The 60,948-nt window shown below is 35.8% G+C and overlaps 2 protein-coding genes and 3 long non-coding RNA genes across 6 annotated transcripts; all 5 read left to right on the top strand.

The window, feature by feature from the left end:
- The first annotated feature begins 2,299 nt into the window (after positions 1 to 2,299).
- LOC110008485 (uncharacterized) lies at positions 2,300 to 3,593 on the top strand. The gene is made up of 2 exons (XR_002283413.2): positions 2,300 to 2,753; positions 2,854 to 3,593. It is a non-coding gene; the product is annotated as an uncharacterized LOC110008485 (long non-coding RNA).
- A 16,160-nt stretch (positions 3,594 to 19,753) lies between these two features.
- LOC110008474 (uncharacterized) lies at positions 19,754 to 34,840 on the top strand. Of its 2 annotated transcripts, XR_016044866.1 has the most exons (3): positions 19,754 to 28,812; positions 34,478 to 34,557; positions 34,629 to 34,840. XR_016044866.1 is itself a non-coding variant. In XM_020676029.2 (2 exons), the coding sequence occupies exon 1, from the start codon at positions 26,708 to 26,710 to the stop codon at positions 28,802 to 28,804; it is 2,097 nt and encodes a 698-aa protein (XP_020531688.1). In that variant the 5' UTR covers positions 19,754 to 26,707; the 3' UTR covers positions 28,805 to 28,812; positions 34,478 to 34,840. The 2 variants fall into 2 exon arrangements, 1 of the variants encoding a protein (XP_020531688.1); XM_020676029.2 differs by having other exon boundaries at positions 34,478 to 34,840.
- A 2,865-nt stretch (positions 34,841 to 37,705) lies between these two features.
- LOC148779923 (uncharacterized) lies at positions 37,706 to 41,683 on the top strand. Its single transcript, XR_016045019.1, has 2 exons — positions 37,706 to 37,809; positions 41,017 to 41,683. It is a non-coding gene; the product is annotated as an uncharacterized LOC148779923 (long non-coding RNA).
- Positions 41,684 to 45,857: 4,174 nt separating this feature from the next.
- LOC18448285 (putative F-box protein At3g10240) lies at positions 45,858 to 48,725 on the top strand. The gene is made up of 2 exons (XM_006858342.4): positions 45,858 to 47,193; positions 48,426 to 48,725. Exon 1 carries the CDS (start codon positions 45,977 to 45,979, stop codon positions 47,183 to 47,185), a length of 1,209 nt encoding a protein of 402 aa, XP_006858404.2. The 5' UTR covers positions 45,858 to 45,976; the 3' UTR covers positions 47,186 to 47,193; positions 48,426 to 48,725.
- A 5,992-nt stretch (positions 48,726 to 54,717) lies between these two features.
- On the top strand, positions 54,718 to 60,757 carry LOC148779922 (uncharacterized). The gene is made up of 2 exons (XR_016044865.1): positions 54,718 to 54,798; positions 60,461 to 60,757. It is a non-coding gene; the product is annotated as an uncharacterized LOC148779922 (long non-coding RNA).
- Positions 60,758 to 60,948: the final 191 nt, after the last annotated feature.

Raw genomic sequence — 60,948 nt, 5'->3', positions numbered from 1 at the left:
GAGACTCGTCGAGTGACAAAGAAATCGAATGCCGCCCATTTGGTATCCCCGAATTTAAACTCTAACCTTAATAAATGGGGATCTAGGACGGTTATTCTGATATTATAGAAAGTGTATACCGAGACCGTTTACGTTTCGTACAAGGTTAGTCACAATTAATATTTGATCATTAGATGTGACATTGGGTGGCTGCATTTACATCATTAACCAAATTCAAAATTTAAAATAAATTTTATCGATCTTTGAGACACGCCCAAAGCTATTAGATTTCACATTAGATGATTGTAAGTAAATGTGACTTCTTTGTGCTAAAAGTAAATGATCTCATTGTATATAATCCCTATTAAATAATACGATTAAATCATCTAATAAGGTCCACAAACTTCTATTATTATAATTATATTAAAATCTATAATATTATGAAATATCAAGATATTAGAGTGTAATCAAATATACCCTATACTACATTATTAAGGATCCTCTCAAATGTGGTCCACAAACTTCTATTATTAGAATTATATTAGATTATATAATATTATGAAATATCAATATATTCGAGTGTAATCAAACATACCCTGTACTACATTATTAAGCTATAGTTTAGCGGTGAACAGTAGTTATATGAATATAGATTGACCAAATCCAAGGGACCCTGCGTCTAGAGAGGATGTAGGGCACATGACTTTCAAGTACTTGAAATAAGTTTATGGAATGGTACATTTCTATTTTTCAAAAACAACAAATCCTATAATTTTTTGGATGGAAATATTTCAAGATATGATAAAGTTCATATATTTCAAGATATTTTTTAGGAAATAAGTAATATCATGTATGGAATACATACTACACCCTAAAAGGATAGAGTTTATATCAAAACACTCCTCGAAATTTCACTAAAAGAGGTTGTTTTAAACTTTGAAGGCCAAAAAATTTCCTCAAAATGATCATCTCGATTTCAAGATGTATAGACATGAGAAAAATGGATTTCAATATTAGAAATAGTGCATATTGTAATGTATTTTATAGACCATCAGTTTGCAAGATTATCGGGTGTTTATAGATCTGTTTGATCTACGCTATTTTTGAAGCTTTAAATTTTATAATTGAATATAAAAATAAAATTTCGGACCATCATAAAGATTTATAATAATGAAATAACATCTTTCAACACTATTTGAAAGTACGTCTTACTTTGCTTGTTTCGAGCCTAAGCCTTATACAAATCACACCTATTATAAAAAAGATGGGTTTTTATGAGTTAGCACTTAAACTGTCTTAGAAATGAATTTTTAATCTAAAATTTCAGGGAATGTTCATGAACATTAAAAAAAAATTTGATATTTAAAATGTGATTTTTTTGAAAAAAATTCTACACCGTATAAACCGTGTGAGTTTTTTAGGACGTCCATCTCAAAGATGGACATTCGTACGTCAGTGGGCTCTTACGAATGTATAGAAAGACTTTTCTTAAGGACTTTTATTTATAAAAAAATGTATGTATGGGAAAATTAAATATACTTTAATATGTATCGTATATCAGTTTCTATTAATATGCAATTCTTAATAAGAGCACGTTTGGTTTGTGTTCACGTGAAAATATTCCTTCACGTGGTTAGGTGTAGAAATATTTTTACGTTAATTAATTGTTAATTAAAATATGCCCGCACTTATCCACATGAGGAAATTATTTAATGTGAAACTATTTATTGAGAAATATTTTAATGTGAAACAAACATGTCATATTATTACTACTCCTGTTCTAATAATAATAGTAATAATAATAATAGTAATAGTAAAATCCACAAAAACACCTCGTATGATAAATATTTTCACGCGAAGCACCCTAACTGTGAGCAAACTCAAAATTCAAACTTTTTTTTAGAATAATGTTAAATCGATGAAAGATATTCTACTCCCTCAGCACGCTAAAACCCCGCATTAGTTTTGAGGATGAGGAACCCAAATTCTCGAGAGCTAACATTAATTTCAATAAAAAAAATTGCCTAAAAAAAAATTACCTAAGTGCACCCATTGTCTCAAAATTGAATAGAAACTATATATTTTTTAAAAGATAAATAATGTCTCAAAATTGAATAGAAACTACATATTTTTTAGAAGATGAGACGTAAGTATTATAAACTCAAATTTTGATTTTTTCCTTCCTAAGAATAATCATATAGTGATTGTAGAGTGGTTACTAAAATTTCATATTTAAAAAAAAGTGAGTTACACAGAGGGAGAACTAAACTATGCTCCCGAGGGAGCACAGTATATGTCTCGAAGAATATTGAATATCGACGGACTGCTTTCCTGATATTCCTCGCAAAGCAGATTGATTTACTGATATTTCCATTGAAATAAGTTTCTCTCTTGTTTTACTTTTTCCGAGGGAGAAAGACAGATGGGGTGTTATGCTTCGGCCTGGTTTTCTCAAAACCTTTGGAGAACGAGAGTCTATGGATTTCTGAATTGTCTTATTCTGACAGAGAAAGATGAATCTCTTACTCCTGTTCTTTCTATGTTTCATGGCATGCAAATGTTATTCTCTAATGTTCATGAAATTGCCAGTGTGAGACAATGTATCTTAAACGGTCTTATGCTGAAAACGAGGTTTCAGCATCAAGACCTCAAATGGGTGGCCTGCAATATTGGAATGTCATGTTCTCTGATAGAATTGTGAGTGGCTTCTCTGTTTGCAATTGGAAATCCCAAACCCAAAAGGAATTAATTTTCTATCGAAGGTAGAATTCCAGGTGCGGGATTTTGGATTTGTACTTTGACCCCATTACCTAAAAATTCAACATATTGGTGAGAATCGCTGCATAATATTGATCCCAATGCCAATAATTGCAGTGTGTGTCCGATCTTTGATTCGTCGATCGAGAAATGGAAGTTGCACTAGTTGAATTGGATGCACTGTTGATGAAGGGCTGGTCCTACTTGCTATGGACTTGACCTTTTGATCGCTTCTGACATGGAGAGAGAAGAATGGGCACTACTGTAAGCTCTGTCTAATGCAACTAAGTAGATATTTGCGAGCACAGGTCTGGGTTTTATTGCAGGTGCAATTGATGAATGCAGATTTGAAGCAATTGTGAGTACAAGATTTGGAGGAATTGGGTTTAGAGAATGATTTTTTCTTGTTTCCCCATATATGAATTTGTAAGATATTATTTTGCGTTTCAATGTTGGCAATGGAGTGTATTTGAAGATTTGGCCTTTGCAAAACAAGAACATTCATCCGAGAATGTTAAAAAGACTAGCCAATTATGTGAAATTGGTGCTCTTGCTAAAATTAGCTGCACTTCAGTGTTTCAGCCAATCCCATTGACGACGAGAAAATATGTTTCGTTAGGCAGCTTGATTTGTAAATGTATCCATAGAAGGGAATGTTGTATATCTGATCAGTTCATGTTGATTAGATGCTGCAGCCTGAATGTTTTTTTGGAAAGATATCTCTGTTTAAGCTGATTACCTTAATCTTGTAAGTGACAAGCGTCTTCCATTTGAACTGTAGGCTTAAACTTGTCTGAGTACTGTTTAAGTGCAAAATAAAGTTTATATTAGTTAATAGTTTAGAATTTTCATGAGGTTATTGCATTGTTTGTAGCTCTTGATTGTTTTGGCAATAGGTTGACCATTGCAATATTTTTTGGAGATGCAACTCATCTATACATTTTATTCATTAGTTCATTCTTATTGAAATGCCAGAGTCTTTTTTAGAACTTTAACATTTTTCGCTCATTTGTTTTGCTATTTGCATGATCTGGAGCCTTTTCATAGCAGAATTGACCATTCGAAATTTTGGAAACAATTATATGCTTAATTTGTGGGTTATAACTGTTACACAATAGTCAACTTTGGTTGAAAAAGGTTGGTATACCAAGGCATTTATCCCTTTCAATTGCTCAGGCCAACATGTTCATATGGATTGAAGTATTTTTTTGTAGTTAACCCACGCAACATTACCTATCTGGCTCCATTTCATTTGGAAAGAGCTGAAAGTAGTCTGGTAGGGTTTTTTTTCATATTAAGAATCGATTTGCCATATTTGATTTGATTTATGAGAAAAAGAGAATGTTTCACATGTAAATAAAAATGATAAAATCAGGTATGCATCATTACTTCATTCAATCTCAAAGTTTGCTTGAACTGCTTTATCAATAGAAAATAAACACTCTTGCAATCCTGGCCATAGTTAGAAACTCATCCATTGGCAATAAATCTTTTTGTAACAAAGCCGGTATTAATTCAGTTTTGGCCCCAGAAAATGGAGTTAAAAGGTGGGCCAAAAACTATGGAGGCTAAAAGACATGTGAAGGTATGGCCAGCATAACATCTGCGATTAGAAATCATCATATGGTAATCGGGAAATTGCAACATAAAAAGAAAGGGGGTTTGTGATGTTTTTGAAATCTTTTCTACTAGGTAACCTATTATCCTTATCTATGTAGATAAATTCAGTCGTTGTGGTCGGACTCTATTATGGATTTCGTACCACATTCTCTATAGGGCCCTCTTATCTCTTCCTTCTCCAAGCTCGGGTTATGGAAGAAGGAACCGAGAAGGAGGTATCAGCAGCAACTGGTTTTATTAGTTTTCTCCTCGTATGGCTCGAGAAAAAATGAATTAAATTTATGTATTGTATTATGGCATGTTCCATGTCCTGGAACTGATAACATTCGGGATTATGCAGGATCGTACACAAAAGGTCCTTTTTTGGCTCTCTCTTCAGCCCTGTCTCCTATCCCTAGGAGGTATTCATCCATTAACAAGTTTTTTTAGGAAAACTCCATCTATTCTAATGTGGATGGTAGGCGGGCCTATATTTCTTGGTTTCGATAGGACTCTTTACGAGCGTTGTAAGTGATTATATAAGCATCATGTTGTAAGTGATCATGTAATCATCATTTACACTCTCATTTTCAACAAATTAAACTTATTTCTCACACTAAAGATACAAGTAAAGCAGAATAATTTGGCGGTCATTTGCAGGAAGTTTTTTCAGTTCTTTTGAATAATGTTATAATACGACTATATTTCATGTCCTTCTAATAGCGAGCTTTTTTGATAATCTTGCTTTTTAAAACCTTCTTAAAAAAAAAAAGCCTTTATGCAAAAGCGAGTTCTAGATGGAGTTTTGCTAACTGTGATCTTGACCATGATCTTCAAACACATAAACCCATTCAATCTTAAAATTGTTCAGAAGAAAAAACTGCCTTGTACAACCTAGTTTGTTTGGTCTTTTATCCTTAGTTCTCTCTATTCTTAAAATTTTACTTTTGTTTCTTACTTTTTCTTTTCAGCATGGTTGGTTGGCTAAAAACCAGTAGATAATCATGGTTCTTACCACGAGTCTTGGTTCCATGATCCGTCAACAAGACTTGGAATAAGGAAGTGGCAGTACTACTTTTCTAACTTGAAGCATCTTGTTAGTAATGATAATTTGCACAAGCAAGCTTTCTTGGAAGCATCAATAACGTTCGTGGAATGTAATTATGCTCAGTCTCATCCATGCTGCATTAAAGCGCTGAAGCACGCCATTCCCTTTTGGGGTGACCCCAAACCTCTCATCTAAGCTAAAAAACAAAAAAGTGGATATTTTCATTTCAAGTCATTTGAAAAATTTGGCATTTCGAAGGGTTAGAAAAAGAAAGAAGGGTTCATAGTGGATGACCACCTTTATCGCCATGAAATGCCATAGGGCTCATTTAAGCTTGCATGATATCATTTTCTTTTGATGATGTTTAAAAAATCAGACTGGTGGGTCGAACCGTTAACCCACCGGTTCAAGTCAAACCAGCGAAGTCGCTGTAACAGACATGCCAACGTGGCCAATTTTTTTAAGAACAACAAAACAAGAGAAAATAGATCAGAATGTCAAAAAGAAGGAGAAAAATATGTAATCGAAGATTGAAAACCAAATATGTGATTTCATAAAATATGAGGTGTAAATCAACATCAAGTCAAAAAAATTAAAATAAAAAACATTTTTATAAGAAGATGGGCAAAACAACAAATTGATTTTAGAGATTTTGGTTTTGATTAAGAATTTTGTTGCGGATTTTTTGTATCAATGTATTAGGTTCATTTTGATGAAATATGAGAGAGAAGTCGAAGATATTCAATCTCGGTAAAAAAACCTCTGAAATTTGAACTCTCGTTTACTTCTTAATCCAAATACTTGTTATGGGTGTTTGTTAGAGGGCTCCAATACCAACATTTTGAATCAAATTGTACATGATTTGGTTGAGAAATGAGAGAGAGATTGCAAGAAAGGTGGATTAGGCTTTATGGCTAAAAAATAATGAGATTTTTATGAAAAAATCTTACCCAGATGCAAATTTCGGTCAAAAAAATGAATTGTTTGAGCTAAGATGGAATTTGTCTCCAAATCAATCAAACTGGCAGTTAGACATGGATTATTTGGTTGGAATAGAACACTAAACCTGAAAAATAAATTGGTTTTTTGACCTTTTTTTCCCATAAAAGGAGGTTGGATGGCGCACCTGAGTCTGGGTGACTAGGAACAGCTCAGACCTCAGAGCTTTTAAAAAATTGCTTCTGATAGTTATTGTATGACTTAAAGGATGTTTGAAGTTCATATACCACCATCACCACACTGCTTCTACTACTACTAACTCCACTACCACTACTACTACCACCACTGGTACCACTGCTGCTGTTGCTACTGTTGTAGGTACTGCTGACAGCGACTGCTACTAGCATTATACTTTATCACTACCACTACTACTATTACACCACCACTGGTACCTCTACCACTAACTTACCACTGCCACGCCACAACTACTGCTACTATTACTATTACTAGTAGTTAAGGGTGGTGATGCTATAATGCTATTCTTTTTATAGCAATATATGGATCTGGTCAGGATGGCTTTTTGGACATTTAGAATGCTTATGCAAAAGATATCTCTTACTCTACCTCTCCACTGGATTCCCAACCATATATCACTCAACTTCCCTAGCAGAATTTAACGAACTCTTCTACGATGGCACCAACTTTGTTCTTCCCTAGCCCTCTGTTCCCTCTCTCACTGACCTCGCCTCCTTTCCCTGCACCTTTCTTGGTACCGAGAACCCAAGTCCCTATGATCATTGGCTACCTTCCTCTGCTCCTTTCATTATTCTTCTTATATATGTATATACTGTAGAGAACCCATAATTGCCGGTATCTTCAAGCCAAGGGTTCGATTTAGCTCTAGAGTCTAATTCCTCTGCTCCAAGGAAGGGAATCTCACTCCTCAGTGATTTTTAAACTTTTGGTTTCTCAATTCTTCCTATAGGTATCGAGATCCATATTCCCTAGCATTATAGTATGGTATAGTGTTATATTTGGTATAGCAGTATGGCATTGTATAGTAGCATGCTATAGCAGTATAGTCTGTGGCATAGTATAGTAGTATGTGCTTTATAGTATTATATATATATATATATATATATATTATACTTGTATATAAAAATTTAACTATAGTAGCATGTAGTATGATATAGTATATACTATTATATTGTAGTATAGTATAGTTATATATTATTGCATAATAGTGTTGTAGAATATACAATGCTATTGTATACAATAAGTTCATATGGGGGATTTTTAACTGCATGAAACTCAGTCTTGTATACTTTATCATTCAGTCCGAAATAAGTTTGAATTGATTTCCCCCTCATATTGGGATCGATATCCCTAGAATTTAAGTTGTATAGCGTGCTTCCTGCTTGTTCACAACCCCATGATCCTGGTCCCAATCCCAGGTCTGATTCTGTCCTGATTCAGGTAATGATGGATTGATCTAAGGGCTCAGAGTCCCCTTTTTCCCTATCCACCTCAACAATAATCATATAGTCCGAAATAAGTTTGAACTATATGAAACTCAGTAGTTTCAGAGTGCATATGGGGGCCTTGATTTTTAGCTATGTGAAACTCAGTCTTGTATACTTTATCATTCAGTCTGAAATGAGTTTGAATTGATTTTGCCCTCATATTGGGATTGATATCCCTAGATTTCAGGTTGTATAGGGTCTGCTTGTTCACGACCGTATGATCCTGGTCCCAATCCCAGGTCTGATTCTATCCTAATCCGGGTAGCCATGGATTGATCTAAGAGCTCAGAGTCCCCTTTTTTCCCTATCCACCTCAGCAATAATCCACAAACCAAGCTCTCGCTGACCCCCTTGATTCCTTGTGCCGTATCTTGTTGGAACTCCATTCGTCTGTCCCTTAAACTTCTATTCGTCTGGGCTTGGCTCCTGCTAAGCATTCCAGAGCCTCTTAACACTTCTACTTTTCTCCCACGCCTCATGCTATCACCCCTGGCCTTTCAACCACTGCCAGACTGATCCTAGCCCACCACCAGTCCTTATTCCCCATCCACTAGCCTGGAATGGCAGCCCCTTGCCACCTCCTGTCCAAGCCCCTCCCAATGCTGAGTCCGCCACATCTAACGTCCTTGAAGTAGATCAGGAATCTGCTGCCCCGTTGTCCTTCCTTCAGTGGAACCCGACGCTTTCAATTCTTCTTCTTAGTGGACTCCAAAGAGATGGAGATAATCAACCTATTCGAACCCAGCATTGATGACATCCTTCAGGTGATGGGCTTTATCAATGGTGGCCCACCTTCCAACGTTGGTGAGATTTGGAGGACCATTGCTGACCCTAAGGGCAAAGGAAGAAAATGGTAACGCAAAAAGGAATAGTGGAGCTTCAAAAACTATTCAATGGTGTTAACTATGACCAAAACCTCCCTCCTCCTCTGGTTTACTACTACCCACCGCCTACTCATGGACCACCCACTTTTGCTAAACTTTAAGAGGTGCTTACAATCTTCCTCTGATGTGCATAAATGATGATCCTTGTATGGAACATAAATGGTCTGGGAGACTACCTTAGAGAAAAAGCCGTGCTGTCTTACTTAGGTATGCACCTGATATCTTAGCCTTATTGAAACTAAACTGCTATCCTTGTCCCATTTCCAAGTCCACCATGTTTGGGATAGATGTCATTGTCAATGGAAAGCATCTCAGGGGCCTTTGTGGGCATCCTGGTGATTCAGCCCCCACCCGACCTGTATGCAGGTGTTCATCTACTTGGTGACTCTGTTCTTGACTGGCATGTCTAATGGAAATACTGGAAGTTCTTGATCATCTATGGACCAAATGGCCCAAACTTTGGAGATGACCTATAGGAAGAACTTGATGGTATAGCTAGCATGACGCCTACACCTTGGGTGTTGGGGGTTGGTTTAATGCATCTATATGGTCCTTTGAGAGAAATAGGAACGCCTGGATTACAGGTAGTATGTCTGCCTTCTCGAACTTTATTTTCAGGAATAAGCTTGTCTTTCATTTGAATGCTACTGATTTCACTTGGGCTAACCATTCCCAATACTCCACTATGTCCTAGACTCGATACATTTTTAATTTCCCTTTAGTGGAGGGAAGAATATTTCCTGGGAACCCAATCTTGTGCACTTTCCAACCCTGTCTCAGACCATAAACCCATTTTCCTCGGTAACCTCCTTGTGACCATCTCCCGCAAGCCTTTTAGTTTTGAAACTTTGATCTGCTATGGCTGGAGAAAACACAATTATTCAATGTTATCCCCATTTGGTGGGGCTTCTTTAATCTTTATGGGTGGGTGGGCTTGTCTCATGAAAAAGTTGTGACTCCTCAAAGGTTCTCTTAAGCAGTGGTGAAAGAACCTTCCAGGAAACTTCTTGATCACAAAGGAGATCATTCTGAAAGAGATTACAAACTTGACTCTCCTAAAGAATCTAGAAACTTTACGCACTAGGAGAAAGTGACCAAAGGAACTGGGCCATGATGAAGTACTAGGAGATCCTGAAGCCGGAAGAAATTTTTTGGTACCAGCAATGTTGGAAATAAAAGCAATAAGCTTTATTTTTTTGATTGGCAGAACTGTCATTTATCTTTTGTTTAGTCGTTATTTATCTTATTTCTCTAAATAAAGGCAGTATTGTCCATAAGTTGTAATTAGTTAATTAATTAATATCAATAACAGTGGTAGAGGTCACTTGAGACCTCCACACCACTTTCCCTCACTATCTCTTTATCTCTCACCCGCCTCTCACTCTCTCTACCTTCTTGTTACATCAAATCCATTTTCTTTTCTCTCTTTCTCTCTCTAGATCCTACATAATTGTGTTTTTCTACTTTAATTTCAACCTGGTATCAAAGCCAGAAGAGGGAAAAAAAGTGGGTCGATCTTCAAAAAGGTGCGCATGAACAATGTTTAGGGCTGATGTCATCCTTGGGGTTAGACGATGTCATCACGACCTAAAACTTTAACCTTTTTTCTTCAGCAGTAACTATGTCAATAGAGGCACGTTTATTATTATTATTATTATTATTATTATTGAGTTAGGATTTGTATACCCCAATCAAAGAAATACTGTCAGTGCTATTTTTTGATGTTTTCTGAAAAAAAAAGGGAGTGTGATTAGATCTGAGGGTGTAACTATATTTATAGAACCTTTTATTTGAAGAGATCAAAGGGTGTAATGATCCCAATTATTGATTAAGATCTGAGGGTGTAACCAGATCTTAACTAAAGTAGGGAATGTCTCTATTAGCATCAAATATGAAGTCTTCTGGACCCCAAATCACCATTGTCAGGTTTGATGGCGCTAACTATTTAGAATGGGCCAGGTTAGGTGGAAAGAAAAAACTGGGATGCATTGACGACCTTGTGGAAAAACCAGACGTAAAGGATGCTAAATATGCAGATTAGGAGGCTGAAGATATAGCTATTATGAATAAGATATCATTGTCTATGCAACCTAATATGAATCGATCCTTTATGAACTATACTATTTTTAGGGAATTATGAGAGGCAGTCTCTGAGTCCTATTCCCAAAAGAAAAATATTGCAACGGTTTATGCATTGGAGCAGAAAATCAGTGATTTTAAATAGGGTGACTTGTCATTGGGAGACTATTATGCTCATCTACATGGTGTTTGGGATGAATTAAGCCAACATCCGCCCATACAGTGTTCTTCGTGTGCAAAGGAACAAAGAGAGACTGAAACGAAAGGAAGATTTTTTATCTTTACAGAGTATGAAAAATTAGGGCGAATTTTCTTGGTGGCGATACTTTGCCATTACTTGATATAGTTTTCTCCCATTTTAGCTTGAAGAAACTTGCCACAAGATAATGGCAGTGTTTATGGGTGAAACTAAGAGATCCTCCCTATTCATAGTTTTTAATAGTAATTAAGGTGGAGGATATTTTGGGAGCTGCAGTAGAGGCCGAGGTGGTGGATGTGGCCGCATAAGCCCCACATCTGATGAGGACAAATTAAAGTCCGCCCACTATGGGAAGACTCGACAAACAAGAGAAACATGTTGGGATTTGGTTGGATGCCCAAGATGAAACTTTCCAAGGGAAAATTCAGCGACAATCAGTGAAGGTACTGCCCCAGTTACTCAAGGGTAGCAAGATACTATCTCCTTTGAACCTCAAGAAGAGTTGGTGATTATTCCTAAAAGAGAGCTCCTGAATCTCATGCAGCAAGCTTCCATTCGATAGCCTTCTTCCTTCTCTAAGTCTCACATGGCACAATTAAAAATTTCGTATAAAAACCTAATTCCTCTTATTATTTCATGGTAGACCCTCATTTCATTTTTCTTTCAAGCGGCATAAGAAAACCCCTAAAGATTTCACCATACCCCCTCATCTCTTATCTCCCTCTTTTATTGACTTGTGATGATAAAATTAGCCCCATCAAATATTTTTATACCAGTTCAACCCAAAAACTTTTTTAATGGGTGAAAAGGGAAAAAGAGGGTTAATTTTTTTTTTGGGATGAAATGGTATAAAACGATTTGTTGGGGCTAATTTTTATGGTCAAAAGTCAATAAAAGAGGGAGATAAGAGATGAGGGGGTACGGTGAAATCGTTAGGGATTTCCTTATGCCGCTTGAAAGAAAAAAGGAAAAGGGGTCTACCATGAAATAATACAAGGAATTAAGGGGTTCTGTACGAAATTTTCCCTTATTTATATCTACATCAGGCCATCATATCTATATAAATAGCTCTGAAACCCCTTGGATTATTGACTCTGGAGCAACTGAACATATGATTGGTGTGACTGGTTTTTGTCCTCTTATATCCCTTGTTCTAGTCATGAATTCATTAAAATAACAGAATCAATTAAAATAGCAGATAGTTCTCTTATTCCAATTAATGGAAAGGGAATTATACGTGTGACTCCTTCTGTTAACTTGTCATCCACCTTGCATGTTCCCAGTCTTTCTACTAACCTTCTATGAGTTAGTAATCTCACAAAGACCCAAAACTGCAATATAACATTTTTCCCTTCTCCCTATGTATTCCAGGACTTGATGATGGGGAAGACATTTGGGAATAGTCTTGAAAATGGAGGGTTGTACCTTTTAAAGACTCCTGTTTTGTGCCTTGACTGCAGTAACCACATCTTCAATTGCTAATAAAGAAAGGGTTGTTTGGGCACACCCGACTTGCTCATGCATCGTCTTTTATTTTGCGTTCTTTATTTCCTAAAATATTTGAGTCTCTGGTTTAAGTTTAATTGCAATGTGACATTTGTGAGTTGTCAAAACATTATAGAACCTATTAGTATCAATAAAAAGAGTGATGTTCCTTTCTCTCTCATATACTCTGATATGTGGGGGTCCTTCACTAATTGCATCTATGTTTGGATTTCGTTTCTTTATTACATTTGTGGATGATTGTTCTAGATTTACAATTATCTATTTAATGAAATACAAAGATAAAGTTGCTAATCTATTCCAAGTTTATCACAAAATGATTAAAACTCAATATAATGCACAAATTAAAGTCTTGCAGTTTGACAATGGGTGTGAGTATGTGTCAAACAAACTCAGAGATTATCTTCTTGATCAAGGGATTGAGTTCCAAACAACGTGTCCATACACACCTCAACATAATGGTATAGCTGAGAGAAAAAACATACACTTATTGGAAGTCACCCGAGCTCTTTTATTGGGAATGAAAGTTCTCCAAATATTTTGGTTTGAAGTACTTCTCACTTCTGCCTTTTTAATAAATTGCACGCTCTCTCGTGTTCTTGATGAAAAATTGTCCGCTGAAATTTTTCATCCCAACTCACCCGTGTTCCTTGTACCTCTCAAGGTATTTGGTTGCATATGTTTTGTCCACATCCTTGGTCCAAAGAGGGACAAGCTTGATGCTAAAGCTGCCAAATGTATTTTTCTGGGATATCCATCTCATAAAAAAGGGCACATGTGTTGTGATCCTATTATCAAGGTCCGCTATATGTCCACGGATGTCACTTTCTTTGAATCTGTTCCATACTTCTCTATAGCTCATGAGTGCTCTCTTCAAGGGGAGAATAAGATACAATTTGGTGAAGAGAGCATATCACCTGTTCCCCGTCTTATTCCCACACCACTTTCAGTGGTTTATCTGATGTTTTATGTGAAAGGAATGGTGTGCATTTAGAGGAGTTGAAGACATATACCAGGAGGAAGAAAATGGTACAACTCGAAGTTCTAAGTGACCATCCTTTGAATTCTAATCAGGAATCAGAAACTGTTCCTGACCCAAGTAACTCTTTCACCCTCTCAAAGAATGCGAATTTGTACTTACCTATTGCAATTTGCAAAGGTGAATGTTCTTGCACTCAGCATCCAATAGAAAACTTCATATCTTATACTCCTATGTCCACCTCTCATTGTGCCTTCATATCTACTTTGTCTTCTGTTAGAATTCCTTCTAGTGTTGCAGAAGCACTTTCACAACCTCAATGGAAAGCTGCCATTGGTGACGAGATGCGAGCACTTGAGCAGAATAATACATGGGAAATCACCAACCTTTTTCAAGGGAAGAAAGTCGTAGGATGTCGATAGATAGTCACTGTAAAATACAAAGCTAATGGTACCATTGAAATGTATAAAGTAGGATTGGTTGCAAAAGGTTTTACCCAGACTCTTGGTATATACTACCAAGATGTTTTTGCGCATGTGGCCAAGTTGAACATTGTGAGGATCATTCTGTCAATAGTTGCGAACAAATCATGGTCACTCCATCAACTAGATGTTAGGGATGCATTCTTACATGGAGACATCCAATAAGAAATCTATATGGCCATGCCTCTTGGTTTTCAAATTAAGGGAGAGACAACAAAGGTTTGCAAGTGAAAGAAGGCAATATATGGACGTAAATAGTCTCCTAGAGCATGGTTTAAAAAATTCAGTGAGGCATTGCTGAAATTTGGGTTCATAAGGAGTCAAGCTGATCATACACTCTTTGTGAAGAAGATTATTGTTGGAATTACTGCCTTAATAGTTTATGTTGATGATATTGTTGTGATAGGGGATAATGTGAAGGGCATTGAGGATATTAAATCTTATTTAAGCGAGGTGTTTGATATAAAAAATTTAACACTCCTTGAGTATTTATTGGGAATTGCAATGGCAGGATCAAAGAAACGGATAGCCATCACCTAGAGAAAATATGTGTTGGACTTGTTTCAACAAACGGGGATGTTGGAATCTAGACATGTAGATACTCCAATAGAAGTCAATCATAAACATCATACAGAAAGGGGAGAGTTACTCATAGATCCTAATCAGTACCAATGAATAGTGGGCAAGCTTATATACCTCACAATCACTCGAACAGACATCTCTTATACGGTTAGCATGGTCAACCAATTTATGCGTGCACCACGTAAGCTACACTTTGATGTAGTGCACAGAATATTAAGATGTCTCAAGACTACACTAGGGAAAGGGATATTTTTCTCCAATCTAGGACATCCTGATGTTGCAGTTTAAGTAAATGCTGATTGGGTTGGTTGCCAAACTGATAAAAGATCCACAATTGGCTATTGTACCTTCGTTTTAAGAAACCTGGTTACTTGGGAAAGCAAGAAGCAAAATGTGGTGGCAAGATCAAGTGCTGAAGCATAATACAATGCAAAGCTCATGGTACAGGTGAAGTAATGTGGATCAAAAGTGTTTTTTTTTTAATTTGGGGTTTAAAGTTAAGCATCCCGTGACTCCATGTTGTGACAATGAAGTAGCCATTCATATCGCAAAAAATTATGTTTTTCATGAAAGGACTAAGCACATTGAAAGAGATTGTCACTTCATCACAGAGAAGGCTGCTGCCGAGATCATGCAAACTCCTCATTTGAAGTCTAAAGATCAACTTGCAGATATCTTCGCCAAAGCCGTGGGAAGGGACAAATTACATGATATCACAAGCAAGCTGGGCATGATTGATATCTATGCACTAGCTTGAGGGGGAGTGTTAGAAATAAAATGAATAAGATTTATTATATTTGATGGGCAGAACTGTCATTTATCTTTTGTTTAGTCCTTATTTGTCTCTTGAGATCTCCATGCACTCTCTTTACCTCTCTCTATCTCTCACACGCTTCTCTCTTTCTCTCCCTTCTTCTTCTTCTTCTTCTTCATCTTTATTTTCTTTCCTCTCTTTCTCTCTCTAGATCCTACCTAATTATTTTCATCTCTACTTTAATTTCAACTTAGAGGTCCAGAGTTAGATAGCTCAAAGTGGGAGATTGCAACACTACTTTCTTCCATAAATATCTAGTTTTGGGCACAGAGTCAATTCTATAACCCAGGTAAAAATGGGCAATGAAACCTCTGGGGAGCGAACGCAAATCAATTGGATTGTTATCCTGTACTTCAATAAGCTTGTCACCGCTCAGACTGTCTGGCTGACCTTTTCTTCCTTGCCCCCCCCTGCCCCTTTCCTGATGTGGTGGAAATATTTGGTCAGTCCATTTCTAAACTTTATAGCCAAGGTCCGCTTATCGGCTTTCGCACATCAAGGAATGGGCAGATCACATACCTGCATTACGCTGACAATATCCTGGTCTTCTTTGAGGACTCCACAAAACAAGTGGACGTTCTTTTGATATTCCTAAGGGGCTATTAAGTGGCATTGACCCTCAAGATTAACATGGCCAAATTTGAACTCATTGGAGTTGGACTCGACTGGCCTACCACACTTACCCTGGGACAGCGAATAGGGCATGCAACCAAAGGTCTTCCTTCCAAATACCTTGGCTTACAAGAGAGCTTTGGGACTCAATCATGTAGATATTTGGGCGCAGATTAGCTGGATGGAACTTGCCCCTTGGGGCAGAAGCATCCTAATCAAAGCGACTCTAGATCTACTGAATATTGCTCTTTCGTAAGATCCACTTGGTGTCATAGGTTGGTGTCTATGAGCCCAAAAGCATGGGAGGCTGAGTTATTCACTGGATCAAGCAGTGTAATACCGTGTTAATTGCAAAATGTTGGTGGTGTTCTGCCACTCTATGACATCAACTTTGGCAAGTGGTTGTCAAACAGAAATATGGCGGCTGGTTCCCCTAATGCGGCCCCAATGCCCATGTATCAGGAGCATGGCAGAGCATTTATACCAGCCACTTGGAGTTCATAAAACATATTCACTTCATGCCAAAGAAAGGTGACCAAGTCTGAGTCTTGAAGGGCACTTGGATTGGCTCCTCCAATTTACAAGTCTTGTTTCAATGTCTGTTCCGAATTGCCTCCTTACTTGATGCTAAATTTGCCCAAGTATATGAATTGCTAGGGGATACAACTGTTTGGAGCCTATCTTTCGAAGGCCCCTCACCGACACTGATTCACAAGATTTTGCTACTAATCTTGGTGGCATTGGCATTAAGTTTGTACCTATGGCAAGAGCGAAATTGCTGAGTATTTGAAGGGACCAAGGAATCAGCTCAAGTTCTCTTTGACTGAATCAGGACAACTACCATTATCTGAGTAAAGACTATAAAGGAAGTCAAGGGCTATCATTTATCCGGCTTCTTAAGAAACTGGGACTCCATTATACCATCCACACCATTGGGACTTGCAAGATCCTCACATTGGCAAACGCCTCAACTATTGCGGATCAAGCTCAACAAAGATGGCTTCTCCCTTGGAAACCTTGGCTGCACAAGTCTTGGGGGGTATCTCTGGGAACAGTCAAGGAAATGCATTAGCCTCTTATTTTAATTACCTTGGCATCACCCACTCCACAATGGCTGAGGCTATGACCTTGCTTGAAGAATTCAAAAAATACAATCCCTCTCGGGGTTATTCTCTTATGGTTGAAGGGTATTCTATAAATGTTATCCTTTGGGTCTCCAACTTCTCCCCTGCTCTGGGAGACTAGAACCTATCGTAGACACATATGTTCTATATGCAGGCACCTTTGAGTCACCTTTCCGCATGTGTTGAGGTAGGCAAGTTCTGCAGCTGACGTGCTGTCAAAGAGGGCGACGCTAGAGGGCCAACACCACAGCCAGATCAGCTATGAGGCTTTATGGAAGACTACTCAATGACTACTCTACACTTACGCCATCCTATCCTACACCTGCTCTCCCTTCTCCCTCATGTGCATCTTGCCTCTCTTTCCCTATGTAATCCCTTTCTATAGCTCTCTTCTTCACACTTTCTATCCTCTTTATTTTTGTAAGCCTCACTGCTCTCAATAGATAAACATATGTCTCTGATTTGGTGCCCCCCTTTTTAGTAGATGATTGTGCACCAGACGTGTAGGCTGCCTTTTTGAATGTTTTTGTACTTTATAGTAACACGAGTTTACTATTCTCAAAAAAGATATATTTCTCTTATCCCTAAGATTGAGTGCATGTTGGCTATTAAGGATTTCTTGCAGATTAGCTTGGTGGAGAACGAAGTCAAATCCTTGCCAATGACCTAGCCATTAGATTTATGTGTTGTGTCAGACTGTACTGTATTGGTCTGCCATGGAGGCTTCATTCGGAACTCATAACCAATGATTGCATATGCTTGATGAACAAGGAGAATTGCTGAGTGTACTGATAGAAATTGTTCTTGAAGAGGCATATGAAAAAGTGGATTGGAAGTTCTTGCTTACTTATCTTCAAAAAATAAAAAGTTATATTGATTACTGGATGGGCCACCTGAATGGTAATTAATTGAGTAGATGATTATAGAGTGCATCTCCAGTGCCCTTTTTCAATCATGCTCAACGGATTACCTATTGTTATTTTAGGAGATCAAGAAGCCTTCGACAAGGTGATCCACTGTCTCTTTTCTTATTTACCATTATTTGGGGAATCCTTGAGCCATATGATCGTTACGGCTGTCGCACTTGGGCTTGTGATAGCTTTCCCTTCCCTTTGTGGTCAATGGTTTCCCACTTACAATTTGTTGATGACACTATTTTGTTTTGTGTTGCAACTTCAGCTCGGGTTGCTAATATGCAGATGAACATCATATTGTTTGAGTTGATCTCTGATCAGAGAATCAACTTCAATGAGGGTTCTTATTAGGTGAACTTGTAGTCTCCTTGGCTGCATGATAGAAACCTCTACCTTGTACGTACTTTGGCCTCTCTGTTTGCCAGTAATGTCCTTCTAGACCTTGTGATCAGAAGATGCAAGCACAGGCTTGTTCCTTTGAAGGCTCAATTTCTGTCCTTTTCTATAAGGATCCCTTTGATCAAGAACACCCTACCTAGCATTCTGGTCTATTTTATGCCTCGTTTCGAAGCTAGGAAGGTTGCAATGAATAGTGTGGAGATGAGATTTTCATTGACTGCTTTGAGAGGAGGGGTGGGAGGTAGGAATGTGATGTACTGTTGTTCATCCTTTAGAAGAAATGAGATGAGGCGGTTGATAGTATTGATACATTATGTAAATTAGGCTATTGGATGCGTCAGAGCTAGTATTTATGCCACAATCTAATAGGGCATGAGATACCCATTTGGCATTTTCATTTATTCTACAAGGAGAGTTGGAGAAATGCCTTGCAGTCTTGATGTAGCTTACCGGCACCACAGAAAGCTATTCATTGTAAATAGCTAGCTGCTCAAGATGAGGTCCTAACAAGTTATGGCTTGCACCATCATGGTCTCCAATTTCTTGAGAGGCTGAGACTCATTGTTTATGTTGGAGTGAGTAGGAAATGGTGAGTCATCTTTTTTGCATTGTCTTGTGCTCATTAGGTTTGTATTCATTCCTAGACTTATTTAAAATTAGTTACGGCATGCCCAAGGTTTAGAAAAATGGATCGGTGACTCGGATCGCCCATACGGAAATCTTGTCGAAAATGACAGATTGGCGGTCCGGCCGAGTGAATCGGTCAATTAAAAAAAAAAGGTAACCAAAAAATTTGATATAAAAATAAAGGCCTGTTTTGGCCGGTTTAATGATAGAACTAGCCGATTCTGATAGAGAACCGGCCGGTTCATAGTTGGAATTGACCGGTTCTCGATATTTGCTGAGAACATCCACTGTTTGGCGATCCTGTTCGGGCAATTCCGATCTGCCGTTTTTTAAAAACCTTGGTCATGCCTAAGTCAGGATGGTATTTTGCAGTGCTTGAAAGGATGACTTCTTAGGAAAATATCTTTGTTGGTGATCCCTAAGGACTTGTTGAAGGACCTTAACATAAGGAATTCTCAGGGCAGAGAATTCAGTGCTCAGGTCTTTGTGACGGGATTACGGATTTGGTCATCTTTTGGGTGTTGGCTAGACCTAGATTTGAAGGGGTAGGGCTAGGACTGCATCTCTAATTGGTGCGCGACAACTTTTAGGATGGAGCATCATGGTGAACCTAACCCAAATTGGTTTCCAACTTTGCCTAGTTCCATTAAGCTTAACTTTGAAGGTAGCTCTTTTAGAAGGGATTGGAGTATTTAGGAATTGTACGTACATGTCCTGAGGTCTTTTTCTGGTTCCCTGAGGATCCATGACTCTTCAAAAGGAAAGGCACTTGTCCTATTAATTGGGCTGAGGATATACCCATCTTATTCTTGCCTCATTGAGGGTGATTGCCTTAGTGCCATTTGCTAGGAATCAATTGAATCACCCTTTCCTTGGCGCATGATAGACACTATGGAGGAAATCCTATCTTTGAGTGACACCATTGGCTTTACACTCTACCAATACCTATAGACTGGTGAATACTCTGGCAAATAGGTTGGTGAGGGGTGGGCTGGCCTAAGCACTATAGATTTAGGAGATATAGGGATCCTATTTGGAGAGGGTTCCCCAAGCAGGTCCCAAGCCCGGGTAAAGGAGGAGGCTTGTGTTAGGTAGGGCAGTCAATGTAAAACTTTGTCAACTCTTGTCATGAATCCTGAACGTATGTTATATGCTCTTGCTAGGGCGTTCCTTGTGTCTTACTGAGGGTATGGCCCTTGATAGAGCAAAATGGCGGAATAAGATTCATGTAGCTGACCTCAAATAGTTGGGATAAGGCTTGGATGATGATGATGATGGTGATGATAATCTAGGGAGGGTTTCCTCTTGGCACTTGTTACCATACTCCTCTATTGTTTTCTAGCTACTTATCCTTCCTTCCCCTTGGGGTATACGTCTCTGATTGCATGTATTGTCTCCTTAGTCAACTTGATGTATATCTCATTCTCTTAATTCAATGTTAACTATTAACAGGAAACAAAAGCAGATACCACCAACCTTGTAAAAAACTGTCCAATATTAGCCATTGGATGAAACTTTAGTGTCCTAGGATCCTGAAGACAACCTTTTGCTTCCCTGTTGCTACATTAATCTCATCAAAATTTTTATTCTGATTCCTATTCATATTATTAACGGTGAGAAGATATAGTAACAGTATTTGAATGGAAGTGGACTGGTGAGATTCTTGTTACCCCCTGACTTCATATAGTAAATGCTGATGGTAGACATTAGTGCTACTTCATCTCTCATCTCTTAAATCCCTCATGATTAGTGCTGCATGCTTCATTTCTCATCTCCTGAAGAACTCTGCTTCGCTTGGTAGGTTTCATCTCTCATCTCTTTAATGATATCATTACAGTTGGAGAAGGAAACAGAAGCAAGGAGAGGTGGCTTCTGTGATCAGTTGCAATATGGAGGAGCATGATGCTTGATCCAGTCAAGTTTTGGCATGCTCGAGTATGAGGTGCTCTTGTTGGGGCAAGATATACTGGATCCTTGTTTGAGGTTAATATTTCGATTGTGTGCACCTACAGCTCATCTACATACGAGTTATTGGCCTTGCTGTTAAATTTGATTGTGCAAGAAACTTGTGAGGGTGGATTGGCTTCATGGAAGGGTGGAGACATTCAAACGGAGATTTTGTTTTTTGGGTAGTTAAGTGGAGTTTGACATCATGGAAGGGTTCATCTCCTCTCGTTAGTTGTGTGGATTACCCTTACTAATGCAACATGTCCAATATTCTGCGTTTTCCCATGCCCCTTTTTAAGATGCCAATCTCAGTTGGGCATAGACCTGAGATCATCCTGATTGATTTCCTTTAGTTGGGGATGGAGGGAGCCAAAAAATCCACCTTCTCAAGTAGGAAACAATATGCAAATCAAAGAGAAAAGGTGGGCTAGGGATTAGAAGGCTCAAGGATATGAGTGTTGCATTGTTGGGCAAATAGTGGTGGAGGTTTGTTACTCAAGATGATCACCTATGGAAAAGAGTTATCGAACAAAAGTATGTCATAGGAGACTTGGGATGGCTGTTTGAGGGTGCAGCTAGTGCAAGGGCCTCAAGGGCTTGAAATGCATCACCTCAGTGGTTTTCTGCAAAGATAGAAGATTGTATTCTGTTCTGTAAAGATCGATGAATTGGTGATAGGTATTGAATCTATGCTGCCTATCCTGTTTTTGGTTGCTAGTGACCAGGATTGCAGTATACTGGAATCCTATGGTGTCTGCAGGGGACGCAGTCTGGGCTCCAAGGTTTCATATGGACTTAATTGATCAAGAAATACAAGAGTTGAATATTCTGGTGACCCTCCTCAATTCTCATTTGATCCCTAGTCATATAGCGATAAAATGGTGTGGAACCTGCCAAATCAGGGAATTTTTCAGTTTCCTTGTTCTATAGACATCTATTTATAGGTCAATCCACCTCGGCGGTGGCCAACAAAGCATGGGTCACTTCATTCTCCCCCAAAGACCAGCCTTTTACTGGTTACTGTTCCACCACAGGATTCTCACCCTGAATTACTTACAGCAAAGAAGAATACAGTAAAATAAAGTTAGCAAACTGGTGTATCAAGTGTAAAGGAGCATGGAAACAGCCAACCACATATTCCTTCATTGTGATTTGGCTGGCTGGATCTGGGCCTCCGTATACTACTCTTCCACACAGTGCCCCCCACCCGAAGGGATACCTTCAAGAGTTGACTCACTGTCCCTCTCCTGACTTCTGGGCTACTCCTTTGGAAACTTCTATGATGGACCTGGTCTGGACCATTTGGATGGAGCGTAATAGAAGAGTGTTTGAAGGAAAAGTATTATGGTTCAAGCCCCAGTGGGCAGATTTATGTCCACCGTTATTGGATGGGTTATACTACAGAAGGAATTTACATCTTTCTCCTCCTCTGATTTCCTATGAAACTGGTTTTCCATTGCGCCATTTGCTCCCATGAGTATTCCAAGGTCCATAGACTGGTTCTTGCCTGAACCAGGTGCCATAAAATTGCGACTTGTGTTCTTGTGGTGATCCATGTAGGGCAGGCACAGGGGGTGTATACAGGAATAGCTCTTCTTCCATTCTCCTCTCATTCTCAGGGCCTTAGGCCAACATAACTGCAACTGTGGCTTAAAAAACAACCCTTCTAACAGGGCTTAAGCTGTTGCAACAATTGTGGTGCTCCTCCTGGTGGAAGGTGATTCTATTAAGTGCTATCTAGGAGTACCTCCTTGAAAAGGATTTTTTTTCCCCAAGGAATGCTTAAGCTTCTAATGAGATTTGTCCTAGTCAATATGTGATTACAAATATTTTTCTTATTTCAAGAAACAAGAAAGAAAAACCAGTAAAGATCTCACTAGAAGATTGAGCATGCCTTAAGAAGGAAAATCCCTTTTCTTCTAGGTCCTCCTAGATAACATTTATGGCGTGTTTGTTTCGTGGAAGAGGGGGACTTTTAAAGAACTCTCTTCCACACACTTTGGAAGCCATTGCTTTCATAGTTTAGCATGGAAGCAGCAGCTTCCACAAAGCATGTCAAATTGATGTTGTTTTGGAAGCCGTTGCTTGCTTCCAAAACAACATTGTTGTTCTCGCAAACAAATGCGGAAGTACTACAATTGTGGAAGCTGTTGCTTCCACGAGCTAAATCAATGGCTACCCTCATGCTAAATCAATGGACCTTTGACCCACAAGCATTCTAATGCAAGAGGCTTATGATTGACCCATCAAAGCTAGCCAAGAAGTAGATAGGGTGATATGCTTATTTAGGATTGCAGTTGTGCCTTTCAACGACAAGTCATATCCAGCCAATTAATTCTGGCAATGACTTTTGCCTACCTATCATAGGTACCAACACAAGTAGTGAAGGTTCCCGCTCCAGCACATCCACATGCCATGCCAAAATAAGATTCCAAACAAGACAAGTCAATGTGTATATGCTATGAAGAATGAATTTGTCAAGATTAAGGCCCTTGCCTTTAAAAGCTTGGCCTATACATCCACTGGCTAATAAACTTCACTGGACACAACCGGCCTCGACAGGCTATTCGTAGACCCACTCTGGCAGATGCGTCTTGGGACCAAAACTCAAACCAGTCATGTGGTACGGATCCCACTTTACAAGCCTCAGCCCAAGGCCACAAAACCAAGGCTAGAATCTTAAGAGTGCACTAACGCATACTGTCAACCTGCGCTACTTACTGAGCCCACGCTGAAGACCTCGTTCATCATGACATGTCATAAGATGCTCTAAATCACATAGAGCCCAAAACTCCCATTGAAATTGAAAAATTTGAAGAAACATGAGTGCCTATATAAATAACCCAAATAGAGCCCAATATAAATAGTCATGTGGGGTACAAGAAATAAATGAATAATCAGAGCGAAAGACCTATAAATAACCACGAGTCCCAACACATACAACTGGGCACGAAAGATGGCCCTTGCCCATGAACTTGGCAGCCACCAGAGTATCTGATTCGTCAAACATGGAGGCAAGCGAATGCCCTTGCAGACTCCCTCACAGAGAAGGGTGCTGATCGCACAACCCTGGCATCTCTCTGTCAATCCTTAAGGAGTAAAATAGGAATCTTAAGGCACCCTAAATCCTGTCCTGTATGGCACTATTATGGGGCCTGAACCATGAATTTCTTTGTTCTCATTGGGACCAAGATTAATTAGAAGACATGTCATCCTTTGTGATAAGCTAAATTATTTATTTCTTAACCATGGATTGTCAGTTCTCTTTCCTTTTTTTCTTGATTATTAGATGTTTGGTCCAACAATTTGCTAGACATCAAAAATAGTTCTTATAAGACTAAAACACTCTCACACTAAAAAAACCATATCTTTTTGCTATTTGTCATTTCATCATTTTGGATTGTCACTAGTTTCAATATGAACAAATTTTGATAAGAAAAAGTCTTCAAATTTTTGTTTGCATAAACTTTGGGTTCAAATAAATGTGAACCTGATGAATATCTATCTAAACCGCATTTACTCAGATTTCTGATATGTCCTAAACACTTGATGTTCAATCTGGAAATGAATTAATTTCTAATTGAGAGGGTTTTCTGCAGATACTGATTATCTATATGTTTCAAAAGGGAAAAAATACACTATACAGGTAATATATTATAGCTGTATACTTCCCTTTCTGAGACCTTTGTTGCACATGGATGCTGGAGATAATCTGTACCTCAGCTTGAAAAGCTGACATCATCCATCAACGATGGTAGAGTCCATTTTTCACTTGCCACATGTGTAATAGACTCTCCTATTCAAGATCTTAGTTCTTTTGTTTGTAATCCTGAACAAATATTGGAGGTTCACAGTGTTTCAGTTGTATGCTCAAATTTGAGGGATGGAGGTTGGGAGACAAACTTTTTTGTGTTCCTAAGAAGCATGGTTTAAAATTGTGGTATCCCGATCTATTTATCGGTGAAACTATTTATGGGCAGGTGACTGAATTAACTGAATTAGTAATGTGTTTGCATGGAATCCTTGACATGTGGAAGGCCAAGCAAATTGGGAAAGGGTTTCTTCTACAACATCGATCATGGTAATTAGCCTAATTTGATCCTCCTATATTTGTACATCCCATGCTGGTTGCATGTGTGGTAAAATCGTACACTATATCTATAGTTAGGCAATTATAGAATGAAATCCCATTGCTGGGTAACACTCCTAAAAAGGTAATTGCTGTACATATATATACAAAGGTTACTTCACATTTCAATTGGTTTTTTACTAAAGAAAAGGAATATATTAAAGATTATGATATCTTTAATGTGTTCATGCATAGGCATTATTAGTGGTGACATAAATAATTAGTATTAGCTTTGGTAAATAATAGTTGGGTCCCGACTTGTCAATGCACAAGAAGTGGCAGCTGCTGTTACACATATAGACTGATTTCTGCTAAAAACTAGAGATAATTTCGTGAGCTTCATCTCTCAGAACGGGTTGTGAAGGACTGGAGGGTGAAATCTGATTCTGAATAATCCTTGTATTTTGCTTATGGTTTTTCCCTATTATCTAAGGTTTGATCTATTAGATTTGTTTTAGTACTTTAAGTTCGTTCTGAGGTTCGAGGACCAATTCGACCGAGTAATTATGATCTTGTGGTATGATGCAAATATATTTTACATACTGGTGTTGTACAGTAGTGGATCAATAGTGAAATCAGATAGTCCTAAGATAGTTGTAAATACAAGATTATATAAATATAGAAATATAATATGAAGAAGATGAAGTATTACCGATTGTGACGTTGTGAATATATGCATCAATATGCTGGACGCATATGTTATATGTCCCATACGAGCTACAATAATATTTATGGTTGTGGTAAATGGGATACTTGTGTCTGTATCCCTATTGGGGCATCTTAGACCTTGTGTACCAGTTATTTTCGTTGCTTTTGTTGTGGTTGCAAGCACATTTTTCTGCGAACTATTTCAAAGACTTCTGGCTTCATTTGTGGAGCCCCCATTTTTAAATGACACTGAAATATTGAATAGAATTTCTGATAATTTCTTCCTGGGCCAATTAACGATAATGGATCCTGTAGATCTGCACCATCGGAATATCCCCCCCCTTATTCCCTAATGGTGGATGGTGGAGAACTCGAGATTAACTGTAATTCTTGATGAGCAACAATCTAGTTGTCATGGTTAATCTCTTTGCATTTGTCGTCGTTTATCGTATGGGCGATACGACGATGGTGTATCATAAATCATACTTCTGTTCTCTATGGTATTTTCACTATAAGGTAATTATTTGTTTATTAGAGTCTGATCTTCAGCATGTGGTTTGCCATTTTAATAGTTACTCTTTACTTGCATAGGATCATCACTGTCCAATCCGTGGATTATACAGATGAAGAGTGACCTCGGGCCAGTCTGACTCGGTCTCCATGACTGTCGATTCACATTGATTGGACGGTGATGACCTTTCACATTGATTGGATGGTGATGGCCTTTTTTTGGTAAATTGGACCTGTCATTAAAAGCCTCTGAAAAAATATTTAATGTGGTCTATAAAATTAGAATATATATCTATTGTAGAGTGAGAGAGAGAGAGAGTAAACCTAACTTTTTACAGGCCATGACCCACTTACTTGCAGCTTTCTCTCACTTTTGAGAGAGAGAGAGAGAGAGAGAGAGAGAGAGAGAGAGAGAGAGAGAGAGAGAGAGATGGATTCTCCATTTTGCAACCTTCCAGATGATATGATCAAAAGAACCCTTGCTGCATTGCCTGTGAAGTCCATCTTTAAATTCAAGACCGTATGCAAATCATGGAAAAGGTTACTCTCCTCTCATCACTTTTCCATGATCCATTCAATCTCTAATTTCAAATATTTTGCTCTCTTTGTCCATCATATCGACGATGAGCCCCAATTGGTCTATGTCGATGCTGGCGACATCACCAGTCCTTCATGCTATAACAAAACAGAGTTTCAGGATCAGGACCTCAGATTGGTGGCCTGCAATAGTGGCATGGTGTGCTGCATGTTAGATTCGGATAGCGGCTATTACTTTGCTGTTGGGAATCCCATAATCGAAAAGGAGTTCATCCCTCTAACAACACTCGAACTTCAAGTGCTTGATTTTGGATTTTTCTTTGACCCCATTACGCAAAACTTCAAGATATTAGTAAAATTCAATGCTGACATAGATCCCGATACCCATTGTTCTATTGCCTTTATTATGTTTGATTCATCGATTGGGAGATGGAGGTCACCGAGAAATCTAAAACAGATTCAACTCTATGACCTGTCGTTGTCAGTTTGCATTGGTACCGATTGCTATGGAGTTTCTTTAGACAGACAAAGTACACGTATCCTAACGAGTTTTGACATGGTGAGAGAGGAATGCAAAACAGTCCATACTCCAGTAAGGCTTGAGGATGATTGCTTTTACACAATCCATGAGAGGGATGGCAGTCTCTGTCTAATTCAAGTCACAAGACATGTGCAAGCACGAGCACGGATTTGGATTTTATATGAAGATATGGAGTGGATGCCTGTCGTGACAGCTGATTTGAAGCAGTTGGGCTTGAATAAGTTGGCGCAACTGGGGTTAGGGCTCAATGATTTTTTCTTGAGTCCGGAAATTTGGATCGGTGACACATTATTTTTGGGCGTTCATGTGACAGATGAGGTACTTTTGAGGAGTTCACGTAGCTGGAACTTGCACGTTGATTATGATATAAAGAGTGGTCAGTTAGGGAAAATGGTCACTGATGTTGATATCCGCTCTGTTGTAATGTATCAGCCCTCCATATTCACTTGCAAGATGGAAAAGAATGGGATCTGTAATTTTCAATATTTCTCCCTCTTTATCCATTATATAAACGATGATCCCCAACTGGTTTATGCTGATGCTGATGGCATTACCTGTCCTTCATCCTATAACAAAATGAAGTTTCAGCATCAAGATCTAAGATGGTTGGCCTGCAACAATGGCATCGTGTGCTGCATGTTAGATTCTGATAGGGGTTATTACTTTGCTGTAGGGAATCCCATAACCGAAAAGGTGTTCATCCCTCTAAAAAAATTTAAACCTCAAGTGCTTGATTTTGGATTTTTCTTTGATCCCATTACACAAAATTTCAAGATATTAGTAAAATTAAATGCTGATATGGATCCCAATACCCATTGTTCTAGGGTCTATATTATATTTGATTCATCAATTTGGAGATGGAAGGCACCAAGAAAAAAAAAACAAATTCAACGGTATGACCTATCGATGTCAGTTTGCATTGGCACCAATTGCTATGGAGTTTCTTTAGACAGAAACCAAAGACGTGTCCTAACGAGTTTTGACATGGTTAGTGAGGAATGCAGGACAATCCATACTCCAGTAACGCTTGTGGATGACTGCTCTTATAAAATTCAAGAGAGGGATGGTGGGCTGTGTCTAATACAGGTAGCAAGAGATGAGCAAGCACTGACACAGATTTGGGTTTCATTTGAAGAGACGGAATGGGTGCCTATGATGAAAGCTAACTTGATGCACTTGGGTTTAAACAATTTGGAGAAACTGGGATTGGGTTTTAATGAGTTTTCATTGTATCCAGAACTTTGGATCGGTGACACACTATTTTTGGGTGTGTGTGTTACAGAGGAAGTACTTTTGAGGAGTTCACGTAGCTGGAACTTACACGTGGATTATGATATAAAGAGTGGCCAGTTAGGTAAAATGGTCACTGATGCTGACATTGGCTGCATTGTGATGTATCAGCCAACCCTATTCACCTGCAAGATGGAAAAGAGACAGAAACTTCGGTAGTCAAAATGGTAGGCTTACTTCCATTACTCTTTTAATTTTTTTTGTTCTAATGATTAAATGCATAGAAAAATTTGGTGCATAGCTTTCTTAAGTCTTGTTGTCTTGGATGAATAGCTTAAACTTTTTCTGCTTTCTGTTTTCTTGCATAAGTATGCTGCCTATAAACCTCAACCTTTGTTTTAATGACAGGTGCCTTTAAAATTAGATATTAGTTCTTGAATTTCCATGTTACTAGAGTGTAGGTGACAATTGATGGATTGGCTGTTGCTATTACTTTTTTGAAGCTTATATTGTTGGCACTTTGTGTTCATTGGTTCGATTTCTTTTGTCGGAAATGTTTGATTCTTTGGAGCTTTTTGTCTATTTGACATGTTAGTTTGTTAGCCATGTTAAGTTCTTCCATGCATAAGTGGTAATTGACCATTGTAAACTTTTTAAAAATGTTATTTGCAAATTTTATCGATTATGTTGGTAATGTATTGCAATGCATTTGATTGGCAGCGAAGGGTTGATTCAGGATATCCCAAAGTTTCTCATATTAATGACTATCTCACATTTGATTACAGCTAATTTAATTTGCAGATAAAGAAAAATGTTATTCGCATCAATAGGGATGTAATTATAAGGTATATGTCGTGGAATGCTTCTAGAAGGTCAAAATTGCACCAGGATGTATGCTTGGTTGATCCAAATCTCACCTCGAAGATCTCGAGATCTATGCCCTGTACTTTTTATGGATTTTCCTAATTTAAGGTTTTCAACCAAATCATGGTCAAAACCTTGATAAGGGATTTGGTGACTAGTTTTAGGTGTGGTTTCTTTCTTTTCTAGTTTCGAATAAGGATTATGTTTTTGTATTCATTTTTTCTTTTTCTTTATTTATTTATTTTTATTTGAATATCTAGAGCTTAGTTTCCTCTTTTGTAATAGGAACTTTGTTTCTTAATTGAAAAGGTTGCCAAGTTTCCTGACTACAGTTTATATAGCAAGTCAAGTGTTGCTTAGAATTCCAAACAAAGGATTAGGGTATGCTATAACTACATGTCTTGGGCCGAATACCACGAAATGAAGTTCAGGAAATGAATAAAGAGTGGCTTCTTTAAACTTAATTTTTGGATTGCATCAATGGGGTGTTGATTTCTCATCATCTTAAAGTGCTGATTCTGCAAGAAACACCTAATGGTGCCCACTCCATATAAAATTTAGGTTTTCTTCCTAGTTCATGTGCAGTGATTCTATGCAAGTCTAGGGCCCCTACTCTTTCGTGGTGCTCATAATATGAAAACCTAATATTGTTTGCCGTCGAGTCTATACAAATTTAGAGAGCCTTCTCTTTCAAACAGCCACTACCTCAACAGTCCTCTTGGTCATCCCATCTGCCATTCCCTTATAAACACTAGTATGTTACTTTAATCACTCGCCAACCTAGACCTACTTTGGTAGGCACCATTCCTTGGTCGTACATTATATGTTGCTCTTACTTTATTCAAGGTCATAGTCTTACTTGAACAGCTTTATGGATGAAAAATTGACTGCCTTCATGGGATCTGATGGTGGACAGTTGCCTGGTTCATATAAACCAAATGGGTTTGCCAGATTAATTGCTTGTTTCATTAATATGGAAGCTGCTTTTTATGGACTAAAAGAAAATTTTCAAGGAAAGGCCTCTTATAATGTCTGCCCCATATGGAGGTCCTTCAATAATGAAGATCCAATTAATTTTTTAGCATGTTTACGTTTAATATTTACTTTTATTTAGGTAGTTATTGGATATTTTTACTTGTCATATTCAAAGGACGTGGTGTTTGAAAATTCCTTATTTAGGTTTTCTATTTTTTAAAGATACCTAATGAATTCCTCTTTGATATAAAAATAATCTTTAATAATTGTATGAATTAGAAACGAAGTTTCAAAATAGATAAATCATTTACTATTGTATTTTCTTCTATTATTTGGGGAAATTTATGCCAATATTCTTATAACTTGAGGAACTAAAAACATCTCCCCAATATTTCATATTTTACCCTCATGTCCCTTTTTTGTGTTCTTTATTTTTTTCCTGAAGTCCTCCCGGTTCGGAATTTCAAGCTCCCAATGGGTTCTTCTTCTGTAACTGGGCTCAAAAAAAGAGTGGAGGAGTAGTTTGGAGCTTTAAGTTCCGAACCACCCTTTCTATTAGCCCAAAATGAAAAAATGTGCTATGCTTCTGTGGGAGCACATCCTACACTAAGTCCCACAAAGAAATACATTTTTAAATTGAAAGTCAAGATTTTCTCATTTAAAAATAATCATGGTACGATTCTAAAATGGACCTAAAAAATTTTATATAAAAGAAATCATTTTACTCGAGGGAGAAATCACACAATGTGCTCCTGTAGAGCACTTGGAAGAAGGAAAACATTAGGGTGAAAAAGTGTGGGGTGCATTTACCCCGATGACACTTTCTTTGTTACAGGTGCTTCTGTAGGAGCACACTGTGCACTTGCTCCCTTAGGTAATAAATTTTTCTTGATCTAAAATTTTTGGGATATAGTTTAAAATCAGCCAATGATTATTTTCAAATAAGACAATCTGTATTTTTAATTAAAAAATACATTTTTTTTAGAGACTAGCTGTATGATGTGCTCCTCTAGGAGCACAACAGACATGTTTTTACTTGGAGCTTTGAACAGCTCCTTCACTTCCCCCCTCCCCTCTCTTTTTTTAAGCAAAGGACTGGTTAGAAATTTAGGTTCTGAACTGCCCTAGTTACAAAAAAATCACTTTAGAACTTCAAGTTTATAATTGATCTCTTAGACTAAAAGAAGACCATGGTTCCGAACTTGAAGTTCTGAACTGAGGGTATTCTGCGAAAAAATAGAAAACACAAAAATGGGACATGAGTGTAAATATAAAATATTATAATGGATATTATTGATTGATTTTTACTTCACTACCAGAGGACATGAGGTGTTCTAAATTTTTTAGAATTATTTATCTAGGTTTTAAGTTTTCAGAAAACTAAAACACCTAATAAGCACTTCTTTGATATATTTTAATTAGTTGGTAAATAAAATGAAAATACAAATCAAGTACCCTAAATATAAAGATTATAGAATTTAGGGATTTTTTACATTAAGGAAACACATATACTGTCTTAGCATTCCTCGATTATTGGGCTGTTGTATTAATGCCTCCATTAATGGAAGCCCTACCATGTGGAGCGCTCTTCAGCCCACACACTTTTTGTTTTGTTTTTTGACATTTATTCCTGGTTAGAGGCTTTTTATGAAGTTCTCTTTCTTAGACTTTCTCTTTGTATTTCTCAAGAGAATCTCTCTCTCTCACACACACACACATTGGGACGACTGTATTCAAGCTGCCGACCTTAGCATTGCAGCCTTTTGCCCTAACCTTGGTTGTCTATCTTTTCTTATTTTTTGATGGCCAATCTAGGATCAAACTTAGTTGGAACTATTGTAGCCCTGGCACCTTAACCACTATGACTGCGTGGCAAACCTTTAGGTGTGGTTCCCTTCATGCAAACTAACCTTGGTTGTCTATCTTTTCTTATTTTTTGATGGCCAACCTAGGATCAAACTTAGTTGGAACTACTGTAGCCCTGGCTCCCTAACCACTATGCTGTGTGGCAAACCTTTAGGTGTCGTTCCCTTCATGCTAACTTGCAATCTTCCTCAGGTGGCATATTTGTTCGAAAGCCCAATTTCCTTATGGGTGCTCGCAGATGGGATATTTCTCTACCCAAAGGGTGCATATTCCTCATGCCTTCACCTCTGTATACAATTTAATGAATGAGCTCACAATACAGTTGAGTGAGTCCCAATGAGGGAAAACGTTGATGATACTAGCTCATATTCTTTGTCCTTTTTTTCTGTTTCGTAGTTAGGTTGTTGTTTATAACATAGACTATGGTATTCCAGGTTTTATGCCCAAAGTCCTATGCCAAGTGGCTGAACTCCATTTTCCTCTCCTTTTCTCTTGTAATGTATTTATGGTACATGCATGATGAATTAATGGCTGTATAAACTGCTGGTATTGCTGGTGAAAGTTGAGTCTTGTGTGCTCCCGCTCCATTCTATTTTGTGTAAGAGAAGACCGTCCCTTTTTCTTTTGGGATGAATCGGTGGGTCCAATTTAGGAATGCTACTTTTTTAGGGGGTGTTTCATAGATGCTTTGTAAATGGCCCTCCGCTATATGTGTGGTACTGACACTCTTAAGGGGGACCTGTACCAGTTACTCCCCCTTTTACCAAACATGCCACACTTGAGTGTTGGATCCGATGGCATTTTCCCTGAATCAACCGGAGGAAATATACAGTGTTGTGGAGAGCGCAAGCCCAGCTCACACTTTTCTCTAAATCAACTATGGCTTTTTAGTTATTTGAAAAGACATCACTTTCAAAGAGTTCCCATGTAAAATGAAGAGCCTTCTTTGATGACCTTTATGGATAAGCTCTTGCTCACCATTAGGCATTTTTATCTAATACTACTAGTACTACCATTATTACTAGTGAGGGATATAATACTAACACACATTTCAAGAAAAGGAAAGGAAAAACTATCATGTTTATTTTTGCATTTAAGGATGGGATTGGGCATTTCAAACAAATATATGGTTAAAAATTTTAAATCTAAATTTAAATGTCACAAAAATCCTAAAAACTATTAAATATTGAAGTAGTATCAAATGAAACATTGGCAATTTAATGCAATTTGGACATTGATCTTACACAAGTTCTTATCCAGATTCCTCTCCATTGTCTTAATAATGGGAAGATGTGATCCGAAGGGGAATGGAGAAAACCTTCTCTCTTTCCCAACTAGCATGTATTTACTTGGGCAAAGGACTAACTTTAAATGAGTGAATTTCACATTCTCATTGGGAACAAAAAAGGTTTGTATCTATGGTAATCAATTTGTGATAGTATAGGTGGTGTCTTCCCAATTCTGTGATTTAAGTTTCTTTCCTGAATTTCTTGATTGTTTCAAAACTAAAAATACCATAGTTTTGTTTGATGAAACATAACTATTATGATTTCATATTTCTATGGAAGTTCTGCAATACTTGAGACTCAATTGCTAGGGGCAGAAAAAATTAGGTCTCACAAGACAAATTTTCTGATGCTGAAATGTACGTTATTTTTCTGCAAATTCATCCATCCTGTGTATCAATTCACATTTGTCCATCTTCGAATTTTGGACTGAACCAAATTTGAATACAAAAGAATTAACATGTCATTTCTATTTTAAAATTCGTAGAAATTCATTAATGCAGAAACTATAGAATTGTTAAAGAAACTTTGGTGATTAAACTGCGTTCTAAACTCTAGAATTCCTTAACCTTTGTTATTTCACTGCAAACTATTATCGAATACCCCACAACTCCAAGTGCTACATGTGAATTGTATAGCTATGCACGCATTCCCTTCTACCACCTGTCACTGAGGATGGATGTTGGTGGAGATAATTCGTACCTTCATTCAAAAGAAGCCATTGTCCATCAAATCGAGGTATATATCTTCTCCATTCTCTCCATTGATGGAGAAAGTGGAACGGGCGCTTGCATGGCTATATCATACACTTTGTTTGTGTACTACCCAGGACTCAATTGACCAATAATAGGATGACAAATTTGATATCAGTTTGGTGTAAGGCTCTGAGATGTATTTGCAGGTTCTCTTATGGGGGGTGAGAGGAGGGAGGAAGCAACATATATTAAGGGCATCTGAGGGAGGTAAGGGCATCTGAGGGAGGTATGAAGCAGGCTGACAATTATAGGTGCAAGGGAAGAAGAAATGTGCAGAACAGAGTGTTGCTGGTTGAGGATGCCACAAAGGCGAAAAACTTACCGATAAGAAATTTGAACTGTCGCAATGACTAAATTAAATTTGTTTCCATAATTGATATGGACTAAGTTTAAGTTCAAGAGTAGAGTAGATAGCCATTTAGTTCCTGCTTTTTATAGTTAAACCTGTTTGTTTGAACTATCTTGGTCATTACTAGTGTGGAAATGAATAAAATTGGTTTGTTCTAATCGAGAACAAGAACAATCAGAATGCATCATACCCATTAGTGATATGTTATGTTGTGGAGTCTTAATTATGGTTCATAATTTTTCGTGCATATTTTCATCATTTCATTGTGTGACTACCTTACTTTTGATCGTAGTTAAGGGAACTGTGGGGCTAGGGTGGCATTCCCGCTCCAGAACCTCGATCCCCTTGTTCCTCCTCGGGATCTCGTAGGGATCCCGGTTTTTTGAATTTTGGGATCTTGCTCCCAAATAAAGGGGATCACGTTCCAACCATTAGTGGATTCCAGTACTATTTCAAAATCGATTCTCGCTCCCATCAAACATGGTCCAAGGTTTTGGTACATTATAATCTTGGATTTCCTAATCTACTTTAAAAAACAGATGAATCCAATTCCACGGTATTTCTGCACCTCTCAGTCCCAATTCCTACACTTCTCTCTATCCCCTTTTTATAAAAGTGGCAAATTTTATAACAGAGCAACAAATTCAATATTCATGAAAATGGCAAGTTTTATAACTGGGCAGATATTGTAAATTATGTGAATTTCTCCAATATTTAATACTCTATTGGAGTTACTTCAAACTATAAAATATCGAAGTTTCACAATATTTAATGCAATTGCAATTCCTTTACTTCACACAATTTCTCTTCTTCTATTCTCCTTTACCTTTCTCATTTTATATGAATTTTACTGTCATTATAATTGGATGGTAATATTTGAGCTCGTAGTTTGATAATTTTGTTTTTAGTTGAGATTACAAGAACCTTTTTCTTCCTATGAAGTGTTTATCAAATTTTTACTACAGATAAAAATTTAAATAATATACATTCTCTAGATGGTTTCTAAAATTTGAATAGATGTAGGAAAATAGATGTTTGCATTATCACACGACAATGCTCACATTGAAAGGACTACTTTGGGCATTTATTTTTTAGGGAAAAGTTTATATAAAGCCGAGGCTCTAAGCAATCAAATTAGAGCCTATCTCAAAATTTCACTAGAAGAGGTTATTTTGTTGCCCAAATATCCTCAAAATTGATCATCTCTAAGTCAAGATGCATGGACATGAGAAAAAAATTTGATTTCAAGTTTTGGAAATAGGGTATTTTGTCACGTATTTTTTGGACCGTCAATTTTCAAGATTTTCAAGTTTTCATAGATCTGTCGATCTATACTATTTTTGAAGATTTAAATTTTATAAATAAAGATGAAAATATATTTTAAGGCTATAACAAAAATTTTCAGTATTGAAACCACATTTTTCGACACTATTTTAAGGTAGGTTCTAATTTGATTGTTTAGAGCCTAGGCTCTATACAAATCGCACCCTATTTTTTATACTGATTATAATATTACTTTTTTTTTTTTTTTGAGAAAAAGTATATAATGAGATAATTTATCTTTGATACAAGGTGGTCATAATTAATTTTAGACCATTGGTCTCATCGTATACAATCCGTTCTTTTAAACAATTTTTGAGGTACCAAAGTATTTAAAAAAATATAATTAATTTTTTTACCATTTTGTTGTCATGTTTATTTAAATTAGATTGAAAGGTCTTCTATTACAAATTATTTTTTACAGCCCCCACAAAAGAACCCATCAAATAAGTGTTTTTCCAATTGAAACTTGTATGATGACTTGGAAATATATTTACGATTATGGAATTTGAAGCTCTAAAAAATAGTGTAGAACTGGTAGATCTATGAACATTTAACTATTTTTGGGTTTTTGATAAATCATTTAGTTATTTTTATCCATTTTATTTAAAATGTGGATCAGTGGCGATTGGCATGCTTTATAGAGTTACCATGTTCAATTTTTGTCTTAGAAAAATTGTACCTGTGTAGGAAAGCACAAACCGTGAACAGAACTCGGTCTTGTGCCGGGCCGGGTATAACCCGAATATGGTTTGAGTACCCAAGAGTTGGGTAGGTTGACCAAAAAATTGTTAAAAAAAATACAAAAAATTCTGGAAAACTTTGACAATTATGGTTAAAGTAAAAATTATATGAAACACACGAAATGAGATAAAAAAGTACGGAAGAAATAAATTTCGAAAAATGAATTTGTGACTAGAAGTATTTTAGAAATAATTCAAAAGAGAATGGAAAATGTACAAATAATTATTCATGGCCAAAACACTTTCCAATCTTTTGCCAAAATGTTAGAAAACATAAAAAAAGACATAACAAATTAGCTTATCATTTATTTTTATTATTATTTTTTAATAATTTTGTATAGATCTCAGCTTGAAAACCAGGGCGCCCAATGAGCGGGTCCGGGTAACCCAACTAGGTCTAGGTCGATCCGACCGATTTTACGAACGTAGGATTGTGCATAGATTTTTCGGAAATATTAGTCAATTGTTATAGAAATTTAATTTTGATTTATTTACATCTTTATCTTTATTGAGACTTAATATAAAATCATGTGATTTTTAATCTCTACTCCAATTTTTTAAGATATTATTCATTTTAATTGCTGTGTATAATTATGATGATTGTTTGATCACATGTGCACTTCTTTTATTTGTGATATTTTTTATTTAATACAGACTGATGGTAATTTCATTTTTCAATTTTTATATTTTTTAAAGATTTTATTATAGAAGGTTTAGATATTTGAATAGTTTTGGTAATTGACTTGGGTCTAATAAAGTATGCAATTTTTCTACCGTCTTTGGAGTCCTATAGTTTTATAACTTCACCTACTCCTAACTTGCCACATCTTTTACATGTCCTTCACTCTTGACTTAGAGTAAGACATTGAAATAACATGTTAGGAATCACATGCTGTCACTGTGATAAGAAGTTGAAATGACCTCCTTTTTATGTTATAAACACCTTACAATTCTCTTTCTCTAAATAACTTCTACAAACTAGAAAACTTCGAGTAAGTTTGGTTAGTAAACTAAAAAGTTGGTTAATACATACAAATATATTAGGGCATTGGAGGTAATTGAAGAGGTATATTGTTTGAGTATTTTTTTACTAATTTTTTATTACGATCTTGTAGTTTTCTTTTTGTTTTAATGATTATGCTGCATAACTTCTTATTGATTACTAATTATTTTTCTTAGAATTTGCATTACATTATTTGTGATAGTTGGATCTCTTTTTCATTTTCTTAAATATGCTTTTTAAAAGTCATGTTTTATTGTGATGAAAGTAGAGGAAATTTTCTAAAGGATTGGTTTAGGCTCATGTTCTATCTAGAAGTAATTTTTTGCATTTTAAGATGAAATAAATATTGTAGTTTCTTGCAATGCCCAATGCATTTATATAAGCATGTGCATCTGACAAGTACAATTTAAGGATCGAACAAATGAAGAAGAAAAATACTTATTAAATGCTCTATGGTAACTAATATTTCCATCCTTGTAAATTAGGTATTATAAATTATCGACCTAGCATTGGTTCGTTGGAGATTCGATAAAAGCATGAGAGTTTACTAAGTAATAGAGCACAAATTATAAGAATTTCTTTTAATTTATTCATTTATTATTTTACATATTATAAAATACTTGTTTCTTTCTCAATTACTGAGTTTTATTATTAAAAAAGTAAAGGATATGAAAGGTGTGGAGATTTTAATAAAGGATATGAAAGGTGTGGAGATTTTGGTTATATATTGTCTTTTTCAATGTAGAAACATGTAGGAATTGGGCTTGGGCTTGAGTGGTTAACATTGACGTCTACCTCTCAAGTTGAATTCTTATCACTTAACTCCCCAAAAAAAGAGAGAAAAAGGTTCCATGTATGTATAAGATAAAGTATTCAAGAGGCATTCCATAAGGACACGATATCTATGAGTCCACGTAGAAATGAGTCACCTCTTAAAAATCTATTTTTGAGATAGATTTTTGGACTTAATATTTTAAGGACTTGTAATCTCTAGCATGGAGATCATGAATATGAATAAATAAATAAATTTTAAAAATTTAAAATAATAATTCTATTAAGAAAACATTTGGACCATTAGTTTCAATAGTTTTTAGCTGGACCATATATTTGTATCCATATTTAAGATGGATGCTTTATACTTTGGAACTGTGTAGGTAGAAATGTGGTTTAGCCCACATGAAACAATTTTTCATTCCATAAATATACCCTTCCCTGAAACATAGTTCCATACATGTATATCCTCTATCTCAAAGTTTAAGTATTATGCTGAATTACCCCAAAAGAAACATAGTTCTATACATGTATCCTCTATCTCAAAGTAGTTCCATACATGTATCCTCTGTCTCAATCTAAAACATTATATTGAACTACATGAATAAGATGACCTCCTCCCTCTAAGCTAAGGTATCACGTTAAATATATGTGGAATGGGATAAAGTATTTAAGAGGTATTCCATAAACATACCGCTTCCCTAACTCTATCTCACTACATCTACTAGTTTCATGAAGATATTTGTACCTCCATCTGTTGAAGTATATATGTAAAATGGGATAAAGTATTGTATATATATAAAAAGAAAACAGATTGATAGGGTCACAGCCCTATCAAAACAAGTAAATCCCCACTTTATAACTCATTGAAAATTGCAACTCAAGCATTGGAAAACCTTTACATCGATCATCTCGACTTGAACATTATGGTTGTGGAAAAACATAGGATTTCAAGCTCTAAAAATAGTGTATATGGTAACAAGTTATGTAGACCGTCCATTTTGCTTTAAAGATAAGTGTTCACAGATCCGTAAGATCTGTACTATTTTTTTAAGTTTCAAGTTTTATTGTTGGTGTCGGAAATTGATTTTAGAGTCATCATAAATATTTCCATCGCTAAAAGTACTCTCCAGACTAAGATTTGAGGTGAGGTTTTGTTTTGTTTTCATAAAACCTAGGTCCTATAGAAACCTCATCCTATATAAGATGTGATAAAGTATTGAATAGGTATTCCCGAAACCTAGTATATTCCCCAAACATTTGTATATGTAGTAAAATGGGAGAAAGTAACTTGCCTCTGTCTTATTGCATCTACTATGAAGATATTTGTACCTCTATCTACTAGCTCCAAGTTTTTCAAGAAGATATGTTCTTACCTCCATCTACTAGCTCCAAAAAGATACCCAACATGTCGTGATCTTTTTTTTAAAGGTCACATAAGAATGGAATTTGAGATGTAGTGTTATGAAAACCCAGTAGCTGTCTTAACTCAAACCCGATTTCTAGCTAATTCTGGTGATTTTCTTCAACAACAAGCTATTATGTTTAGTGATTTTTACAAACAAATCCTACTTAGTCTTCTCCTTCCGATAATCTTGATAAAAGAAATAATTTGAGTTATTCTTGATATAAGCAAGGTAGGAAACATGACATCGTTAATGCATGTTTGTTTTGAATTAGATTATTATTAATTTGTTTTAGATTATTAAATATGGCGATTATATTTTGGTTTGATTAGATGCCTATCGTAAAATACCTAGCGACAAAGAAATAATCGTGAATGTGAAATCAATGATAAACACATATATCTAAATCAATTAGTACTATAATATTTAGGATTGCGATCTGGGCTGGGTGCAGGCCTTGGGGCCGGTCTTAGAATTCAGGCTGATTTCAAGCTGAATTTTTTGGGCTTCCAGCCAAGCCCGGACCGGTTTAAAAAAGACCGATAGAATTTCGAGTTGGGTTGGTCAAGTCTAGACTGAGTTGCCCGTGCTGCTAATAAACCCTCAACCTTTGTTTTAATGACACGTGCCTGTAAATTTACATAGTAGTTCTTGAATTTCCGTGAGGATACTAGTAACAATTGATGACTACTTTATTGGCTATTACTATACTTTTTTTGATACACATATTGTTGGTACTTCGTGTTTGTTTGGTTCAATTTCTTTTGTCTGAAATGTTTGATTCTTTGGAGTTTTTTTTATCTATTTGACATGTTAGTTTTTGTTAGTCATGCTAATTGCTTCCCCGTCATAAGTGGTAATTAACCATTGTAAGCTTTTCAAAAATGTTGTTTTCGAAATTTTTATTGATTATGTTGGTCATGTACTGCAATGCATTGATTGAGAAGGTTCCTACATCAAGGCATTTATTGTTTTTGGTAAACTCTACCTAATATATCTCGGAGAAAAATATGTTTTCGGCTGAATTAGTTGGGCTAATATGTTTTCAGCTGAATTAATAGAGTTTTAGTGGAGTTTTTCCTTTGTGTTACAGGTGAATTAGTGGAGTTTTTTCCATGGGGACAGTGAAGGGTTGAATATGGTTAGCATCAACAACATAACGTATTTGTCAAACCTGGACTTATGGTTTGGCTTCTGTATATGAAGGAATTAAAAGATTGAAATTATTGTTAGGCTTGGACTTATGGTTTGACTTGTATACATGAGGGGTTAAAGATTGGAATTATTGTTTAGCTGATGGACCTGAAGGGTTAAAAGTTCTACCTATGGTTTGGCTGGTTTCGCTCTTCTAAAAGAAGAATGAAGAAAGAAAAGTGTGGCTTCAACCAGGGCGGCGGAGTACTCATACAAATGGAAAAGAATATCTCTAAATAAAAAAAAATGCTCCTCAACAAGATTAGGACAATAGATTACTCAAACATTTAACTTGAATATGTGCTAGAGTGATCCAAAACTCACCTAGTTGTAGGTGTGCTCTTCGACCAGATTAGGGCAACAGATTACTCAAACGTTTAACTTCAATATGTGCTAGGGTGATCCAAAATTCACCTGGTTGTATGTGTGCTGATCCAAAACTCACCTTGAAAGATGTCTACCTATATTATAGTGAGCTACACTATATAAAGCAATTTGTTTACTGGTTTTAGACGTAGTTTTTTGTTTTTAGTTTCTAATAAAGATTATATTTTTATATTATAAAATTTTTCATCTTTTGTTTTTTTAATTTGAATATCTAGAGCTTAGTTTTTTCTTTTGTAATTTCCTTAATTACAAAGGTTTTCTAGTTTATTAACTACAATTTATATATTAAATGAGAAATGACCATGTGAGGCCCTCCCATGTATGTAGGACTTCAAAAGATTAAATTTGGTACAGATCTCTAGAAAAGTCAACTGACATGCGATAACTTTTCTAGTGATATGTGTCAAATTTAATGGTAATCCTTTGAGGTCCTAAACATATGGGTGTGAGAGGGTCTCATATGATCATTACTCATATTAAATAGTCTAATGTCGGTTAGATTTCTAAACCAAACTAGGATTGGGGTTAACAACATGTCTTAGGCCGAGTCCACGAAATGAAGTTAAGTAAATGAATAAAGAATGGCTTCTTGAAACTTAGTTTTTGGACTCTATCACTTGGGCGCTGATTTTTTGTCGTCTGATAATGCTGACTCTGCACGAAAGACCTAATGGTGCCCACTCCATATAAAATTTAGGTTATCTTCCTGGTTCCTGTGCAGTGATTCTATTATGCAAGTCTAGGGACCCTACTCTTTTGTGGTGCTCATAGTATGAAAACTAATATTGTTTGATGCTGAGTCTATACAATTTTAGAGAGCCTCCTCTTTCAAACAGCCACTACCTCAACAATCCTACAGTTCATCACATATGCCATTCCCTTATAAACCCCAGTCTAGTATTTTAATCACTCACCACCCTAGAACCACTTTGGTAGGCACCATTCCTTGGTCCTACATTATGTGTTGCTCTTACTTTATTCAGGTCATGGTCTTACTTGAACAGCTTTATGGATGAAAAATTAGTGGTCCATTTTCAAGATTTTCATATGTTTATAGATCGATTTGATTTTAATCATATTTAGAGTTTAAATTTTATAACTAGATATGAAAATAGATTTTGAAATAATCCTAAAAATATTTTACACCAAAATTACATGTTGTGATAAAATTTGGAGGTGCGCCTTAATTGGATTGTTTAAAGTTACAAGCTTATAGAAACCACGTCCTTACTTGTTTTATTAATATGGAAGTTGCTTTTTATAGCTAAAAACAAAACTGCCAAGGAAAGGCCTCTTATAATGCTTGCCCCATATGGAGGTCTTACAATAATGAAGACTTTTATTCAGGGGCGCAGTTGGCATACGGATGCATCTGTAGTTGTAGAGGTAAGGTGCACCTTCAAATTTTATCATGGTATATAATTTTGATATAAAATGTTTTTAGGATTTTCTCAAAATCTATTTTTATATTTAATTATAAAATTTTAAATGGATTTTGTTAGGCTACACCACTTGTAGTGTAAACCCCTTAAAGTGCTCAACATTTTTAGATATTTAAATGCTCTTGTCCTATAGTATAATAACTTTTTGTTTAGGGGTATTTTTTGTAGTTAAGTAGGGGTAAACTAGAAATTCTTAATAGAAACAAAAATATTTATTAATAATAGTGGACAATGACATCACCCATATGGTGGGTGACATCACTCACAAGATGTAGTAATTATTTTTAACTACTAATAGAATGCCACTATTTTTTGAAAAAAAATATCCATTCTACCCTTTTGAAATGACAAAAAATGCCTTTATCATATAGTATAGTAACTTTTTGTTTAAGAGTATTTTAAGTAATTAATCAAAAGTAAATTGGAAATTCTTAATAAAAACAAAAGCTTTTATTAACAATAGTAGACATTGATATCACCGATATGGTGTGTCACGTCACCCACAAGATATATTAATTATTTTTAACTATTAATAGAATGTCACTATTTTTTTATAAAAATATCCATTCTACCATTCTAAATGACCAAAAATACTTCTATTTGAAAAATTTTATATTACAATTCAAAGGTATTTTAGTGTCAAAAAATGTTGACCACTTAAAGGGTCTACACACGACCAAGTGGTGTAGCTTAACAAAACCCTAACAAAATGAATCTTTAAACATTGTATGAATTAGAAAGAAAGTTTTGAAATAGATAAATTATTTACTATCGTATTTAAACTTTTATTTTGGGAAATTTATGCTAATATTTATTATAACTTGAGGAACTGAAAAAATATCCCCAATATTTGATATTTTAGCCCCATGTCCCTTTTTTTTTATGTTCTTTATTTTTTCCCAAAGTACTCCCGGTTCGGAACACTTCAAGCTCCGAATGGGTTCTTCTTCTGTAACTAAGCTCAAAAATGAAAGTGAAGGAGTAGTTTAGAGCTTTAAGTTCCGAACCACCCTTTCAATTGGCCCCGGATAAAAACATGTGTAGTGCTTCTATGGGAGCACATCATACACTTATTCATTTTTAAATTGAAAATCTAGATTTTTCTCACTTAAAAACAATTGTTGTGTGACTCTAAAATGGATCTAATATTATGATGTGCTCCTGCAGAGCACCTATCTTAGGATGAAAAAAAAAAGTGTGGGGTGCGCCATGACGCGTTCTTTTGTCACAGGTCATTTTGTAGGAGCACACTGTGCACTTGCTCCATTAGGTAAAATAATTTTTTTCTTGATCTAAAATTTTTGGGATATAGTTTAAAATCACTTAATGATTATTGGATGCAGTTTGTATAGAGCCTAGGCTCTAACCTTCACATAGTGTCAAGAAATGTGGTTTCAACACTGAAAATCTTTGCGATAGCCTTAAAATATATTTTCATTTTTATTTATAAAGTATAAAGCTTAAAAAATAGCGTAGTTCGACATATCTATGAAAACTTGAAAAATCTTGAAAATTGACGGTCCAAAAATGTAATATAAAATATACTATTTTCAAAACTTGAAATCCATTTTTTTCTCATGTCCATGCATCTTGATGTCGATTCGTGGCACCGATCCATTTTTTAAACCACTGATCTCGTTCAATACTTTTTCTCTATTTAGAGTGAAACTATTTACCATTAGTATAAGAAGGACGTAATTACATGTATCTATTCGGAGGCGAAATTTAAAAATGATCTTATAATAAAAAGAAGAAGAAAAAAAAAGACGTAAGTAGGGATTTGGCCGGATGGGAAATTTAAGAAAATCCTAAAAAAAAAAAAATAGTAGGATTTGGGCCCGTACCCTTCCAATGACAGTGGAGTTAGAGACTTCATCACATAGCTCGTTGGTACTACTACAAGGTTGGACACATTGTCGAGTCGGCGAGGCAATTTAAGAATGATCTAACCAATCAAAATTAGACCGACTACAAAACCTTTAATATAGGAAAAATTACAAAAAAACCCCAAGATTATACTTTCTATATAATTTACTCTCGGTTTAACTTTTTTCCTCACTTTTTTTTTTTTTTCCAAAATACACTTTTAATACCGAAACCCCAATAAAATAAAAAATAAAAAAACCTAAATTACCTTTTGTTTATTTTTTACTTTACCTATACCTCTGTCTTCTATTCTACCAAAATAGGGTATCTATCCCACCAAAATAGGGTACTGTATGAGTGCCGTCTATCAGTAAGGCGCTTACTTTGTTAGTGTGTAAAACGTGGTTTGACAATAGGGCTCTCGCATTTTGTGTACACAAAATGCGGTTCGGCAGTATGCGGCAGTAGAGACCCGACCCGACGTTATGTAAGTGCAAAAAGCTGTGCGACAGTAAATGTATCTGAATTTCAAAGTTTGTCATTATATAAGAAGTGGTCCGTCGGTACTCATTTTTGGTTCGGTAGTTGTAAGTGATACGGTTGTTATTTTGAGGCGGTCCAGTAATTTTGTGTGCTGCCCCCAATATGTTATTTGGGTCCAAAATGTCAACTCTTGTTATTTTGAGGCGGTCCAGTAATTTTGTGTGTTGCCCCCAATATGTTATTTGGGTCCAAAATGTCAACTCTTGTTATTTTGAGGCGGTCCAGTAATTTTGTGTGTTGTCCCCAATATGTTATTTGGGTCCAAAATGTCAACTCTTGTTATTTTGAGGCGGTCCAGTAATTTTTTGTATTGCCCCCAATATGTTATTTGGGTCCAAAATGTCAACTCTTATCGAAATGATGGGACGTTGTGAATAAAGATATTTTTGCCATACCTAAATTCCATCGAAAAGTTGGTTTACAATGGAAAAACAAAGTTTGGCAGGGGAAAGTGCCGTGGTGCGTCTCTTTAAAATATCCGCTGCGATCGTACTCTCAGCCCGATTGCTGCAATTAAGAGTGAGTGAGAAGACGTGCGTCCTGTCCCTTCCCTTCATAATGCTCTTATCCTAAAACAACTTCCACCTCTCTTCAGTGAAAGCAGATATATAAGGCTTTCAGATGATTAAATTTTGTTGCTGTTGGACCTCCTTTTTGGCCATATTCATGGAGCAAGAACCAGACGATTCCATGGTTTCTTCAGAGCAAGAGCGACATACAGAGGAAGAAATGGTCTCGTTATCTTCTATTTTACCTGATGAATTGGTGACTAAGATCCTTATTTCATTGCCGGTGAAGTCCATATGCAGATTCAAGGTAGTCTCACGACCATGGCAAAGCTTGCTCTCATCTTCCCACTTCGCCATTACCTTTTCTCTTTCTAACACTCGTTCTCTCTTCCTCCAAAACAACCAAATGTTCTTCGCGAGTGCTGAGAATATTAACAATCCTTCTTCGTATACGAAGACAGCGTTTCAGCATCAAGACCTGACCTCCATGGCCTGCCATAATGGCATTGCATGCTGTCTTGTGAAATCAATCATACAGGACGGGTATTTCAGAAGGGATTCTTTCTTTACTGTTGGAAATCCCCTGGCTCAAAAACAATTCATGGGTCTTCCAAGGCTAGCATTTGGAGTGCAGAAAATATTTGGATTTTACTTTAACCCAATTGATAAAAAATTTAAGATTTTGGTCGGTACCAGAAAGAATTGTTCCTGTTTAATCTTTGATTCATCAATTGGGAGATGGAGGCGGCCGAGAAACCAACCAAATTTCCGAATACATACCCCATGGTTCATGGTTTGTGTGGGTTTTACTTGCTATGTACTCTGTAATGGAGAGAACGAGCGCCATTTACTTGCTTTAGATATGGAGACAGAAGAATGGGAAATAATCCTTACTCCAACACGGCTTAACGACAAGGATTGCTCTTATCGCATCCATGAGAGGGACAGTTGCCTTTGTCTGATACAGGTAGGTCCACATTCTCAAGAACAAGCGCATGCTTGGCTTTTAACAGAAGGGAAGAAGTGGGTGGAAGTGATGAATGCAGATTTGACATCACTGTTGTTTAAAAAATTGGGGCGATTGGGGGTCTATGATTTTTTTGCATCTGCAAATCTCTTCATTGGTGACATACTACTTATCCACATCCAGAATCGCCGTCCTGTGAACTTTTTAAGCAACACCAGTGTTGGGATAACATATAATACAAACAATGCCCGATTAAGCGAAGTGATTGAAGATCCAAATATGAGCTGTGTTTTTTTGAATCGATCAAGCTTGTTCACTGCCGAGAAGAAGAATGGCGAGATACATATAGGGTAGTTTGTAAAGTAGGTTTATTTCCATTACAATTGAAATCTTTTGTTTGATTTTAGTTGTCTTTCGTTCTGTGATAAGATATGCAGGAGATTTTTGTTCTGTGACTTGCTTAGCCTTGTTGACTAGTGTGAGTAGGTTGAACTCTTCTAGGTTTCTTATTTCATGGAGATGTTTGCTGGTTTTCTACCCACAACCTCACTTAACAATCATCTTCCATTCATGGGTTCGAGGCCAAGTTTTGTGTGAGCTCAAAAGGAAGTTTGTGTTACATGTTAGATCTGGTATTCTCTAGCGGTTCTTGACTTGGTGTAGCAATATTGCAATGCTTTATGAAGATGCAAATTGTTTTGGTACATTGCTTTTCATTGGGTGCAGTTTCTTGTATCTGAAATATGAGATTCTTTTAGATTTTTCTGTATTTTTGTTTTGTTTGTTTTGTTATTCATACTCATAGCTGCCCTGTTATTGCATAATTGACTTGTGTTGAAATATTTGATAATATCATTACACATAGTTTGCAGTGTAAGAGCATTATACATTAGTAGACATTGATTAAAAAAGGTATGTAGATCAAGGGTTTTATCATTTTTTATAACTCGAAGCCTAATATGCATACCGATATGAATTGAAGTAAGTTTTTGAAGCAAAATCCTGCAGTAAGCTATCAAGCTCATTTCATTTGTGAATAGAGGGATTGAAGTAGAGCGTTCATAACTTTTATCTTATTATGGTTTGATAAGCCAATATTAGTTAAGGATGGGATTAATTCGTGAAAAAAGAGAAAATACTCTTTTTTGTTTTGTTTTACACGCTATGAAAATTGAATTATTGAGGTGTACAACTTTTTCTAAGTTCATTGTCAAAGTTTACTTGAAATTGCTATATGGGTTAAACACAGATTCTTGCAATCCATCTTGGGCATGCTCTTCAGCCCCTTAAAATCTTCCACCCATTTTAAGTCTTAAGCGATGTCCTAAAATCAGCTCTGTAGTGCAGTGTATTTCCGGCTGATTTCTTTGAGCTTCTTCTCTCTTCCCTTTTTTCATTATACTTAAAAGCTAGCCATGTTTTCTTCCTTTTGCTACCTCTGGAGCATAGTTAGATGCTATAAGGTAATCATACTCTTCCACTACACACCCATAGCCATGTGAAGAGTGGCCAGTTGGATCAACTGTCTTTGGATTCAATTTTTTTTGCCCATTTCCACACCTGGTTTAATGAAAACATTACTCTGGGATTTCAGGTTAGAGGAGGCACTCTTTGAGTGAAGCTCACATAGCCAGGACTTACGGGTTGCGTATGATGGAAGAGTGGCAGTTGGGAAAAATGGTTCTTGATGTGAACATCGGTTGAGTGTTAATTTATTGACAGATCCATTCACTTGTGAAATGGACGAGTGCATTCTGGGTTGTTTAGTAGGTAGGGTTATTTTTGTTACTCTTATTTTTTAATTTATTAAGATTCGAGAGCACAAGCACAGATCTGGGTATTACATGATTGTGAATAGAAGAAGTGGGTGCAATAGAATGCAGTTTTGAAGCAATTGGTATTCAAGAATTTGGGAGGAGTTTGGGTGGGGGATCAATGATTTTCGAATTTTTTCAAACTTCTGGATTGATGACAGTGTACTTTGGTTGTCTGGGTTAGGGAGAAGTTGTTTTGAGTGGCTTGCGGGGTGGTGACCATGGCATATAATGGAAAGACAGGTTACTTAGGCAGAATTGTTGCTCGACTGATTTCTGCTGCTTTACAATATGCCAACTCCTCTCTTCACTTGTGAGTTGGAATAGAAGGGAAAAAGCCAAAGATCATAGAACCTTTTCTAGGAGTATTTTTGGGACCTCAAATTTTGGGAACATACCCTCTAAGCGACCAACTTCATAAAAGAAAAGAAAAAAAAAGTTTCCACGCAGTATAGGAAAAATCGGGCGATTCAAACTGGAACCACCTGGTTAGAATGGCCGGTTTTGGTGAACCGGCTTGGTATTTTAAAATTTTCAAAAAAATTATATAAAATCCCCAAAAATAAGGTATTTTGTTTTCAATGTATTTTTTAATTTTTCATCATTATGGGTGTAGATTGGAAATTGTTTTGGACATTAATATTTATTTTTATATTTTCTCATCTTTTTTAAAAATTAAAAAAATACCTCGTCACAAATTGATTGTTTAAAATCCATCGTTTCCCTTAATTTTTAACTTCATTGAATGTGCTTTGTTTGGTCATGCTTTAAATATACATTTCATATTTTATTAGATTTTTTTTGTATTTTTTTAACGCTTTTTTGATGGCCCGGGACTTGCCTGGTTAGGCTGGTTGAACCGGCCGGTTTACCGGTTAGTTCCGAGTAACTGCTTCTTGCCCCATGTTCGGTTAATTGTTCCGGTTCAATTTTTCTTTTACCGGTTCCACACGCACTAGAAAAATTGTCCTAATATTGAATGGGGAATGTCCATTTTTTGGTTGGTTGGAACAAAGAGGTCGGAAACTCAAAATCCAAATTTTTTTTCTTGAAATACTCATCTAATAATTATAAAGTCGATTTAAAAAATCTGATTGAGAAACTCTTCCTCAGTAATCATTCTGCATGTGGGAATACACGTGCACTATGCTTCCATAGGAGTAAGTACACTGCTACAATGGAAAAAATACATACTGTTGGATAGTTTATGAGGCTGAATTATCTTTTTCTCTTTCGTAACTTCTTGTTTTTGTGGCTAAATGCCTTGCAAAGGTCTGGTGTTTTAATTGGTCAGGACCAATTCCAGGATGGTATGGTTCTGGCCAGGTCCCCCTTAAAACCCCGATTTATATTTTTCTCTTTTTTTTTAAGTTTATTTAATATTTTTTAAGTCCTCTAAAAATCCTCAACCTATAAACCTCTAGTTTGGTTTTTATTTTATTTTATTTTTTTTAAAATTTTTAGGTCACCAATTCAGAATGATTTAGACCCCATTGGGTAGTAGATCTAGTGGCACCTTGCCGATCTGTGGGTGAAGATACACCCTAGCGACCCACGTTTTGAAACACGGCAAATTTTGCTAATGTAACCAAGGAAATTTATGTTAGGCTTCTATACTTAATGAAAACCAAAAATGCTATGGAAGAAAAAGGTAGTCCTTGTACCATGGGCAGGAGATAAAACACTCTTTCTTTAAGTTCCTCTTTGTTGACTGGAAGATTTCTAAAAGCTGCAAGTTCTAGATTTCTAGAAGCTGGATTTTTTAATGTCTGCAACTGACAAATGGTGTGTTTGATAACCTGGGATATTCTGGGTAGTCTAGGAACTTGTTTGTCTGAACTTGAAATTCTAGAAACTTGAAGATCTGAAAATTAAGCAGTCTTAAATTTCATATGACCATCATCAATGGTATTCAAGTTCAGAATAATATATACATAACCCATTTAAGGTATACAACAAACTGGGAGTACTGTCACTTGAGAAAAAAATGGACAGCAATTCTCAGCTCACAAGAAGAAACCTGACTTTTCCTTTCAGAAATGCTAAACATCAATTATCTCCTTGCAATTTGCATTGACCAGCATGCTCTAAATTACAAAACCATGGTGAAGACAATTAACAACATTCAACGTAAAACTCATGTTAAAAAAAACAACACGAAACTGCTTAATAACTTGGAGGCACACACTACTTGGGTGACGATTTGTGGTCAAGACGGGTGGCGACGACCTGATCCAGAAGAAGCTCACGCCAAAGCAGGCACGGTAGCGAGGCTTTTTTGCTGAGTTTAATATGGTGCTTGAGTATAAACCTGGACAGACCAACCAGGTGGCTGATGCCTTTCAATAGGAAGGCAGAGTTGCCGGCACTTTACTGTGAAGAAGTGGCGGCCACCAGGAAGCTTGAAACCATTGGCTAATAACCGCATCAAATAGGGGGCAAGCCCAAAGGCTTAGATTTACTTTACTTTTCTTAATTCAACTTTGATCTCACTCGTCATGTAATAAAGGTCATATTCATGCCATGCTTGCTTCTTGACTCACAATTTAATTACCAGATTGTGCTAATTACGTCGGACTAATTTGGTCACACGTCTTTTGTGATCCAACTTCTGATAACCAGAACTTACAGACTGAAATAGCATCTTGCAAATGGCAGGACCGAGTATCCTCAGGCATGGGTGCATCTAAAATGGTGTCAAAGCAGCTCAGCTGTGATGAACGAGTGGAGCCTTCCTAAATTTTAGATGAAAGCAATGTGGACGGCTCCTTTGTCATCTTAGAATATGTTCCCCTGCAGCATACACAAAATGAGCTAAATGTCTAGATGTCTAAAGTTGGGGGCATATTAAGTTATTTGTACCCACAAGAATAGGGCAAATGAAACTACTCTCCCTCTCTCTCTCTCTCTCTCTCTACATTATTATATATATATATATATATATATATATATATATATATATATATATATATATGAAAAGTTTATATAAGGTTGTAACCTTGTATTGTAGGAAGAAGGTACGCCTCAAAAATCCATAGGAAAAGGTATTTCTGATGCTAAAAAACCCTTTAATTGATCATCTCAACCTCGAGATGTATAAATGTAAAAAAAATAAAAAATTATTTTAAAGTCTAAAAAATGGTACATCTTGTGCTACAATATCTAGACCATCCATTTTCAAGATTTTAATGTATTTGTAGATTTTCTCGATCAGTAGTATTGTTTGGGTTTTAAATTTCAAAATTAGATGTATTCCCAAAAAAAAATCAAATTAAAAATTAGACCTGAAGTAGTTTTTCAGGTCATTGTTGAAATTTCTGACACCAAAATTACATGTTTCGATGAGCTTTGGAGGTGCGCCTTACTTGGATGGTTTAAAGTTGACACTTTATTATACAAACCACATGTCCACACACATGTATATGCGAGTGTGTGTGAGCGCATATAGCATGCTGCCACAGGAGCATACTGCACAACAACTCCCTCATGCAGTTAGATTATATGATCATCATGACCCTTGCTGCAGTTATATGCAGATTCATAGTTGTATGACGTCCATAGCTCAACTCTCCCTCCCTTTGCCTCTCAATGTTTCTCTCTCTTCGCTTTAATGTCACAGCTATGGCACACAATGTTTATGCCTATGCTCATAATATAGAGATCCTTCATCAAGAAATTGACCGGGTGGAATATAGTAATGGGTCAATATGTTTTTTGTCAGATTCTTCATTTACTATGGGAATTCTCTATTCAGAAAAAGTAGTCACATAGTTTAATTTGTATAGATCTGGATTTACTTTAGAGTTTAGACCCATTACACGAAACAACTGGTGGATCTTGACATTCATACGTGTAGCAGTGCTTGTTTTTCCGGCGCATTGATACGTGCAGCAGTGCTTGTTTTTCCAGCGCCTTTTGATCTTTAATTCATTGATTGAGATATGGAGATCACGAAGAAATCTTCCCCAAATTCAACTACATGCCTTATCGATGTTGGCTTGCGGTTTGCATCAATTGCCATAGAACTTTGTTCATATGGGCATCAGAAAGACATTGTTTTCGTAAATTTTGTTTTATTAGAGAGATTCAGAAGTACGAGCACAGATTTGGGTACCAGGTGAATAGAAGTTGGTGCAAGTGATGAATGCGGATTTGAGGCAATTGGTGTTCAACAATTTGGAGGAACTCGGATGGGGAATCAATGATTTTCGACTTGTTTCAAATTTCTGGATTGATGACACAGTACTTTGGCTTATCTGGGTTAGGGATGAGTTGTTTTGAGTGGCTTGAAGCACAGTGATCGTAGCATATAATGGAAAGATTGGTTACTTGGGCAGAATTGAAGTATATGCATTCAGACAAGTAAAAATAAACTGTACTGAACCCCATTTTATACCTAAAATATGCAGGTTTCTTCAATAAATTATATCTCAATGGGTGTGCTCGTTGTTAGTCGTTAGATATTGTAAATTAAGTGAAATTTTCCAATAATTAATACTCTATACTTGAAACGTGTATGATGACCTAAAAATATATTTGTAAGATGATTATGTAATTTGAAGCTCCAAAAAATGGTGTAGAAAACATTTAAATGGACAGTCCATATAATTTACGGCACAGTATAATAGTACTTTTCTTTATCTTTCTTTGATATTTGGAATAAATTTTTTTTTCTTAATGGTGGATAGTTTGATGTTTAGTGCACTTTGTCTCTTCCATTCTTTGGTTGTGAATTGATACTGAAGTTGGCTATGAGGTAAGCTTTTAGTCTACTGTAGATTTTTAGTATATTATGTTGTGAATGATCTTATATTCTTTTCTTTCTTTGTTTTTTATTGTTTGAATTTTTTTTTTAAAAAAATGGGTGTTTGATAAATCATTTAGGTATTTTTATCCATTTTATTTAAAATGTAGATCAACGGCGACCGACATACTTTATAGAGCTAATATGTTCAATTTTTGTCGTAGAAAGATCCTACCTTTGTAGGAAAACATGAACCTTGAACAGAGCCTGGCCTTGTGCCAGGCCAGGTAACCTGGATAGGGTCCGGGTACCCCAATGGTCAGGTAGGTAGGCCAAGAAATTGTTAAAAAAATAAAAAAGTACAAAAAAAACCTAAAGAATATTTCAATTAAGTTTAAAGTAAAATTAAAAAAACACATCTAAACGAGGTTAAAAAAGTAGTGAAAACATAGACTTCAAAATGTCAATTTGTGACTAGGGATATTTTAGAAATAATTCAAAAAAGAAGGTAAATTGTAAAAATAATTATTCATGGCCAAAACACTTTCCAATCTTCAGCCAAAATATCAGAAAACATTAAAAAAAAAACACATTACAAATTAGTTTATTATTTTTTTATTTTTAATTAAATTTTTTAAATCCCAGGCTTGACCACCAAAATAGGCAAAAACCGGGTCGCCCAGTGGGCAGGTCCGGGGTGACCCAGCCGATTATGCGAACGCGGGATTGTACATAGATTTTTCGGAAATATTAATCAATTGTTATAAAAATTTGATTTTGATTTATTTACATCTTTAATTTTATTGTGACTTAACATAAAATAATTTGATTTTACTCTCTACTCCTATCATTTTAGTTGTTATGGATAATTATGATGATTGTTTGATCATATATATACATTTTTTTTATTTGTGATCGTTTTGTTTTAATGCAAATTGATGATAGTTTTTAGTTTTCAATTTTCATTATCATCATTATCATGGCCTTTTTTCAAATAATTAAAGATTTTTAATTTTCATTTTTTTCAAAAAATTCATTATAAAATGTTTTGATATTTGAGTTTTGTTTGGTAAATGACTTAGTGTTTAATAAAGTATGCAATTTTTCAACCGTCTTTGGAGCCCAAGAGTTTCTATAGCCTACATCTACCCCTTTAACTTGCTACGTCTTTCACTTGTCCTTTACTCTTGACTTAAAAATAAGACATTGAAATAACATGATAGGAATCACATGCTGTCGGTGTGATAATAATTTGGAATAACATGTTTCTATTGTAATCATAAGTTTTTTTAAATAGCTCTTACAGACCAAAAATCACCAAGAAATAAGTAAGTTTGATTAGCAAGTTAGAAGGTTGGTGAATACATTAGATTGACAAATACATTAAAGCATTGGAGGTGACTGAAGAGGTATATTGATTTAAATGTTTTTTACTAATATTTTATTAGAGGTGATTGAAGAGGTATATTGATTTAAATGGTTATTGGAGGTGACGGAAGAGGTATATTAATTCAAATGTTTTTTATTAATATTTTATTAGAGGTGATTGAAGAGGTATATTGATTCAAGTTTTTTTTCACTGATATCTTATTAGAGGTGACTGAAGAGGTATATTGATTCAAGTGTTTTTTACTAATATCTTATTATGATTTATAGTGTAATTCCTTATTTATTTATGTATGATTATACTACCTAACTTCTCATTAATTATTAATTATTTGTTGTAAAATTTGTATTACATTGTTTGTGATAGTTGGATCTCTTTGTCATTTTCTTAAATATATAATCCTCGTGTATTTTTTTTAAAATTTTATTTATTTATTTATTTATTTTATGATTATACTACATAACTTCTCATTGATTACTAATTATTTTTTGTAGAATTTATATTGCATTTTTATTTTCTTAAATATGCAATACTCTTTTTTTCTATTTAGAAGTCGTGCTCTAATAGTTTTATTTTGATGAACTTGGTAGAGGAATTTTTTTGAAAGATTGGTTTGGGCTCATGAATTTCGTTAGTCATTATGTTCTATCTAGAAGTAATTTTTGCATTTTAAGATGAAATTAATATTGTATTTTCTTGCGATGCTCAATGCATTTATACAAGCATGTGCATTTACAACTTAAGGTTTAAACAAACGAAGAAGAAAAATAGTTGTTAACATTCTTGTAAATTAAGAATTAGAAATTATCGACCTTTTTCTTTTAGGTGAGTAAGTGGGGAGAGATGTAGCGTTACAAATCGTCAAACACTAACCAATTAAGCCTCGGCTCTTTTAACCACTTATAAATTATTGACTTGGCATTGGTTCGTTGGACATTTGATAAAAGCATGAGAGCTTACTAAATAATAGAACACAAATTAAAAGAGAAATTTTAATTTACTCATTTATTATTTTACATATTATAAAATACGTGTTTCTTTCTCAATTACTAACTTTTATTATTTTAAAAGTAAAGGATATGAAAATCTGTAGATATTTTGGGTATATATTGTCTTTTTAAAAATAAAAACATGTAAGAATTGGGTTTGGGCTTGAGTAGTTAGCAGACGTCTATATTTCAAGTTGAATTCCTATACTTGACCTACCAAAAAACAGTATCATGTATGTATAAAATAAAGTATTCAAGATGTATTCCATAAGGACTCGGTTTCTATGAGTCCATGCAGAAATAAACCACCTCTTAGAAATCCATTTTTGACGTGGATTTTTGGACTTCATTTTTAAGGACATATAATCTCTAACACGGAGATGTAATCTCTAACATTGAGATTATGAATACGAAAAAATAAATAAATTTTGAAAAATAAAAATAAAAATTCTATTAGAAAACATTTGGACCTTTAGTTCCAATTTTTTTTAGATGGACCACATATTTGCAGTCATCTTTAAGATGTATGCTTTATATTAAAATTTGTGGGAGCATACATACACACACATTGAACGGAGAATGACTTTGAATGAAGAGAAAAAGAAGAGAACATGGATGCTTTATGTTAGAATTTGTGGGAGCATATAGACATTGAATGGAGAATATAAGAATTTGTGGGAGCATACAGACATTGAATGGAGAGAAAAAGAGTCCACGGATCTAAAGCTCAACCGGCTACATCTTCACTATTTTGGATGAATGTTTATATCAATGAGTACCTCTATATATAGATGACAATCACACAATTAGATGAGGTAAATATGGTATGATAACTTGATGACCAAATAACTTGGTTTCTATATTCTAAATACCTAATTTTATATATTCTAGGTACCTAACTTTATCGAGAGATATATACATATACATCCATAATGATGTATATGATTATGAATATGAGATATCCATATCCTAACATTCCCCCTCAAACTCAAGATGCTTTCACACAAAGCAGTTGTAGTGATCAAATCCATGATAAATTTCACGGGTTACCATAGTCTTCCAAGAAACAACATTTCTTAGGCTATCTAGACTCTAGGGTTTTCCTCTTTGAAGATCTTATCTATCAGAGACTTCTTTTATTTCTAAAGGCTTTCTCTCTCTAAAATAAAATGATCTTTCTTTCTCTTTTCTTTGGAACATCTGGGATCGAGTAACAAAAAACTCGATGATCATCACACATGATAGAACAACAAAAAACTCCATCATTAAACATGATCAAGTAATGGAAAACTTGATCATCAACCAGGATCGAGAAATAAGTTGCTAAAGAACTTGCACTGCTCTCATTGGTGTGCTTGAATAGTCATTGCTCTCACTGGCGTGCTTGAATGGTCACTGGTTCACTGGCGTGCTTGAATAGTCTGCCAGAGTGAAGAGATGTAATTTGGGATACGTGATCACCAAACTTGGTCTAAAGACTACTAAAAGTGCTACAAAGGCACAGCAAAGACGACTTTGCGACAAATAAAGTGGCAACAAACATTGAAGATTTGTGAAAACTTCTCTTTGAAAAATCCGCTAATCATGAATGTACGGAAGGTTGTTTTTCTAAATGTGCAGCTTTATTTTTTTTTTTTTGAGAAAAAAACAACCTGGTCAAATTATTCCGGCTTCGATTCCACATAAAGAACTTACTTTTCCTCTCCATCAATTCAAACCTGCCCCATCACTCGCCAATTTGAAACGATTGCGCATATAAAAGTAAAAGCCCATTAATTAAATAATGAGGAAGAGATCTTCAGGTTTCGCCAACCATTCTCTCTTTAATATCTCCATTACGCTAGTCCATAGATTGAGTCGGACATTCAGTTTTTCTCTCTCTAGTCATTCAAGGTTTCACAAGCAGCAAAAAGATCAACTAGGGGTAAATTATGATCAAGCCTTTGAGCTATTCCAATGAATTCAATGCTCGAAGTTTATCACCTATGAGCAGAACTGCTTTTGCAATACCAGCATATCTCAATGCTTCATCCTTATTACCATCCATTGATAAAACTCTCTGTCTCTCTAGACCATGAAATATGTTGAATCCCTAATCTGAACATTAATCAAATTTACAAGAAACAGGGAAGAAGATATTCTCAGGAATAACTAGAGAGCCGCAAAACCGAGAAAGATAGTACTTAGGAGAGAGAGAACTTTTGAAAATCCTATTAAAGTAATCGATTTGCTTTGAAAGTTTCTTTCTCTTCAACAAAGGAGGGCCGCTGCATATGAAAGGCTAAGAAAGGGTTTAACGATCACCTCGACGAAGATGTTCAAATTTTCAAGACGCTATTACAATCATCAACGATCACTTCGAGGAAGTGCAGTATGAGAATGAGGCTTTAAAAGCCAAATTGCTCTGATACTATGTTAGAATTTATGGGAGCATATATACGCAGACATTGAATGGAGAATAGAGAGAAAGGAAGAGAACACAACATTTACAAAGACATTAAATGGAGAATGGAGAGAAAAAAAGAAAACACAACATTCACGTGATTCATTTGTAAAGACATTGAATGGAGAATGGAGAGAAAAGAAGAGAACACAACATTTACGTGGTTCACGGATCCAAAGCCCAATCGCTACATCTTCACACTATTTTGGATGAATATTTTACATAAATGAGTACCTCTATATGTAGAGGATAATCATACAATTAGAGAAAATAAATATGGTACGATAACTTGATGACCAAATCACTTGGTATCTATCTTCTACATACCTAATTTTATCGAGAGATATGTACATATACATCCGTAATGGATATGGAAACATAGTTCCATACATATATGTCCTCTATCTCAAAGTCTAAGTATTATGTTGAACTACCCAAAAAAAAAAAAACAGTTCCATACATGTATCCTCTATCTAGGGCAGTTCCATACATGTATCCTCTATCTCAAAGCTAAAGTATTATATTGAACTGCATGTATAAGATGACCTTCTCCCTCTAAGCTAAGGTATTATGTTGAAATATGTGTGAAATGGGATAAACTGGTTCAAGACGTATTCCACAAACATACCCCTTTCCTACCTCTATCTCACTGCATCTACCAGTTTCAAGAAGATATTTCTACCTCCATCTGTTGGAATATATGTAAAATGGGATAAAATATTGTATATAAAAAGGAAAATGGCTTGATAGGGCTGCAACCTTATCAAAATAAGTAAATTCTCACTTTATAACTCATCGAAAATTTTAAGTCAAGCATTGGAAAACCTTTACATCGATCATCTCGACTTGAATGTTATGGTCGTGAAAAAAGAATTAGGATTTCAATCTCTAAAAATAGTGTATATTGTAATAAGTTATCTAAACCGTCCATTTTACATTAAAAATAAGTGTTCGCAGACCTTCAAGATTTGTACCAATTTTTTAATTTCAAATTTTATCTTCGATGTTGGAAATTGATTTTAGAGCCATCATAGATATTTCCTTCGTTAAAAGAACTCGGATTCAATGTGAAGGCACTATAAAAACCTCATCCTATATAAACTGGGATAAACTATTGAATAGGTATTCCCTAAACGCACCATTGGTATTCCTAAAACATACCATTGTATATGTAATAAAATGGGATAAAGTTTCCTGCCTCTATCTCACTACATGTACTAGCATCAAGGAGATATTTGGACCTCCATCTACTATGTCCAAGTTTTTCAAGAAGATACCTTTTTACCGCCATCTACTGGCTCCAGGAAGGTATCCAACATGTTAAGTCTGGTGATCTTTTTTTTTACAAGGTCACATAGGAATGCAACTTGAGATGTAGTGCTATGAAAACCCATTAGCCGTCCTAACTCATGCCCGATTCCTAGCTAAGTTTGGCGAATTTCTTCAACAAGAAACTATTATGTTCAATGATTTTCACAAACGAATCCCATTTAGTCTTCTCTTTCTAATAATCTTGATAAAAGAAATAATTTGAGTTATTATTGGTAGGAAACATGGCATTACATTGTTATTGTTTGTTGGTTATTAGATTATCATTTCTTTGTTTTGGATTTATTAGAATTGCGATCTGTGTTGGGTGCGGGCTTTTGGGCTGGACCTAGAATTCAAGCTGATTTCGAGTTGAATTTTTGGGCCTCTAGTCAGGCCCGGACCAGTTAAAAAAAGCCCTGTTTGAATTTTGAGTTGGATTGGTCTTGTACCGAGTGGCCTTTGCTTTCTGTTTTCTTGCATGAGTATGCTGCTTATAAATCTTGAACCTTGTTTTAATGGCAGGTGCCTTTATAATTACATATTAGTTCCATGAGGTTAATAAACTATAGCTAACAATTGATGGATTGGCAATTACTATACTTATTTGAAATGCATATTGTTGTAGCTAACAATTGATGGATTGACAATTACTATACTTCTTTGAAATGCATATTGTTGGTATTTTGTGTTTCATTGGTTTGGTTTCTTTTATTTGAAATGTTTGATTCTTGGGAGCTTTTTGTCTATTTGACATGTTAGTTTTGTTAGTCCTGTTAATTGTTTCCATGCATAAGTGGTAATTGACCCTTGAAAACTTTTCAAAAATTCTTTGCAAATTTTTATCAATTTTGTTGGTTAGGTACATGTAATTGATTGAGAAGTGTTCGTAGATCAAGGTATTTATTGATCTTGATAAACTCTCATTAAAAATATGTTTGCAGGTGAATTAGATGAACATTTTCCATTGGACAGTGAAGGGTTGATTCAGTATATACTAAAGAATCTCATTCCAGCTCACATGTAGAATGTCACTCCAGCTCACATTTGATTACAACTAATATTAATTTGTAAATAAATAAAAAAATTTACTCATATCAATGAGATATGCAGCTCACATAACGAATCTCACTCCACATGTAGAATCTCACTCTAGCTCACATTTAATTACAGCTAATATTAATTTGTAAATAATAAAAAAAGAGAATTACTCATATCAATGAGATCTCCAGCTCACATAACGATCATTAGCGAGATTGAGTGGACTGATGGCGCCCTCTTTGCTTTTTTTATAATTAGAGAGGATGAATGCAACATCAACTATTATTGGTCAATCTGGTTTGTTTTTAGATGATAATGTAAATCTCCGAACGCATATAATCTCATTCAACTTTTCAATTCGAATTGATGCAATTGATCCCTCTACTCTATA

The sequence above is a fragment of the Amborella trichopoda genome, chromosome 11 (genome assembly GCF_054954075.1).
Source record: "Amborella trichopoda isolate Santa Cruz 75 chromosome 11, AtrichopodaSantaCruz75HAP2 v2.0, whole genome shotgun sequence".
NCBI classification, from domain to species: domain Eukaryota; kingdom Viridiplantae; phylum Streptophyta; class Magnoliopsida; order Amborellales; family Amborellaceae; genus Amborella; species Amborella trichopoda.
Note: the sequence above shows the minus strand (reverse complement) of the source record. Positions and strands in the feature narration are given on the sequence as shown.

What these genes read in the sequence shown, in the direction of transcription:
- LOC110008474 (XM_020676029.2), top strand. Translation starts at nt 26,708, where the DNA reads ATGGATTCTCCATTTTGCAACCTTCCAGATGATATGATCAAAAGAACC.
- LOC18448285 (XM_006858342.4), top strand. Translation starts at nt 45,977, where the DNA reads ATGATTAAATTTTGTTGCTGTTGGACCTCCTTTTTGGCCATATTCATG.